Source organism: Candoia aspera, chromosome 11 (assembly GCF_035149785.1).
Source record: "Candoia aspera isolate rCanAsp1 chromosome 11, rCanAsp1.hap2, whole genome shotgun sequence".
In the NCBI taxonomy this organism is placed as follows: domain Eukaryota; kingdom Metazoa; phylum Chordata; class Lepidosauria; order Squamata; family Boidae; genus Candoia; species Candoia aspera.
The window spans coordinates 16,029,490-16,101,578 of record NC_086163.1 but is presented as its reverse complement, the minus strand read 5'-3'; the positions used below and the strand labels follow the sequence as shown (position 1 = coordinate 16,101,578).

General features: G+C 41.2%; 2 protein-coding genes across 2 annotated transcripts; both read left to right on the top strand.

Annotated features, from left to right (window-relative positions):
• Positions 1 to 34,514: 34,514 nt before the first annotated feature.
• On the top strand, positions 34,515 to 44,389 carry POP4 (POP4 homolog, ribonuclease P/MRP subunit). The gene is made up of 7 exons (XM_063312953.1): positions 34,515 to 34,594; positions 36,113 to 36,165; positions 37,672 to 37,895; positions 39,925 to 40,002; positions 41,381 to 41,442; positions 42,610 to 42,711; positions 43,495 to 44,389. The coding sequence occupies exons 1-7, from the start codon at positions 34,582 to 34,584 to the stop codon at positions 43,629 to 43,631; spliced, it is 669 nt and encodes a 222-aa protein (XP_063169023.1). The 5' UTR covers positions 34,515 to 34,581; the 3' UTR covers positions 43,632 to 44,389.
• Positions 44,390 to 59,568: 15,179 nt separating this feature from the next.
• On the top strand, positions 59,569 to 70,223 carry PLEKHF1 (pleckstrin homology and FYVE domain containing 1). The gene is made up of 2 exons (XM_063312974.1): positions 59,569 to 59,711; positions 69,370 to 70,223. The coding sequence occupies exon 2, from the start codon at positions 69,383 to 69,385 to the stop codon at positions 70,190 to 70,192; it is 810 nt and encodes a 269-aa protein (XP_063169044.1). The 5' UTR covers positions 59,569 to 59,711; positions 69,370 to 69,382; the 3' UTR covers positions 70,193 to 70,223.
• Positions 70,224 to 72,089: the final 1,866 nt, after the last annotated feature.

Sequence of the window (72,089 nt, the reverse complement as noted above, 5' to 3'; positions counted from 1 at the left end):
AAAACTGAGAATTGTAAATAAAAGGTCATCTCTTCATTTCCCTCACAAGAGGTGGCTCTGCGCAGCTTACAGAAATAAAACCCCAAATACAAAGCCCACTACACCCCCACCCCCCTGGCGACAACAATGCATTCAAACAAACCACTTTATAGGCTCCATATCAATTATTGCCAGAATGATGTAGATCCTGATGCCACTTGCCTCCTCTGTGGATGCCCAGGATTCCCAGTGTCAAATATCCTAGATGAGTAGCAGCCTTCAAGAAATTCTGCTTTGGAGTCAGGATCCAAGGACTCTTGGAAGGTTGGGTTAAGTCTCACCATGACCAATATGGCACATGAAGATTCAAACTCAGCTGGCAGCCAAGAAGTGTTTGCCTGGAAGGAATGTCTCCTTGGTATAAGGCCTTGTTCACCTGCAGCACTTTTTGCCAGGTAATTTCTGATGGCTTCTAGATGGAGCTGAAGAGGTGTGCTTTGAAGACAGTAGCATAAACTCCTACAGTTCATAGCAGATGGTGCAGAACGGTGCCTTGCATTCACCTGATTGCTTGGTGGTTGTATCCTGATTACTTTGTTTCCGACCTCTTGTTCCCAAATTCTTAAGCCATGCTTCCTACTTGTTTACTTAGAAAATGTATACACCAGCCATTCCATAGGTATCTAGTAGAAGCTGCCATGATGTCACATGCCTCAAGATGTCATCGTACCATGGCGTGATGTGAATTATGCAATTATATCATTTGTATGATTCCATCCTGACACACTGAGGATGTCCATGATATCCTCCTATTATGGTTTTCAAACACATAACAAGCACATTTACAAAAACAACATTAAAAGCATATCAGAGGCAAACTAAAATAGTAACACTGAAATAATAAAAGAGCTGGGAGGTAAATAGGTTTCAAGCTGCTTCTTAAACTGTAATTAGGAAGGGCCTGATGGCTGCTTATTCCACAACAGTGGAAAATCCCAAACAAAGCAAAACCCATATTTGCTGTTGATATTAGACCTAGCCATGGTAAGACATGCAGGAGATGCCTTGTGGAAGATCTGAGAGCACAGGGTGAAAAATAGATGGTCCTGCAGGGTTCAAACTATTTATGGTTTGTTTCAGAAAGCAACCAACTATTTCAGCCCAGGGATAATAAGGCAGAACCAAGAAATAATATCGGCAACCTGCCTTGCCATGTTCCGGGCCAGCTGCAATTGCTAGACTGCTGTCCATAAGCCAGAGCACTAATTTTGAGGTCGCTGTTACTATCTGCCTAGTTTCCATCCTCCTTTGGCTATTCCCCCCATATTCACTGGCCTGAAAGATGGAAGCATGGGACTGTACCAAAGTTCATGTTTCAGAGAGAGCTTTCTACCTATTTTAAGGTGTCTGAAGGTGGCACTGTCATATTCTTTAGCACCTTGAGCACTTCATGGTATTTAACAGTTTGGGCCATTATAAGCTTTCAGTAAATTATTAAAGAGCTGATAAAAACAATAAGCGCTATCTTCCTCCATAACTGATTTATTTATGCAGACTGCTTGTGGGTTACATACATAGTACATATGCCTTAATGAAAGAGCCAAATTGTAATCAGCACAGAGCCATGATAACAGATAACAGATGGGCATCAACATTTGCAGCAAAAATAGCATGTTAGGGTAAGATCTTCTGCCCAGATAATCTCATTTTAGCTAATCTATCTGTTGCACTGTTCTGTGTCTCTGGTGTTTTTTTTCTGCCTGGAAATAAAGGACGCAGTTTTAATACAAAGTTTGGATTAACTGTTGGGCAAAAAATTAAGCAACCAATGGCAGAGAGGATTTTTGGGACCATGAGCACATCAACTGCAAGAGGTGAAGGTATCTTAGGTGGGATATTAAGTTCCATTGTGATGTGATTGATCTCAGGATACCTCTGAAATCAATGCAGCAGCCCTAGAGATCTTGTTTGGCTATGGTCTTGACAGCCGATCATAAATGCTGCTCTGATATAAATGTAAGAAATAAACAAAAGCAAGAAGGATCAAATTTCTGCTTAATCAAGAAGCTTCCTGAGTATCTTTAATTCTATGGCTATTTGTCATGATTTGAAAGGGTAGTTCATCAGGACAGCAATTAGAATATAATTATCTCTTAACAGGTATGCATGGGTTTGAGTAACATCATTATTTCTTTAAGACTCTGTATTTCCAGGAACTCTTCGGTCTGTGATACATGAGCATCATTTGGTATACATATTGTTTCTTCAGTAAACACTAAAGTGCAGTGAGCACCCCTGGAATTATTTGATTTAGCAAATATACTGCATCTATCTATCCTTTTTCCCCTGGAGTTACCAGAATGTATGCTGTTGGCAGCAAGTCTATGAATAATGTATTTAAAGGCAGTTGCACAATAAATATATGCCCAGAATTCAATTCATTAAATGTTTTAATGCATTTGTCCAAGATGGGTTTCATTACCTAGATTCAACCCAGATTTTATTACTTTTATGGATTTTGAAAAGAGAATACTTAATATTCTTTAGGGAGGAAGCACTGTGTGATGGCATAATTCATCCCTGGAATCTCTCGTTGTTGAAAACAAAATCTATAGAATAACCATTGAATGTTGCCAGAGACACCTCCGCTTAGAAACAGAGCAATATGATTTGTGTGCAAAAGGCCTCAAACCCTAGAATTCCTAATTTTAAAAGGATCAAGTTATAGGTGAATGGGAAAAATGCTTTCCAGGCATAATGAACACTACAGAGCTAAAGGGATAAATAGAATGAATTTATATATCATATTAACCCATGGTTAGTATGACCATCGTTTGTAGAATAAAGCAAAATTCCCTGGATTTGGACAACATGCTAAGCTATGAACTATGATTACAAATGCAATGGCTGAGTTTCTATGCTAAGCTAAAGCCAAACAAACTACATTAAGGCTTAATATGAGATGCCAACCCAGCTATTGTCTTACCTGTAAGACAGCTTCCTTTTAATGGGTAGAACCATCACTGAGTGGTAAAATCTATGTTTTCCACACAAAGGGGTTAATGTTCAATTTTTTCAGATGACTGGAGTTTGGTGTTCTATGTGGGATTCATCCTGAAACAGCTCCAGAGCCAACAGAGTTGGCTGTTTGAAACCATTGGAGACCAGTGCTGTGTTCGAACCTCAGCAGTATCCAAAACATCTTTTTGGAATCAAATCCCAAAGTCTGCATAGAAATTGGGCTTTTGAATTAAGAGAACTGAACTGGACCCAGAATTCTTGGTCTAAGCTCTGAACAATTTGAAAATATTAGCAAAGATTCTTACAGTTATTTAACAATAGCAGCCAGAAATTACACCCCAAACCAAATTATATATCCCCAGAATTAAAAATGTTTGGGTAGCCAGGTGTGGGTTGAAATTAACCTGGAGCTAAGTTTTGATAGTCCAGAAGGGTTAAATAGGTTGAGTAGTGAGTGAATGTTGTGGGAAACTAGCCACTGTGTTTGCATTTTGTGTAAACATGCTCTATTTCTTTGTGCATAGCATCCCATACAAAGGCAGAAATTGTGTTCTGTTATCCCAGGATTGAGAGGGCCAGTTTGGTGTAGTGGTTAAGGCTTCAGGCTAGAAACTGGGAGATTGTGAGTTCTAGCCCTGCCTTAGGCACAAAGCCAGCTGGGTGACCTTGGGCCGGTCACTCTCTCTCGGCCCTAGGAAGGAGGCAATGGCCACCCACTTCTGAAAAACCTTGCCAAGAAAACTGCAGGAACTTGTCCAGGCAGTCTCTGAGAATCGAACACGATTGGATTTTTTAAAAAATCCCAGGATTAGGGTTTGATGTTACATGTGTTGTAGGGATACCATCAGAAAGATCCTACTCTCAGCATTCTTGCACCAGGTTCAGATCAATGCATCTCAAATTCTTGTAAAAAGAGAAAACAGCTCCTGCTGATCCCATCTTTAAATGTTTAAGATGACCGGAACAGAAAAATATTAAATGCACGGGAAGCAGTGATATCACCTGGGATGAACTGGTGAATTAATTCCTGGAATGTCAATTAAATGGCATTTAGTTCTCAAGATGGCCCATCCCCTATTTTTAATCTCTGACTTTTTGCAGGGCTGCTATAAAATGCATCCACGGATCATACATGCTTTCCCCCAGCTGAAGAACATTCCACAGCCCTGGCAGAGCAACTCATAGATGTTCCAGTAAGAAGGGATATGGATGCCAACTAGCCCACTCAACTGTTCAGTGGAGGAATCTTATAAATGCAGCTTCTCTGAAAGATAGCAATATCTTCAGCAAGGGAGGTCCATAGGGCATGGCCAAAAATGCTCATAAAAAGTAGGTGGAACTTCGATCACACCATTGTGGTTGCAATCTTGATGTTTTTGACCATACCCTGAAGATACCCCTGATCTTCGGTGAAGGAGAGACATTGCCTCAACAGAATTTTACTTTGTTAATTGTGGCAATTAAAACACTAAGGGGTACCAGGCAATTTTTACAATATAGAAGGCCACAGCAGCTACTCTACTTTCACTAAGTAATAAAATAGCAGAAAGAATATTCAGCATAAATGAAATCAGGATAAGGTTTTTAAATGTCACTAGGTAATAAACATTCAAAGGAACTTCTTAAACGCATCACTAGCATTTTAAAAGCCAGGCCTATTAAGGGCAGCCTTAGATCTCAGTAAGGTCAAATTAAGGAACAAGCTTTTTTGTAATGGGATGTTGATTAATTCCTAGACTGGAGAATATAAAAAATGTCATTACAGTCTACAGGAAAAAAGAGTTAGCTACAGGACTTCTTGATTGGGAAAGTTAGTGCCAATCAGGGATTGTTTTCACCAGTGCTTAATCCCTAAAATGAGAAAAACACAGGTTTAACTGTGCTTGAATTGATATATTCACCAAAACAAGAGAGACAAAGTCTCATTATCAAATGTATTGCAATATATACTTTCATGGGGTGCAATTTATGTCATCTAGCGTAGGAGTGCTGTTCTCAGTGGATGTAAAAATGCACACATTGATGCATACAGTAATGAGACAAAAGTGTTAGATTCTTTACTGTCCAACACACCTTTAATTTTATAACTCTGCTTCAGAGATCAGGAGAGAGTCAGTTTAGTGTAGTGATTAAGGTAACAGGCTAGAAACCGGAAGACCGGGAGTTCTAGTCCTGCCTTAGGCACAAAGCCAGCTGGGTGACCTTGGGCCAGTTTCTCTTTCTCAGCCCTTGAAAGAAGGCAATGGCAAGCCACTTCTGAAGAAACTTGCCAAGAAAACAGCAGGGACTTGTCCAGGCAGTCCCAGAAGTCAAGACTGACGCGAAGGCACCCCACCCCACCCCACCCCAGAGATGAGACAGATTATGTTCTTTCAGTGAGAAACAAAGTACTTTATTTTGAAGTGGGTTAGAAGTCTATTCTGATTTCTCTTTGAAAGAACCAAAACTAGAATTGTTACTGAAAAAAAGTTTAAATGCTTTAAATCTATTGAGGAAGGAATTATCTTCCATACATTTTTGGGATTGCTCCACATTTATTTCTGTCATTTTTTCCCCTTCTTTGTTCCCTCCCCCACCCCACCCCCACAAACACAGGTATAAAGAAAAACATTGTCAATTGTGAGGTTGCAAAAGCATTTTACAGATGGAATTTCTTGCATTTCACAGCCTGAATCCCACTGTTGGTAATTTTACATCCATTTATGCACAAGCAGTGGAGCTTGAAAGCTATGAAATGGAAGAACGATAACCTCCCCTATTTCCAAATTCATATAATTAATGTCAATGAAATTGTTGCCAAAACAGGCCCGTGAGAATCAGGATGTACAGAAGTGCAGAAAGATTATTCAAGTAAGAGGGATAAAGCCATCCAGACTCAACCTGCTGAGGAGGGAACATGCTCTGTAGCTGTGGAACATCTTTGGAAAGTCAAAACTGAAAATTGTGATGGAAGCAGCCAGTAGAGAGAATGAAATATACCAAAGGAAAATGTGGTTGGTTCTGCACACTTTAAGCTACAATCTTTTGCTGCAAATTCCCCTTGCAGTTTTGTCTGTGCCCCTGTAGAGTGGGTAATTGCTGAGAACATTTCATTTATCAGACCAAGTGGATTCTAATCCATAAAAACTTACACCATGAGGGGAACTGTAATGTTCACTAACACTATTTTTCAAGTTTTTGCAGTTAAGAATAACAGTTACCTCTCTGCACTTGTCATTCAGTGACCTGAGAATCCTTACTGTTATTTGTATCTTGATTTACTTAGATCTTATGCTGTATTTTTTTTTATTTTCCATTTTACTGCATTTTAAGACTTAACCATGGGTGTGCTCATGTTTCTATAGTATGCAAGCTGCCATTTGGCTGGCAGCCAGACAGAAAAGGAAGGAAGGCAGGCAGGCAGGCAGGCCATCTTGATTTTTGGATCCCCCTTCTGCTGTAGATGCCCATGAACCAGCACTTGGAATTGTATCAGACTGAAGTACTTCTCCCCAGGAATTTGCTAACAGGGGATGTAAAAAGAGAATCAGGCATTCACTAGTCATTGGCTATAGTCATTTCTATATTGCCTACATGATCACAGGTAGGATGATGGGAAGGCAATCAGTCTTCTGAAAATGTATTCATTCATTCATTCATTCATTCATTCAAATGTTATTTGGCTGCCCATCTCCCAACAGTGCCTCTAGATAGTGTACACAGATTAAAACACAAAACCACAACATACAACCCCCAGTGCCCAAGGATAAAACAATGATGCCAATCACAACAAACACATCCACAGCAAGAAAGCTCACCTAACCTCCTGATCGAAATGCCTGGGGCACAGCCAGGTCTTCAATGCCTTGCAAAGGGCCAACAGGGTCAGGCAAGAGAACACATCAAGATATGTATCCCTAGATCCAGACCCATCTTCCACTTATCTTTGGAGTAAAAGTATTCAAGCTTGGACAACAGCCTTGGGAACTCTGAGTATTTATCTGAGCAATCATGTACATGTTTGCAAAATTATGCACTGCTCACATTTTTACTCATAAGGTTATAGAACATTTGTATAGCAGCTTTTGGAAGTTAGTAGGTATTTTGATAGCCTCCCAAAAGATATGGCTTGGGCGCCTCTCATCACTGCTTACAAGTTGATGACAGCCCTGTATTGTAAATAAGATGAGCTGATTATGGGTTCTTAATTTAAGGAATGATTTGGGTGGGAAGTTCACAATGAATACATCCCACTGCATGTCTGCAAGTGAGGCAGTGACAAAGCAAGTGTGTGTTTCCATTTTCAATAACTCCAGTAGAGATTGCACTGATTAAGGGAAAAAAGTGTCAGTGCAATGGAGTTATTGTCACAACAATCCTTAGCGACTGCTATTTTTGCACTGTGCGGCTGTTCTCACTGGGAGGAAGTTGTTTGTCATTTGAGAAGGGAAGCACTTGAGCAGATTAACATCTGTGTTTCATGATGATATCTTTGGGTAATAGAAGAGACTAGTGGGTTTCCTTGTGCACTTGATTTGCCACTGTGAGAATGGATTGTTGGACTAGATGGGCCAGGAGCCTGATCCAGCAGGGCACTCCTTATGTTCTTATGTTAAGAAGATCACCTTTTCACCTGCCACCTTTTATACTTGAAGAGGCAAGCAATAGGCTGGATTCACACATTGTGCAAATTCCATAGTATATTGTATTGGCATCTAGCATGTTGCGTGAACCCAGCCATTTGTATATTAGAGTTTATGGCTTAGTGTGCTGTGCAACTTCAACTTGGTGTATTTAGTAAATTGGGATTAAGCAAAGCATGCTTAGTTTGACGTATGTATCATCCCCTAGACTGAAGACAATCTTGGAGGTCTGGGAAGTTCAAAATCTGTACAGTGAACTATCTGAAAACATAGTATGTGCTTAGTCAAATTCCATGCTGAAGAGGAGGCAAGTTCACAGCCCATATTTGAAGACTGGGAAGTAATTAAACAAATTTAGGAAGGATACAGTTATCTATCACTTTTAAAAAACTATAGCCATTAGTCAAAGTGGCTATATATTTACTTCCAGTAAGAGAGACAGTACACTGGGGAGGAATGGGCAGAAAGCAGTATTTGAAAAGAAGGGCCCAGTTTCATCATTGTGTTCAGAGAATTTCAAGAAGGCTCTGGATGGCCGTTGTGGGTACAGAATAGAGAACAAAACAGAGCTTTGAATGAATCCAGCAGGATTCTTCATATGTTTTTCTCCATTAGGTCAAAGCTATTTAAACAAGTACAGTTTAAATCTAGACCTCTAGTCCAACTCTAAGCCAAGCCACTGGCCCAAAAAACTAACTTGTCTGAAACTATCATGCTCTATATAACCCTTTTTAGGCTGAGTGAGGTCATGGCCTGACTCATTTAAAAATGACATAACAAGTTCTTTGTACTGGCAAGACAAACATATTGTTCTCCAAGAAGGGAAAATACTACTAAAGATTCCTCATGCCATCTGTTGTAAACCAACATTTGTTTTCCAATGTTTTATAACACTCACAGTTTGCATGGAGTCCATCCATAGCTGTGTGGGTGGGAGAAGTACATACTTTGGATGAGAGGGTTAGAATTGTTTTGACAAATTGGAAATTGTTTTGCATCCTCTAAGACTGATTTCCTACTAGGATCCAGAGAAGATCCAAGGCTTTTTTTGGGGAAGTGATGACACAGTCTATCAAAGGTAGCCCTCCATAAGGATAGAACTTCTACTAATAGCCAGTTTACTAGGGTCACTTGGTCAAGATTAGAGGATCAGGTCTGCTCTAAAAAGAATATTTGTATGATGGCTGGACATATATTGGGCTAAACCACTGGGAAGCATAATTACCAAACTCCCTCTAGTTGGGTTGACTCCAGATGTATTTGGGTAGATTTCTCAGCAACAATTCAGATGTGATATGCTCTTGTTTTCATCCAAGGTGGTTTTTCAACTTCCTAGTCTAGCCTACGGTCCTGAAGTTTTGTGATGGTATGCCATCTGAGTACTAACCAGTGGTGGTGGTGGTGGTGATGAGGACAACGATGATGATGATGATTACACCTCCAAAGAATTAGTTCTCAGTGCAGCTGCCGATAGAAGAAAATAAAATACCAAATGAGCATATTAATAGATTGAAAACATAATTAAAAACAAAATTAACATAATCTCATAATTGTAGGAAGTATGACACACCAAACAATAAACATACAGTAAAACCCACTATGAAAGCAGCATCAAAGGCCACATTGTCAAGTGAAATGCACCAATGCTTCTATTCCTGTTTTTTAAATTTATTTTACTAAGTTTATTTGCCACTCTGATCCTAACTGACCTTGAGGTACTTAACATTCAGGCAACACCCAGGCTTTGATTGTGCAAAACCAATGTGTCATACTTCCTTCAGGAAGGATTATCATCCTTCCCAAGATGGATACGGTCAGGCAGGGGGAGAGAAGGGGAAAAACCTGGAAGAATGTGAAGACAAGACAATAAAACAAGGTCAGGTGATAGTCATATAAGAAAATTTCAATGAAAGTTGTTGTTCTTGAACCAGAAGATGGAATAGGTTGGTAGAATAGAAAGATGGAGGTTGCATGCTTACACTTAATTCTGATGTTAGTCCAGAGGGATAATGCTGAGGCCTCAAAAGCTGTAGAGTCCCTGTCTCTCTGATTGAGCTCACAAGTCTTTCTAAAATTTGCTAGTGAATCAAATGCTTTTGTTGTGTGACAGGATAAAAACACCCTCAAATAGGTAGACAGCCTCTAATTCATTTAATTTGATTTTGGTTATGTCTTAATGTAAGTGAAAGGAAATCACAGTTTTGTCCTCACCTGCCCATTACTTAGTCCTAGCCCTACCAATATTTTGGAGCAGAGCCTTCAGCACACCACTCAAAAGCCAAGGGAAGCATTTAGTCAGAAAAAATGCTGTGCACCCATGAGATTTATTAACAAAAGTAAGAAAGAGCTTTGTATGCTTTTGTAATTTCCAATACCTCTGACCTTCTGATGGTCAACAGAGGTCTGTAACAGGTTCCACGCACAGTTGCATCAGCACAGATAAATTGTCTGGATCTTGAAGAGTTCTGCTATGCCTGGATTCCTAATTGTATGATGGTTTCACATTCAAGAAAGCATTAGAAACCTCTTGTGAATCTCCACCTCGATAGGGAAAGTCAGAGATGTTGTTTGCAACCCACTCCCTTACTCACATTAGTAAATCCTACACAGGTCCTGGTGAAATCTCTGGACAAGTAAAAATGACGCATCTACACTGCAAATGTGAATTAGTTCCTAACCACAGCTGGGAAATCTGTGGAGATGGGGTCTTTCAGATCAACAAAACAGCCTGGAACATCTTATTGAGCCATTCTCACTTAATGGACAATATTGTCTTCAACTACTGAGTGGGCAGAAAGCTGTCATTTAAACTAGATCCAAGAATAATTAAGTAAAGCTGTTATGTCAAGGTACCCAGAGAGAGAGAAGAGAGAGAATTGTACTGAGCAGATGGGACAAAGGTAATTGCTTCAATTCCCTGTCTCCTTAGTCAATACATCACTTAGATCAGTTCGTAAAGAGCAGAAAAGGCTGTGTGATGCTCTTCTGTCCATTTCTTTATAACATACCATCTAATGAAGGTTCATGATGATGGATTTATGAAACTATGCTTGTGCTAAAGTTGGTCTTTATCTAATGTGGAAAAGCTAGAAAGCTCATTATTGTCAGCACTGATTGGTAGTTGCTCCCCCAGACTTTTACATCCTTCCAAGCCCTACCAGAGATGAGAAAGAGACATGAGACCTCCCACAAGCAGAGCCATGAGCTCCGCCACAGGTGCCATGAGTCCATCCCAGATGTGAACTATTTGTGGTCATCCTAGGAAAGCCCTAACTGTTTCCTTTTTACCGATGTGAAATTTTGCAGAGCGGTTAGAGAGAGGTTGTTTGAGAGTGGCAAACTGATGGCTCAATTCATCAAAAGAAACATAGTCAATTATTCAAACTTCAATACACAAGGACCATTAATCACAAGGGGATTTGCAGTACCTGCCTACCAATGCTTATTCTGATGCAAACGTTTTGAAGTGTGGTGGCACTGCAATTCCTCAAGTGTGCATCAGATCTGGTCTTATCAGTCAGGTAGTACAAATCTTTGGAGGGTGTTTTGCCAAGTGTGCTGATAAGAGCAAAGCATCTCTCCTTGAAGGACTGAAATAGGCACGTGCTTTGAGGGCTCTTCCAGTTTTTCTCAGTGCCCATGTGAGTGCAGGCACAGACAGCCCTTCCATTGTGACTGCTGGTCAACTGAAGAGGCATTGCATGGACAGACAGAGACCCCTTGGGGAAACCTTCAGAGTAGTTATGGTGGAAAATATTGATGCCTCAACAAGGACGAGCACTTTGTTCATGGCAATGTGCTTTGAAGTACCTCCTTGGCTTTGCAGGGCTCTGTTAGACAATTATGGTTATGGTGATATTTGTTTACTAACTTATTTACTTGGGATGCATTGTATTGCAGGCATACCACTGGGATAGATTCCACCATTCCCTATTTTTTCACTGGATTTAGTAAATATGGGTGGCTGCCATCCCACAATTCTCGATCAAATCTCTATGTGCCTCCAGTGTCACATCTGAGACATTTACTTGAAAACAGGAATCTTTGCGTACAATGCAGACATTCATAGGGGGAGAAGAGCTCGGGTGCAGACAACTATGCAGAATCCTGCTGGATTAGAGTGGCATATAAGCCCCAGTATGCATGTATGCATGCATTAGAACTGTTACTATAAGAATTCAGGCTTGGATAGAAGTATGGGGATCCCTGGAAGATTACTGACATCATGCTTATTATGATAACATTGCACAAGTGACATGAATTACATCTTGGATGTCATTTGTGACTGATGCAAATTACACAATTCTTATCATCTGGGTAATGACATCGTGACATGCATGACATCATTACGGCTTCTGCTGGACACATTTGGATGGACGTCAAACCCTTTTATTGGGTACAAATATATTAATCCATGGCCTGCTTTATAATGTCTTGTTGAGCAAACCACAACTGGTTAATTCACACATAATTTGAAGCCATAACTCCTGGTTTATAAACCATAATGGCTAAGGTGCATATAGCATCCTAAGCCAAAATAGAATCAAATCACGGTTTCTCATGATGTGTAAAGCAGTACATGGAGAGCTCTCATTACAGATATCCATCTTCCTATTTTGCAGCAACACCATATCTAATATGTCGGCAAGGAAAGTTTCTCTACACTGCTCACCTAGTGAATTTGAATCCATAATACTGCTGCAGTCACTGAGTGTTGGTGTAAAGCAGCACATAGGTTTCTGTAGAAATGTACTTTTGCTTGATCTGCCTTTTAGAGGTTACTTATATTTAGTGAATCACTTGGACAGGTTCTTGGAAATCAGATCACTTACTGATGTATATTTAACAATATACAGCAAGAATTTCCATCATAATAATCTTGACACTTGTAGCAAAGCATTGAAATGGCTTTAGACCATACCCAACTAACCATTCTCATTGATTCTGGTTGATCTTCACTGCAGTGCCCAGCTATTTTTTAAAAAAATAAGTTGGGCTGTTGTTGAGTAATCAGTGGTGCAAGAAAAATTCCAGTTTGCCAAGGGTGGGGAAGCTGACCTCAGAGGTCATTTCACGTTCTCTCCTTCCATCCCAGTCAAGATTCACTTACTCTCTCCCTTTACACTTAATCCTAAATCCATTTTAAATGTCTGCTAGGGCAAAAAGCTGCTGTTTTTCCTTGATGTTGCTTGCAACCAGGAGGCAGTGGGACTCCTGAAGGCCTGCGGACCTAAATAAGTCCCCAACAATTGGGCTACCAGATTTGGGCTGTAAAATCCAGAAATAGTAGAAAGGAGCAAAGAATTTGCCATCTAGTGGTCAACCTGATTTTTGCAGGCCAGATTGTGGAGCTCTTGCTTCAAAAGCCTATATGTTTCTACTGGAACCAGATGGTTGGTCTAATTAAACTCTGTATTCTAATCTACATTATTATGATGCCTATCCGTATTCATATTAGCTATCAGACACGGCATCAGTCATGGAACTTTGGCATGGTGTAATTTAATATGGAATCTCAAAAAAGCAATATAGCATCAAAAATGGGTGGTTAAAGAGGGGTGACTTGGAGCTACCTTACATTTCTTTTCCTTGTGGCCTTCTGGTTTAAGGAAGCAATAGGTAAGGATCTGGTTAGCTTTAAAAAAAAATACAAGAAATAAGGTCTTGGAGCCCACACAAATCCTCTGATTCTCTTGGTAACACATGGCCAAGCCACCAAAGGGCAAGTCAGTACAAAAAATTATGCAAAGCTTTTAATTAAAAATTGCCCATGAGCAAAGGAGGTCAGCTGTATTCCTGCCAGGGGCTTCTTGGAAAACTTTTCAAAGCACTGCAAATTGGATTGCACTGAAATCTAATAGCGAAGCGGCAAACTCGGGGCTGAGTGATATTGATTGACAGAATGTTTTTTATAGATGAAAACTTTCAAAGACAGCAACGGGAGGGGGGGTATATTATTTGCGGGGGGTTTTCTTTTCTTGAGCTGAGCTGAACTATGAACCGAGGAAAAGCCAGGGCTTATTCTTAATTCTAAAGTCGTTCATGTACTGGAATATAGAAAACTGCTTTGCACTGGGACAGAACAATGGGCCACCTGCTAGCAAAGGTGTTGGCAAGGCTTCAGATGTTTGAGGCTACAGATCCCACAAGACCCAGTAAACAGAGTTATCGAGCAGGGATTCTACAAGCTGCAGTCCAGAAGATCTAAAGGGCACTGAGTTGCCTACACCAGAGCTCGTCCATCCAATATTATGCTTCATCTTCTTTAGGTATACCATCTCTGGGCTACAAAAATCTCAAGAACTACAAGATGGCAGCAAAGAGATACATAAAACTCAAAACTTTATTCACATCTAGGGGCCACCTAGATCAGCCTTTCTCAACCTTCTGGCCCTGGAGGAACCCTTGAAATATTTGTTCAAGTCTCAGGGAAGCCCTGCACATTCAGGCTCAAATACAGGCCAGAAGTTACAAAATTATTATATTTGTTTCATGGGTAGGCCTGTATATATGCATGAACAGTGTTCTTAAGCTGAAAATAAAGAATGAAATTTACCTTTTTAATGTGAAGTTGCCCTAATTTGAAATATTTTTTTAAATAAACCATAATCTCCCAGGGAACTCCTAGTGACCTCTCGCGAACCCTAGGGTTCCACAAAACCCTGGTTGAGAAACCCCGGTCTTGATGCTTGCAGCTACATATGATATGCTTAATCTAGCTATCCAGTCTGGCCAAAAACCAAAAAAGAAAAATGCCTTGTTCCTGGCAGAAGGTCTTTTCCAAGCATAACCACTAGGCACACTTCACCTAAGAGATGAATGGGATGTAGAAGCAGAAAATAAGGAGGACTGTAGAACTAACAGTTTGGATTAAGACTGGAAAGATCTGGGTTCAAATCCTCACTCAGCAATGAAATTCATGGTGCAGTTTAGACTCATTGTGTTTTCACAGTCTGACTTCACAGGAGTACAGAGAGTAACAGCTGGAAAGGAAGAGAAACATGTATGCTGCCCCAAGGAATGTAATCAATAAATAAGAGTGGTACTGCATCAGCCAAAGACTTATCTTGTACAGCATTCTGTATTTTATGCTTACTGACTTGCACATTATTTAATTGTCCTCAAGGCCCTATGTCTAGATTTATTTATTCCATATGGGTGTATTTGTTTTTAACTTGGTATATGTATAGCCTATCCAGAAAATGTATTATGTTCCTATAATGAAAAGTGTCAAGGTGAATCTTGCTCCCTGTGGCCAAAACCAACATTGGTTCACATCCTATTAATCAAGAAATGCTGGAATTAAAGCCACCTTGTCTTTTATTTTCCTGGAACCTCAGTGCCAACCTAGTCCTATATATTTTAAAAAGCCACAATCCTATCAGCTGGCTTTGTGGAGTGGGGGCTAGGTTAGAATTCATTTTTAAAAACAGTCAATTCCTTTATTTTATTTATGTATTTTTTTTTAAATGGCCATCTTTTTTTCCTTCAAAATTTTAAGGGTGGGAGTAAAAAGCAGAGGATCCTAGGGACTGATTTTCTGCCCCACTGGGTTTATTAATGAAGACTGAAAAAAAACCTGGAGAACCAGCAACGTTGGAATTTTTGTGTCTCTTTTCTGCCATCAAGTGGTCATATATGGTTTTGCAGACTCTACATTGTAGACCAGTGTTTCTCAGCCATGGCAGCTTTAAAATGTGTGGACTTGAACTCCCAGAATTCCCCAACCAGCCAGCAAGGCTGGGGAATTCTGGGAGTTGAAGTCCACACATCTTAAAATTGTCAAGGTTGAGAAACACTGTTATAGACCTAGGCTCCATCTCTCCAGCGCCATCATCAGATGGCCTGCTGCTTCCCTTTTGCAGAAGCTCAGAAGGTTGTATTGAGGATGCTCTCAAATCTCACCTACCTCTTTTCTATTAGATGCAGTGGCAGGCTATGTGATCCACATTGGATCACCTGTCTTTGCAGCCCCTCCTGACTTCCGTTCTTGCTTTTAAAAGATTATTTTAATTAAAAATAAAAATCAGAAGGAAAGCTGGCATGCTGCAAAGCAAAGTGCAAGCCTCTCACATCAACTTGGTTTGAAGAATCGCTCTAAGCCCTGCATCTACCATGGAGGCATTCTCAAGAAATAAAAATGGCTTTGTTTAGAACTAAACCTTCCTCCCTAGATGGAAGGACAGAGACAATAAGGAGGAACTCATGATGTGTAGCATATCTTAGAAAGCATTTGTGCCTTTTGGCAAATGAAGTTTTGTGCCTAACCATGCCCACTATGGTAGCAATTTTGTGAATACAGGTAGTCCTCATTTAGTGACTGCCTCATTTAGCAACCATTCACAGTTTCAACGGTGATGAAGAAGTAACTTTGCAACCAATCTGCAAATTTCGCAAGTCTGTAAAGCAAAGGTAAACTGAAGTCAGATCGTGAACACAGTTGAGATTTCATTAAGCAACTGCTTCACTTAATGACCTAGTTGCTGGTCCCAATTGTGGTTGCTAAATGAGGACTACCTGTAATTAAAGCTGCTGCACATACATACAGACACAGGTATTTTATGAATGGGTGGGCCCATCCCAAATTCTTACTATTCCAGCTATGTTCTCTGTCCCCAAAAGGGTTGACTCTTTCTGGATCACAGAGTCCATTCTGTGGACTTCATTCTGAAACATGTCAATTTCTAGATGCCAGATTATGGGATGGTGCATGGATGCACATACTGTGTATAACTTTGTTTTTAGGCTGAATACACTATCTTGCCATCTCTATTTTTTTACGTATGTTTTTTTCCTACACACGCCATCGCTATTTGATATCCCTCTATATCTCTATCATCTCTATCTCTTCTAAACCACAACAAGGTCTATGACCAATAATTCTATCCTAAACGCTATGCCAATGACTTCCAAATTTTTGCCAAAATTAAACCTTGCTTTTCCACCCCTCTCTCCTCTGATATTTTACTTTTCTTCCTTTCTTTTTTCCCTAGGTACAGAACCTATTTATGCTACCCACTCATTCTTCTGTATGGTCCTCTTCATGCTGCATAAGCTTGTACACATATTGTTAAACCACTGATGAACTTCTTTATCCAATAATCCTCAGCCAAATGGATGAGACCATGTTTAGAACAAAATGAAGACAACAACTCTCAACAAGAACTACAGTCTTAAAAGATGGACAGAGAGAGACTGGAAAGGAAGCATGACACATCCTACAGGGGAGGGGTAAAGCGTATTTTTGGGGACATTACATAAAAGGTTTGTCACCTGACATGATAAATTTAGTTTTAAGATCCTGTGGCATCAGCCCTATTCCACACAAGGTAGCTATAATTTTCTCTTTTCCTTTTGCAATTGTTTCCTTTTTTAAATCTTTCCTCCAATAATTAATTTTGCACGAACTGTTGAACAGTTGCTTTTTCGACAACATGTAAAGTGGAGAAGAGGGCAAAGCTCTTCTAAAGAAAGGTCCTTTTTTTAGTAGATAATTGTGGTTAGGATTATTATTATTATCATTGCCTCTCCCTCCACTCTCCTCTTTTTAAATTAAATTATTTCTTTTGAAAACATTGATTTAAAAAAAAAAAAAGGCACATCTTACCGTGATGAATATTCACTGTCAATAATATTTATTTTTAAATAGAAAAAAAAAAATAAAAGATTGGAAACAAGGTAAGACATTTGTTTATAAACTGTATTGTATATTGCTGAATAACAGTTGAATAATAAAAAAAAAGAGATTTTGAAATAATGTTTTTTTACCGAGATGTGAAATTCCATCTTTTCATCTTGTGATACTGGGCTTCTTAGAAAACAAAAACTACTGAAGGATTTTTCTTCCATCTATGGAAAGGAACAGAGAGGAAGAAAGAGAGAGAGATTGTATGCCTACCTTTCACAGCTTTTATTCATTCATTCATTCATTCAATTTCTATAGCCACCCATCTCAGCAAATGACTCTGGGTGGCTTTTCCCAATCTATCTTTATAGATCCATTGGGATTACAGCTCTTTTCTCATACTGCTAGGAATTCTGAGTCCTCGTTCCAACATATCTGGAGGTATTAGCTTGGAGAAGACTGCTTTAATCCTCATTCATGTGGAATCATAACATTTCAAGGGACTACCTGCTCACTGCAGTATCTACTGCAGCATCTCTGTAGTTTGTCTCTGTCCAATTTATCTCTATCCAACCTGTCCCAACAGTTTATATCTATCCAACTTGTCTCTATCCAACTTAACTTATAAGTTGGATAGAGACGAACTACAACATATTGCCGCATGAAGTCGTCTAGAATCTGATGACTTCATGTGGCGATATGTTCCACTGGCTGATAGCTCAAAGCCAGAAAGTTTCTCGGATTCCCAGATTCTTTCACTGAAAGACTATTGCTCTTTACTGTAACCCCAATCAATAAGCAACTCATAGTCTGAAGTGACTTCCTCACTGAGCCCATATTCATATTGCTGGAAGGAATGCTATATGGTGGCCAAGGAGCAAATTCTACCAGAACTCAAAAGTATTCAGTAGCCACATGTTTTCCTAGTGACTGACACAGTTCCTGTTCCTTACCTGCCATCTCATGAAACCCTCCACTAAAGGCCACAGGTCTCCCTCCTTTGGGGCAGCTAGATCTGAGCCTATGACTAACTTCTGGTTCCTTCAGTGCAGGGGCTATGGATGACAGCCCCAGAGATGGTGGAGTCAGGGCCCTAGTCAGAACCCAGCAACAATTTACATGGGAGCCCCACAGATGCTCACTATAGTAACTTCCTTCCTTCTTTGTTTTCATTTGTGGGGAAAAGCATGTAATAGAGACAGCTAGTCAGACATGTCCGAAGTTAGAGATGCACACTGGATTATTTTCATTCTTTTTTTTTTCTGCAGCAAAACAACCCTGAGCTTTAAATATACAAGTTCCATTTTATTACTGTAGACTTGTTTCAATGAATGTCACATGCAAAAGTGAACATAATCCAAGTATCTTTAGAACAAAATAACTGTGATAAGCAAACACTTTGTTCTAATGTATCAGGAACTCAGGGGCAGCTATAAAGAAGGGCATGGAAGTAGAAAAGAGAAATACAGGTGGTTGCAGTGGGTATAAATTTAACAATCTGAAAAACAAGGTAGTTCTTGAGCAAAGTGATGGGAGATCAGGACCATGGAGAGCTCCCAAGGATGCAGGCTGAAAATGGCTCGGTAATAAGGCAGGAATTTGCTTCAACATCTGGATTGGTCATTGCAGAAATAGATTATAACCCTCAGGAGGTTGTATTTGACCCACAACAACTAGTTTCTGATTTGTGCAAAAGCTTGCTATTTGCATTTTCTGTTCCAAATTATCTTGGACTATCTTTCATGTTTGCCTGTAGTTCATATCATTTGATCTTCCTACAAGGTATGTAACTGTTCCCCATTTGATTGCTGCATCATGAGAATAGAATGAATAGATCTTACCCAGCTGATAGAGTGGTTTCAGTTTCAAAAGCATGATTTTTTTCCCTTTTGTTAACGACACCTAGTATTCCCAGCCCTCATCAAGTCATATATCCCTGAGTGCTATTTTAACAGGTTGTGTTTGAAACCAAAGAAAGAGTCCCTGGCAGACACCACTTCTATATTTTTGAATTCCTCTAATATTCTCTGACAATGCCTTTAATTAAAGAACTGTCAAGGCTACCGCCCCACAGTGGGTAAACTATTGGATTATGGCTACAAACAAAGTGATTTGAAGGTGGCAGTAACTTTAAGACTGGCTCCTATAAAAGACACAGGGAACTCACAGGCTAAGCCCCAATTGATTCACACTGTGAACTGAACCATTGAATTTGGAGCACATGGGGAACCTTGGAAGTTGCATCAGAACTACAATCCATCTTGCTCTTCAACCTGTGTTCCAAACAACTGCCCCTGGAAAGCTTGGCTGCAGGATGTAAGAGCAAGATTAGGCATCTCTTTGTCTCTCATGTAACAGACTGATTCAGACCATCTCTTAAAATGGAAAAGGACTTTTTGGCGCTCTTGCTTCTTTACCAGCAATGTACATGACAGAACAGAATAGGAGAAAAAGGTCTTGCACTTTAGAAAGCCTAGGCCAAAAACATATTCCAGATTTTATTTTTCAACTATTCTTGTTCCATCTGGTGAAAAATAATGGCTTTCAAAAACACTTTCAAAAGGATAGCTAATGGGAGGGTTCTGGTACTTTAATTATAAGGTGATCAAGGTGTAGAGTATGTATATTAAATCCCAAGGGAAGTCCTTGAGAATTAGGAAGTAAAGGCATCCAGGAAGGCTGCAGAAGCAAAATAATAATAGCATTAAAACAACTTTCATCTCTCCCTTACAATAATGAGCCCCAAATGCCACACCAGTCCCCTAAATTCTAATAAAAGCCCAGCCTCCAGTCACCAAGTTCCAGTTTGCTCCTGGGCCCAGTTTTATTTTGCATCTGCTGTCATCAAGCAGGACAACCCTTGATCCATTTTCAGAATGGTGTTACTTTAGAAAATTTGAGACTTCTAAATAGATTGCTCTGTTCCTTCCTGGGTGCTTTTATTTTTAAACCCCTTACCACAGCAAGCATAGGTTGGCTTTGTGGGGGGAGGGGTCAGAGACACTTGAAAACTGGGGTCAGGGGAAGTGGTCTAGGCTTCAGCATGTCCACAGCCTTTCCTAGCATCTCTTTTGACTCTTTTTCCCATCAAGAAAACCAGCTTCCAGTTTAGAGACATGGAGATAGCCTTGAAGGGAAGATTCAGAAGCTGTAGCAGAAACAAGGCCAGAAGCATTCCTTAAGCCCTGGGAAAGGAGAAAGTATTAGGAAGAGGCTCCGGGTGGCTATTCTCTGAGTCAGTGGGAGATAAAGAGGTAGGGAGATTAAACACCAGTAGACTTGCAAGATTCTGTTACTATAGCCTATCTCAGTAAAGTATGTGTTGTAGTCATCCTGTAGAGTGTTTCCTGATCTGGTCTACCTTGTAGGGCTGATACTTCTAGACTGGGAGGAAGCAGAAGCCACCTTCCTGACATTAAAGATCCACCTCCAAGACCAGAACTCTCTTTCTATCCTCAAAGGAGAAATTCCAATTATTTTAAGGTCTCTGTGCCCTTGCATCCAAGGATCTGCTCCAAGATAGGCCACATTAAGTTCAATAAGTGAATATTAGCTTGCAAGCCCTGTGCTTCAGCCAAAAAGGGAGGGTAAGTATGAAGGCAAACTTCTTGCTATGCCCTTAAAAATCTTAGCAGAAAAGATTTTGGGGGGTTTCGTTTGTTTGTTTGTTTCTAGCAACAGGACTGTCTCCCGAAGCCCTTGGTTGTCTCAGTCCAATCCTACCATTCCAAATTACAGGTTCTGGATAAACACTGATTTGATCTGCATCTTCTGAAAAGAATCACGTGGTTTGAACTGAATAAATTGTCCTTGACTTTCTATTTTCTCTCTGCATTTATATTTTACATATTAGTCACAGAAACAATTATCTGCATAAAGATTTGACATCAATTAAAAGGCATTGTGTGTTTGCTGGGAAATTATATGTAATAATTGGCAGAGGGCTCTATCCCACTCCTACCCTCACCCCCCCCCCTGCAGCTGTTAATCACATTAGTAGAGCAGAAGGACGAGAAGGTATAAAACTAAAGCAATGAGGGGATGTATGTGTGGTGTGTGTGTGTGAAAAAATCAATAATAATCACATCAGAATTCAAGTAAGTAATGCAGAGAATATAATTGTAGGTGTCAGAAAGAGAACATGGATAAGGCTGAAGTGGCCTGCAAAAGTGGAAGCAATGAAGGTATCTTCATTTGGTGTTCTCTGAACATGTCTAGTTAAAAGAATTGGGTTCAACAAATTGGGTAAGGGCTTCCTATCTGAAGCTTTGAAGAGCCACCACCAATCAATGTTGGTAGTATTAAATTAGACAATATTAGATTTAATCCATGCAATAACTCTACAAGAAAGGTGAGGATAAGATAGAATGCTTGGCCTAAGATTGCCTGCTGCATTGAAAATGGAACTTTGTGACCAAGTGGAGGATCTGAACTGGAGGTTCTCAGCTCCAATCTGACACACTTATTCAATCTTCTGCAAACTGGGACCTTTAGATGTGTTGGGATTGCAAGACCAAGTATGCTCAGCCAGTAGGTACCAAACTGGAGGAAATGACTGCAATGGCTGTATCCCACTGAATTTTATACTGGGTCATCCTTGCTTCAAATTCTTGCCAATGCAGGTAAGAATGTAAGGCCCTGATAGATCAGACAAAACACCCATTGTATCCTATAGCCCTTCATCATTGACTAGATCATTTCATTGGACACAAACTTTGAGCATCCAAGTTTCCTTTTATTCAGTGTGCAAAGGGCAAAAAATACACAAAGTGTTTCTGCTTTTGGTTTTAATGGTCAGAACTTTGGGGTAATTCTTGCTCATTCAGAAGATTCAATTGGCCTTGTTATTACAGAGTGTCACAAGGTTAGAACTGAACATTCTTTTCTGTGCATGGCTTTAAAAGAGCTTTGTGTCTTCTGGTATCTTCTCACCAACAACAACCCACTGACTGACCAACTCATGATACCTGCCATTCAGAAATACTTTTGAATCTACCAATGGAATAGTGGAATCTTTAAAAAGTCCATTGGAGGTGACAAATGATTACTGCTATGTAGGAAGAAATTGGAAGGACTGCCCTGTTATGGAGCCCAGTGCTGGATTAGAGAACATGACAGGACATGCAGTAGCTTCCTTGATGAAGAAGGGTGTGTATTAAGAAAATAATATTGTATTGTACTCAGAAAACAGCAGCACTGGGCTAATCTCAGCTGGGCTCGGAAGCTAAGCAAGATTATGTCTGGTTAGCACTTGAGAGACCACCAGGAATATCAGGTCTATGGCCTGAATTTGGAAAATTTCCAAGAAGAAGGCAACAGTGAACCATTTCTCTACTGTTGTCAAGAAAATGTCTATTACTACTACTACTCGTTATTTTTATTACTATTATTAAAAGATCATGGCATCAGTGCTTTGGCATGTAGCTGAGTTCTTTGTAGCATTTCATCCAAAATGCAATAAGCTTATTTTATTTTATTTTATTATTTTAGAATGTACATGCCACCATTCATGCCTTCATTTAAAAATGCAACTTTACATTTAAACTAAAGCAACAGTTGAAGACACATAACATGTGAACATTTTAAAAGCAACAATAAAATTAATTTAAAAGCTTCTTTGCAGTATTAATTAAAAACCAAACATGGTTGCTTTAAGAGTCAAATATATCAATTCATTAAAGCAGCCATGTCTTTTTTTCAGGACAACAAGAAAACTTGAAAAAAGACACAGCCACCTGAGTGGCTGCTTTAATGAGATGGGTGAGCAGAACTTGGTGAAGTTAATTATTCACTGTCCCAGGAATTCAAGCAGTTACTATTGCAAGTCTCTGGAGATTTATTATTTAATTAAAAATCAGGAACTGAAAAATATGGGATCAAAAAAGTTAATGTCTTAATTAATGCTTCTAGCCAAGACAGATTAGTGGAGCTTAACTGGGAGAATATTAATTCACAAGTGCAGAGCACTCATTTGAAATTATAAGACCATCCTCAGCAAGGTAAAAAGTAATGGGGACATCTCTAGCAAATTTAAGGACTTTTTTATCCCACTGATTGCAGAAGGAGAGCTGAGCAGGCAGTAAACATTCTCCCACTGAAATCAGTAAAACTCTGAGTATAATTATATGCATGTTTGCTCAGGGGTAGACTCCACCTTAGTCATTATCAAGAAAGATAATAATAAAGAAGACAACCTTATATAAATTTCTGTACAATCTATACAATCATTTACATGTTATGTATGTACATGGTTGTGCTGACACCAATGGTTTTTAAGATTTCTTGGCTGTATTTATATTTATTTTTCTGTATTGTTTTAATTGTTTGATTGCTTTTATTATTGTTAGCTGCCCAGAGTCGCTGATCTAAGATAGGTGGCTGTATAAATTGAATAAATAAATAAATGTATAGATGCAATTTTAGAAATACTTGCTATAATAAGATATAAATACCCATCATTTTCATATTTTATTGTTGCCTTAAGCGATAGGGAGCTCACTCAACTGCCTGCCAACAGACAGAGCAAGTGATAGATATAAACTCTGAAACCCTACTCCCAAATTTTCATAGGCATTCAAATTTTTAAGGCATTTTCCCCTTCAGATTGCAAATCCACACCCAACTCTCTCACATCCCCCACCTCTACTTATCCAAAATTATGCAAAGGAAGCTCTTCCCTTATTCCAGCACTTCAGTTCAGATTATGGAGAACTGCAGACAAATAGTGTTTAGCAGATTCTGCCCATGGTGTGTTTGTCTCAATTTGAAGTCAGACAGAGTAATAACTATACCAGGCAATGGTCCAGAACAAGCCGTGCTGGTAGTGACTATTGATCACCCTGCTGGAAAACAAGGAGGCTAGAAACTTTCTGCAGAGACAAGACATGTTCAGGTGCCAAAGAAAGTGTAAGCAAAGAAAGCAAAGGACATCACTCTTTCAATTTTCCCTGTTCAGAGTGTGACATTTTTTTTGTGTAGGTAATCAAAGCCACGAGATCCTGTACAAGAGAGAGGAAACCCAAAATCTGAAGAAGCCCCAAAAAAATCTTCAGAGGAAATCAATAAGGTGGTAAATTAGACAGAAGTCACAGACAGATCATATTAAATATTTGGCCTAACAGAGAAAGACTGTACAAGATGAGCCCCAAGAAGAGGCCTTACATGGTCACAAATTTGTATGGCCAGAAAACATGAGGATGGAAGAGAACAGCTATCACTTGGAATTGTGAGCCACACTGAGCACCACAACATTTGGAGCCTTTTCAAGCAGAAAACTCTAGTGGAAATTGGCCCTTGATGTAGCAATATAATGTTCTGCAGCATGGTGTTCTCTTATTCTAGTTCTTTTTGCCATGCATATATTTTACAGTCAGGTAACAAAATGTATTGTCCAAATGGGTGGGCAGATGAACATTTTGAGGGCAGTTATGGGAGAAGTTCTTAATGACAGTCAAGGCATGTCTGATCACATCAAGACGTCTTCCCTTTCCTCATCTTGTGGGACTCAGGAAGCGTGCCTTCTCCTTTGCTGCCCTGCTCTCTGGAATGACACCCCTCAGAGATGTGGATGGCTCTAGATCTCATTCAGAGATTGACATTCAGGAAGCTATTAAGGACCCAACTATTCTTCCAGAGCAGGGTTTCTCAACCAGGGTTCCGTGGGACCCTCGGGTTCCACGAAAGGTCACTAGGGTTCCATTGAAGATCATGAGTTGTTTAAAAAAAATATTTCAAATTTGGGCGACTTGATATTAAAGAGGTAAGTTTCATTCTTTATTTTTAGTTTAAGAACACCATTAATGCATAAACTCAGGCCTACCCATGAAACAAATACCATAATTTTGTAACTTCTGGCCTATATTTGAGCCTGAATGGGCAGGGGTTCCCCAAGGCCTGAAAAATATTTCATAGGTTCCTCCAGGGTCAAAAGGTTGAGAAAGACTGTTCCAGGGTATAGGACAGAGTGAAGGTTGAGCCCCTGTGGGATGAGTTTTCTTTGGTTTTTTATTTATTTATTTGTTTGTTTGTTTATTTTCTATCCCACCTTTATTATTTTTATAAATAACTCAAGGCAGCGAACATACCTAATACTCCTTCCTCCTCCTATTTTCCCCACAACAACAACCCTGTGAGGTGAGTTGGGCTGAGAGGGAGGGACTGGCCCAAGGTCACCCAGCCGGCTTTCATGCCCAAGGTGGGACTAGAACTCTCCTACTACGCCTGATTGGCTCTTGGGCTGAGAGGGAGGGACTGGCCCAAGGTCACCCAGCTGGCTTTCTTGCCTCAGGCGGGACTAGAACTCTCAGTCTCCTGGTTTCTAGCCCATTGCCTTAACCACTAGACCAAACGGCTGTTTTGGGGGATGTTCATTATTCCTTTTTGTCTTTTGTCTTTTGTGATTTTTTATTTTTTAATTGTAAATCCTCCAAAGTCATTGGGAGAAAGGCAACCTATACACTGTATAAATAAATACGTTCCCAACCTGAAAGAGGGTGTACACTCTATGAATGTAATAACACTGTGTAATAACACTGTGACGGGACCATGCTGGATTAAGGTGGATGGATAGTTGTAGGAATCCAGCAGAAGCCATGATGAAGTCATGCACATTGTGGTGCAAAGTAAAAATAAATCTCACAGTGTTCAATACATTTTTCAGCCAAGATGTGTTTTGTTTTAGGATATATGGGGGGGGAAACGTTCTTAAAAATTAAAAATTAAACAGAGGTGTTCAACCAAGTAAATATGCATCAGTACAACCATAGCCTTCAAAGGCATCACCGGCAGCAGTTCTAGGTTCTCCCCCTAAAATATCAGACATTGCAAATGAAAAGCCTTCAGTGCCTTTATTCGTCCATTAAAAAAAACTAAATATCCACAACTGGGTTCCTCTTTTCCTTCATGGCAGTCCAAAATCCAGAAAACCCCAAAATTTCAGCAAAGAAAAGCATATTCCATTAGTCTCCTCTTCTGCAGAAACAGGGTTTGTCAACACGATCGTAAATGTGCATGGGTGATTCAAGCAAGTTTTGGGATCATTACCCAGAGATAATTTAAAACTTCATCACTGCAGTGCGGAGCGGTGGAGACCACCGCAGACGCTCCCTGCCGTGAAAAGGCCAAGCGTTCCACAGTCCGTGTCTTGCTTGATTTGGCAATCATCTGCTGCTGCTACCACCACTGCTGGTGGCTTTTACAAATAGGCAGGGAGAGAAAAGCGCTATCTGATTTGTTGCAAACAACCCAAAAGCCAATTAAGTCATGACACTGGGAGTACAGGAGTTGTTTGCCTGGACACCACACAACATTTGACAGCTGTGTGTGGGAAGGGAGAATGCGGTAAAACTTGATATTTGAAATTACTTCATTCCCTGAACAGGGCTTGCTGAGATTATAGTCTCCGTGTTCACAGGCAGCTCGTGAATCAGCTTGTTGGTGGGAGGAGAAAGGCCCCAGTTTGGTGACCTTCAGATACATGGAGTTCACTTCCCATACCAGCGTGGGATGATGGGGGCTGAAACCCAACATATCTAGATGGGGGAAGGTTGACATATGAGAAACGCTGAACAGAAGGGCTATAGGCCTTCTTAGACCATCCAGTGCACAGACAGGATAATAATCCATGATAATAGGATTTCTTCGGTAGACCAGGCAGGGGAAGAAGATAAAACTGGATTTTCTGGTTGAATAATCTGCTGTAGACTGGAAATTATTTCAGATGCCTAATTCTGTATAAATTGCAATAACAACATGATTCTCTTCTACCAACCTTCCTCCCACCCATCTCCCCACCCCCCACTCATAAATTATGTTGCTCAGAAGGAACCACAAAAAACAAATGTGAACTGCAAATAGCCCTCAAAACTAATTCCTAGGCTCAACGTATTTCAATTCAAAGCATGGAGTTTTTGCAGCAGGCTGTAGTCACAGACGCTCCATGTTCGAGTAAAAAGAGAAAGTAGATTTCATAAGCTTGCCATCTGCTCACCTCCGCAGCAGAGTTGTGAACAGACCTAATCTTTATACAAAGTGTGCTTACCCAGGCTGGGAAAAAAAAAAAAAAACCAAAAAATTGGGTTTCTATTTTTCCACAGTCAACTGAATATCCTTAGGTCAATAGTGAGTTTGAACCCTACACCCCCTTCACCCACCCAAGAGCAATCCCACTGACAGTCTTTAGCTTTCCTTGCAATTCATTTGACTTGGTAATTAACTGCAATACAGCCATGAATGATTCCCACCGGTAAATCACTTAACACCGCTCACTCCCTCCTAATTGGAGTCCAATGAAGTGGGTAATGCAAAGGCTGTAGAGCTGAGGGATCTAAAGGCAGATTTAAACTGCCCTTGCAGCATGCAATATGCTTGTTATCAAATGATTGGGGATGGCCAATCTCAACTTTCAAAAATGGTCCAAGAAACCAGAGGGCAGGGATGCTGTCCATTTTTGACAGATTCACAGCTCAGGGTATAACATGAGAACCTGGACTTTTGCCTTTTTTTTTCCTGCACAAAGAAGTTTTGTTCAGGGATTTAAAAGGGGGAAATATTCCCCCACTGAAGAGAGACTTAACTGGTTGCCAGTTAGCTGCTAGGTTGACATTTGAACATATTTGCCAGGTTTACAAAATCTTCTTGGGTTCAGTAGACCAGGAAGAAAAGCCTGCCAAAGCAAAATTAATTAGGAGCAAGCACACCATCACTGAGAACCCAATGGAGCCAAGTTTGGAACATTTTCAGCTCAGAAGATACCTTTGAAAAAGATTCAGTTGTCAGTATAAAAGCAGGAGCTTTGGTTATATGTTTTGATTAGTACCAAGTTTTGGATGGCTTTGCTTGCAATGATTTCTCCTTCCTGGGCCCTTTGGGACATTCATGCTGAGCATCTTCAGTTAACTGGATTATTTGGAGTTCTTAATATAATAGATAAGGCATATCTCCCGACACTCTTACACCAGTTCAAAGATTGTGGTACACTATTTCTGAGGGGTGGGAAAAAGCACTTTTATGTTTTTTTTCCCATCATGCCAAATTGACATGATGGGGTAATTCAGACTTAGATTTAAAAACCCAGTTATATGGGAAAAAATTCAGTGGATGTTAGGATGTTTTGTTTGGCTCAACCCTTCCCTTCCTTTTTCTGCCTATAAAGGCTGCAAAGGGTTGGTGGTTGGTAAGACAGAGATATCACCAGAGGGAGCACCCAGTATTTGGGGTGGGGGGAAAGAATGGAGGGGCTTTATACACCAATTTTACTACCTCCCCACTTCTGAAACATGGAAAAAAATGCCATTCAGTATCAGTGATTTTCTGTTAGCTTTCGGTAGTGTGATCTTGGAGACCTGTGAAGGTTTTGGATTGTAAGTCTTGTATTAAAAGCAGTTACAACAGCAGCTACCAGACATTAGGGAGAGAAGAGAAATCCACTGTGTTTTTCAGTGGGAATTAAATGGTGCAGTCTGTCAAAATGGATCTGGTCATGGCATAGTTTCCCCAAGGACCCATCATAGGACCAAGTACGGGGCTAGGGGAGCAAATGTGGATTGCAACATTGTAACACAAGCCATGTGACTTACTTTGTTTTTACACCCAAGTTGTGATGCAAGTAGGAAAGTCTGGAGTTTGCACCGCGATGTCATGATGCATGTTTTGTCATTTCAAACACCCTGATTTGTACCAGATGCCTACTGGGTCCATCCTTCCCTGCTCCAAAATTCTCACAAAGAAATATATTTAAATGTGTGTTTAGCAGTGCTGCTTCTCAAAACTGTAATATATTAGAGATGGTTGCATTTTAAATAACTGTGTATTTCAGAGGTGACTGCATTAAAAGAAAACGTTTTAGGGAGACTTATCAACAGCCATGATGGCAAATTTTCAATATTTTTAAATTACATTTTGTTTGATGGAACACAATACAACATCACTTGTTTAGGATGGAGGACCGTTGAATGGTTCCATCCGTCAAGTTCTAGAACTGTCTTTGGTTATGAACCTTCGTTATGATATTAAGTGTTATCAGAACATAAATATATTGAACCAAATGTTTTATGGAATGAGAAGTAACCCCATCCCTTCAAAACTGGCCTCTAATTTAGGCAGTGTATTTCTAATATATTCTCAGGACAGGATAAAGCACCTGTGAAAATGTTAAGATTCATCTTTATGATCAAGTTGCAAACACAGCTTCCAGACGTGTTAATTTAAACTTTTCAGAACTGAAATTGTGATTATTACCAAATTTTACAAGTGCTAATTACTGAATACGTGCATATTTATGAAACCTAGGACATTTTGAAAGGAATAGCCACTCAGTGGACAGTGCAACAAGTTTCTTTTTGGCTAATGAAGTGTTGAGGTACTGTTCCTAGAGTTATGGAGAATGAATTTTCCAAATTGGAGGTAGGTAATAAGTAGCTCTCCAGATGTTGTTGGACTATGACTTCCATTGTTCCTCACTAAGGATCATATATGGATGAGGGGTATTAACTCCAACAACATCTGGAGAGACATATGCATCTCACCAAGACCTAAAAAGCACATACATGGAAGACTTCAACTCATGTATCTTCTCTGGTTTTATATATTCCAAAACATCCATGTTTTGCACAATAGAAGCCTTTATCTAGATTTTTAAAAAATCAAAATATAACTCCTTCCTAAAAGCATTCCGTTAAATTGCTATCTTCTTTCACTGCACTGAGCCTCAGAGTTGGCTAATATAATTCCCTTCCATAATGAATGTACGGCATTGCAATACTAAATGCCATAATTTCAACTGATCTCTTTCTACAGCCTATTTAGCTTCAATAATTAGAAGGATTTATAAGGTCAGTCCAATGACTTTAGGGATTAAGTGAATCATCTTGCTGCTCTTGAACTCGCGACATCAAGGGAGAAAAACAAAATTGACATCCAAAGTAATGGATAATTTGTGATAACTTAGCCCAGCCCAGAAATCAAATGTTGCCATTACTGTTAGGGAAATTGCTTGCTGCACAATTGTTATTGCCATTATTAGTCGTAGTATTCCCCTTTGGGCTGGGGAAATTGAAAACTTCTCCTATTGGGGAAATGCTAGCTCCAATCCCTACACAAAGCACATTAGATGACTTTGGAGTAGTTACTATCTTTCAACTAGCCTACTCCTCAGAATTATTATTGTGAGGTTAAAATTAGGAAAGATCCTCAAAGTCTATCACTTGAGCTCCCAAAAGAAAGATACAATATAAATATAATACCTCCTATATTTATTTTATCAAACTTATATGGCCACCCAGAGTTCCACTGGTTAGATGGGTAGCCATATACATTTGATAAAATAAATAAATAATAAGAAATAAGAAATAAACAAGAAGAAATTGATAAAATACTCTGTTCATTGTGGCTCTAACACTGGAAACACCATATCCATGAAGATATCTGAAATCCACTGGATTATAACTGGATATGTAGATAAGGAGAAGGATATAAATAGCATAGTCCACAGTCTCTTTGTCAGGGCTGCTTTGAGTTTGTATCCATGAGAGATGAGTCTGTAGCTCACATTCCTTCTGGGATCTTTACCAGATTTGAGGATTACTGTTGACCTGTAAAGGATTCATTAAATGAAGGTGGGAATCTGTCTGATTCTGTGTTCAAGATACAGTAAAGTAGCTTTAAAAACCCTGGTACAATTTGATGGAAGAAATATCTAAATTGGGGGGCTTTCTTGGACATATTTTAACACTGGTTTTTTTGTTTCTGTTAGGTCTAGTTTATGGTTATGGATCTTTCATATAGAGTATGGTGATGTCCTAAAGAGCAGCTTAGTAACTGCAGTCAGATAGTTCTTAATCACATCTGTATGTTTTGTACAGTTGAGTTCCTTTATTGTCATCTTTGGATATTTTTTCTCTCCCCTCCCCTCCTCCTCATCTTCTTGGGAAGAGACACATAATAAAGGAATAACCCAGCCCCAATCCAAACTGAAAATCCCAAACAACTGCTTTCCTGATATACTGATGGTATCTCATTCAGAGAGCAACAGAAATAGCTGACTTAAGATAGTTGTTGTAGTCTGTGGTCCAAAAATCATGAATTATGAAATAAATGATACTGAAGTTCTGATTTTCCAGGGAAATTGTTATCAGTCAGGCCACTTAGGAATGCATCCATTTCAGCCTTCAGTGTGATTTTTGTTTGTTTTCTTGTAAATGGTTGAAACCATATCCCACCCCCCACCCCCAGTTTCTGGATTTCTGCAGAAGTTTTGTAACCTATAATCAATGCATAGCTGTTTGGGCGGAGTCAAATTATTTGTTCCATTTCTAAAACTTATCACATTCTGCCCTCTAGTGCAAAACCACAATGGCTGCATGATAACATAAAACACAGGAGCACTAGGCTTTGCTTAAAGACAGGTGAAATTTGAGAACCAGAAATATTGAGAGTATTTTCAGAAGCAGCAGCAAAACACCTGTACCTCTTTAGTCCAATTTCCAATTCTGAAAGCAAGATTCTGGAGAGGTGGCATCATTAAAATCACGCTTCCTTCTGTGGGCATTCTTATTGCACGGAATAAATGTTCTTGGGCTTTTATAGAGACGTTTACCTGCACTGCTATGACAGATTCGAAGTACGTAGCAAGAAACTCTGTGACACACAGCCCTGAATTAAAATCTATATTTTAGAACCTTTCCATAAAACCATTTCTTCTTCTTCTTCATAAAGGCTTTATATACAGTGTTTGTAGCAGATGGCTTCTGTTGCTTTCAATCTTGTTTTGGATGATATTATTTAATCCACCAGTGATACAATATTGGGATTTCAGCAGGACAACTCAGGCCCCCTTTAAGCCATGATCCCTGTTGCATGACCTCAAGTATTATATGTCAGTCTCTCATTGGCAGGAATGCCCATCTAATCCCACCGCCTAACTCTCCTGAAGTGAGGGTGCTGTGATGCCTTGCCACCACTGCTTCACTGCTTTCTGAACACTCCTGCAGACAGCTGGGCAACCACACCGTATGCTTGATTGGTGGTTCAGTTTGGTTTCCTACTTTTCTTCTGTCCTCAAAAAGCAGAGCCCACAAGAAAAACTCAACTGAGGCATCCACTAACTGTCTTTAGCACTCCCCTTTCAACAACACAAGGGATGCTGGCCAGGAGAAGGTGGGAATGAAGCCAGAAGCTATGTGGAAGTGACCTATAGTATATTTACTCTTGTGTCTGTCAAGAAGCCAGGGGTTTTCAAATAATATTTTCTTTGCAGAAACGAACAGTGGGTTCATCTACCACTATGCAAAGGCTACCAATATGTGATGCTTGCATGAGTGACAATAAAGACCTTCCATTTACTTCCGAATGCAGCATTATGCTTCATCTCTCGCTTGGAATAATCCTCAGGGAAAAAGAAGAAGAGGACATTTAAGCATCCTTCATCCCATGATAAATTCTAGCTCATCTGGAAAAGAATGAAGATGTGAAATTGCTGGAAGAGATTGGCTTCCCCCAGGCACCCGTTTAGTCTGGATCATTGGATTTACAGCCTAGTATTGCCAATACTGATTTGACTGCTAATGCCTTAAATGCTTCACAAATTATGACATAAATCCGATGAAGGAGCACTCATATGACTCCAAAGACCAATCTCACTTATCTTGATTTTCCATTCATGAAAAATGCCGCTGTTCTTAACGGAGGCAGCCATTCAAGGGGTTAGATCAAATTAAAAGGAAAGATCAAATAGATTGTGGCAGATTTTGGGGGGGAGAGTAGAAAAATGTGGCACAGAATTCTGCAAGAAAGTTAAAGTTGGGGGGTGGGAATGGTTTGACATTGTGACAGTAGAACCTGGCCTTTTCAATGGGCTAGTTTGGAGAAAATTAACCAATAATTCATTCTGGACTTAATATAAATCAAACAAAATGTACTCCTTTCTAGGAAGGCTGGAGAAGGCAACTGGAATGTCTGCAGATGCAGAACTTGCAGAAATGGCAAAATTGACATGTTTGATTAGGGATAAAATAATAAATACTTTGATAAATGATCAGAAACCTTTTATGGACTTTTTGCTGAAAATGGATAAAAATGAACTGGTGATTTCTGGATTTGTTGATCAAAAAGGGTTGAATGTGGGAAGAAGGGAACTATATAATGTAATTTTAAAGGGGGAGAAATGGTAAAAATTTGTTTGTATCTGCTGTAAAGAAGATTGGAAGCTGCATCTTTTTCTTTTTCCTTTTCCTTTATCTGTTTCTAGCACTTTTTCTTTTTTCACTTTCTCTTTGTATACTCTTTCTTGTTTACCTTTTAATGATGTAAAAACTCTTAATAAAAATTACATCAGGAAGGAATGGGGGCAGGTGAATGGAACAGAATATCCTAAAAGAAGTCATAGCTGGCTAGCTGGGTGCCACCCTGCACAGCACTTCATACTGCAATATTTTGCTGCAGGCGCTGTCAAAAATGTGTTCCCTAGCAGACTAGTGCAGCTGTCCTCAGTCCAACATCCCAGGATTCTCAACCATTGAAATGGGTAATAAATAAAGCCTTACTGATTAAGAATCCTCTTCCTAATTTTTTTTTTAAAGAAAAGTACATCAGGGAGAGATAAACTAGTGGGTGCTCTGCCTGCAGAAGAGGATCTGGAGAAGGGAGTCCTGCCCACTTTGTTAGTTAGTTAGTTAGTTAGTTATATTTTAAATTTCTTCATATTAGAAATTAGGGTCCTTCCGTGAAATTAGTGGCCCTTTCATTCAGGACTGACAAAAAGACTGAAGAAGTGATGAAATCAAGGTTTTCTGAGCATCTTCTCCCTTGCCAGTCCTTTGCACCCTTCACCCGAGCAAATACGCATAAAAAAAGGCTAGATGTAGATCAGCAGCAGAGAGTTGCAGTTATTTTGTAGAGGGATAACATTGCCGTGTTATTTTTGACTACGCGCTGACCCAGAATACTGGGCGGGGAAATTTAGACAGTGTCTCTCCACCCTGACAACTTTTAAGACGTGCGGACTTCAACTCCCAGAATTCCCCAGCCAGCAGCATGCGGTAACATGGTGCAACGCCATCTCTGCAAAAAAAGGGGGAAAAAAGCGAGTGGGGCTTCTAAAGATGTAAGTGCGCATGCGTAAATCACCCCTCCCCTTCCGGTTCTCTGGATCGGATTCACTGGGTCCGGACTTCGTTTTTATTGGCGGTTTTCTTGTCTCCGCCTCTCTCCCTCTTAGTCTATCTGAGAGCGGCGGCGACGCATGCGCGTTTCATTTCGTTCGTGGAGGTTTGGGTTGAGGTCTTCTTTCGGCCGCGGCTCCTTGCGGCTTTTAGCATTTTGAGGATAATTTTGCCGGAGATGGAGATGGAGAGTAAGTCTTTCAAGAGCCTGAATTCGTGGCCTCTTCCCCTCTGCCTGGGCGCGCAGAGGGAGAAAGTAGCGCTTAATCCGAAATGACTCTGGTTTGGGATTAGGAAACGCCATTGGGGAAGTGGAGTGGATCGGAGTGACGTTTTTGCTACTCCTCGCACAGGACTCAAACCCTGTCGTTTTCGAGTTGATCCAGAAGGAGCATTTCTCTCTCTTTTTTTTTCGCCTAGTTAAGGAGTCTTAATCCGCATTTATTGACTTTGTAAATATAACTTTTGAGAACCAGATTCTCTCCAGAGGCTAATTAAGTGGGAGGGGAAAATTAAGGGAGAAGTAGGATTAACGAATCCAGGCATGTTTTGTCTGGAAGAGGGCATTGCCTGGGAGTGGAGCATAGACCTGTTAGGCACAGGGATAGGACACCACCTGGAAATCCCAGGGCTGAAGGCTAAACTCAGAAGAAAGCAGCAGCAAACCATTTGTGTATTGTTGTTTTGTATTGCTTGTTGCCAAGTGAACTACAAGGACATGTACATATAAGGAGAAGCCCAGCTTGGCTTGTAGAGGGGGCTGCGGTTGGTTGCAATCCGGAACAGGAGCACTTTGCGCGTCAACTTCGTGTTGCATCCCTTGCTGGTGGATGTTATTCCTCGGGTTTATTGTACCTGAGACATTTAGAGAGCTCTGCCTGTCTTCAGACAACTTGCCTGCTCTCACTACGTTGTGCCCTCCCACTTAAAAGTGGCCAAGAAACAGAATTTGAATTAAGGAGAGGGGAGAAAATTCAATTTATTTAGAGTCATCCAAAGAAAGGGGTAGATTTAAGCCTGGCTGTAAGACCCAGAGGTTTTTGTATGGAATAATGGGGCTGTTGAAGATTACTGTGGATAAAAGCTGGAGGTGTAAAGAGAGAAGGCAATAGGATAGTGTTTCTCAACCTCAGGAACTTTAAGATACGTGGACTTCAACTCCCAGAATCTTAAATTTCCTAAGGCTGAGAAACACCACAGTAGGATATTAGCAGTAGACGTTTTCTCAATGGAGTTTATTTTTGCTTTTTTGCTACAATTGAGTTTCTAATTGTTTGTGGGGGGTTTTGTAACTTTTTAACTCAGACAGAAGGTTGCTCTTTTTTGTTTGTTTGGCCTTTTTAAAGAAATAGTTGTTTCATGTTGTACATACAGAAACAAAAATGCATGTCTGGCAGGAAGGCATCTTTGTACAAAAACAGGCCACTTAGGCCTGTAACAAAATACACACTGTGAGTTGGCTTTTACGTGCAGGCATCATCTTTAAAAGTCCAGCATAAAATACAACCTGGGGTGGCTTGCTGGATGTCATAGACATAAAAGAGCAAAAAATCTCATGTTTCTAAACTGTTCTGTCTTTGTAGCAATATGGTTCAGGTCTGTGTTTTTCCATAATTTCAAACATGACATTCCTTGGAGAGGGATGGGCATATCCCTGAAACAGTCTATAACTTTTATTTCTAATGAAAACTCTATATTTTATTTTCCAGAGGTATTATATAGACAACTGCCTGAGCCGACAGCAAAACTCTTGAACCTTCAGGTATTTTTTATTATTTATTTATTTATTCAATTTATATAACCGCCCATCTCAAGTACATTACTCTAGGCTCAGAAATAAATGTAGTAGAAGCATGTCTTTGGTATGTGCTTCTCACAGGAGAGTGGGAGATGAATTGTGGTGGTCTTTATGAAAACAAAGCAAATCAACAACACATCTGCTCAGAAATGCAGGTAGTCCTTGACTTATGACCATTCATTTAGCGACCGTTCAAAGTTACAACAGCACTGGGAAAAATTACTTGCGACCAGTCCTCACACTTAAAGCAGTTGCAGCATCCCCACAGGGTCATGTGATTGCCATTTGTGACCTTCCCAGCCGCCTTCCAACAAGCAAAATCAATGGGGACCTATGTGATTCACTTAACAACTGCAGTAAGCCTTCCAAATTTTCTACACTTTTTTAGTTTTTTCCTTTTCTTTCTTTGTAGTTTTTTGTTTTTCTGTAGCTTTTATCTTTGCTTTAAACTTATTTTTTTATAAGAATTTTATTAACGACCACAGTGATTTGCTTAACAACCACCACAAAAAATGTAAACTCGGGTGCAGTCACGTAATGCCTCGCTTAATGACCACACCGCTTAACAACAAATTTTCCGGTCCCTGTTGTGGTCATAAGTCGAGGGCTACCTGTAAGCCTTCTAAATTTTCTGGGACTTCAGAGCCCTTTAAACTCCAAAATGCAAGCAGGCACCATTAGGCTACATATGGTCCTCAGTACTCTTTTGTGGTACCCCCTTTAAATCATGCCATGAAGCACACAAATGTTATTTCGCACTAATTCCTGTAAAAAATAAGGTATCATTAACGTGTAGGCCATTTGAAGCAGGAAGGGCTTATAGTGTGGAACAAATTTGCTGTGGAATTTTAAGAGCATTGGAATTCAGGAGCAAGCTCAAAATGTATTTTTCACCAAGGCCTTGGGTTGAAGTTTATGTTTTCTACTCACTAGTAGATTGCATTTTTATTTTTGTCAGTTACCCGGAACCACCAAGCTGAAGCAGCATACCTATATATTTTACTAAGCAAAGAATAAAATGTTCGTCTGACCTCATCCCACTCTCTCACCTAAAATCTCCTACAAACACAATGATACAGGGCAATTATGTGTAATCTCTAATCCGGTGTTTCTCAACCTTGGCAGCTTTAAGGCAGGTGGACTTCAACCATGGCTGGCTGGGGAATTCTGGGAGTTGAAGTTCACCCGTCTTAAAGCTGCCAAGGTTGAGAAACACTGATCTAATCCATCCTGGGGTTAGGGTAGCTGCAGAGCCCCTGCTGAGTTTTACAGGTCTGGGCAATTAATGTGCTTTTAACATATGTTTTGGACCTATTAAATGCAGCCAAGCGTCTTCTTGGAGTTAGCAGCCTTAACAAATCTAATAAAATCTTTCCCCGGGATAAAGATTGTGTGGAGAATAACTAACCCAAAAATGGGAATTCGAGCTCTGCTGTGCCCGATGGAGCTTATTTCTTTTCTCTTTTTCAGCCTGAAGGATCCAAGAAGGTCGAGGCCTTTGTAAAAGCCTTTCTGAAGCGCAGCATGCCCCAAAAGAGCGAGGAGGACATTGAGAAACACTTAAACCGGAAAGCAGTTGTCCTTGAGCATCCCCACCAGAGGAGGACGCGGCAGCGGAACAAGAAGAGGAAAGGATTATCCGCCAAGCAGAGGCGAGAAATGCGCCTCTTTGAGATTCCTCCAGAACAGCAGAGGTGAGTAAGGCAGGTTGGGCTTCCTGGGGCTCAGTGGATTGATGCCCACTGGCAAGGACCAGATGTAATGGTAGGTGGGAGTGACCTTGGGAGACAGGGGGAAGAGCCACAGGCAGGAAGATGGTCAGATAAGAGGCACCTGAGCCCACAGAAGGAATGGGGACGTGGCAAACATCTCAGAAGGGACCCTCCCTGGTTTCTTGGGCTGTAAAGGCGAGGGGGGAGGATGTACTTTCAATCTTGTAAGATTGATGTCAGCCTTACCAGGTAGCCCAGTCAGGAAGCACGCCCAGGTGAACTAATTCTACTTTACTGTAAGGTTACATTAACAGAAACTTCCAAGTCTGAAAATACATCTCTCCTCCCTTGCTTTTACAGCCCAAGAAACTAGGCAGGGTCCCTTCTGAGATGTTTGCCACATCCCCTTTCCTTCTATGGGCTCAGCTGCCTCTTATCGGACCTGCCTGTGGGTCTTCCTCCTGTCTCCCAAGGTCATTCCCACATGCCTTTACACCAGGCCCTCACAAGAGTAAGGCCAGAAAAATGCACCACCCTAACCAGGACCATGAGGATGCCTGTGCTATTCTCAAGCACCTTTTCCCACTTTGTATCCAAATACTGCACACCTCTGTTGGATATCCCTGCTATAAACTGCCCCCATATATAGCTGTTTTGTGGCATATCCCTAATCTCTGATCGCTCATTTTTAATAGTTTTTGGAATGGTGGTTCACCACTAGAGGGCAGTGAGTGATCTTTTTATTTTAAGCTGCCTTCTTTTAAAGCCATGGCCGTTTTTGCTTTGTTTGAAAGTACTTTAAAGAGGTCTCAAATGCAGGGTAAGTACCTGCACTTGCTGGATTTAGAAAGGAAGAAGAGGCCTGGAAGCCCACGGCTATGGATTCAGTCCCTCCAAACTGTCAACGCTACAGGGAGCCATTTGGATCCAGTAGAAAAAAAGGATTCCCAAAGCAACATCAGCAGATAATTAGCTTAATTTTCATAGAGTTAGAAAAGATCTAAGGTGACACACAGCCTGAATTTCCAGAGAAAAATTAAAAGCCTCCTTTAGTAACAATTTGTCCCATATGCTGATTAAAAATCACAGCGGCGTGTTTTAAATAGCTGAAACTCTGCTCTGAAGCTTTTTATGGTTGGGGGAAGTGGATGGTTTAAGGCATGTCTACATGGAAAATCCTGGATTTTTATATCCATTTGTGTCAGGAACTCCCACTTTAAAACATTCCTGAGCTGTAGGGATGTACTGGTGTTTCGATGCAAAGCCAGAAAGATGCTTTGGAGCAGACATCACCATCCTCGCTGCACCTGTCAGTGCTTCCTTAAATACCTTGCATCTGTGCAATCTCAGGGAGAGGTGTGTTTGAAATTAAAGAGGTCCTGACAGTGCTGCCCCACCTGCTCCAAAGCATTTTGTCGCACTTTATTGGTGCCTCCTTAATTAAAATAAGTATTTTCCTGCAATCAGATGGCTAGTCTGCAGGTCCAGGAAAAGACATAGCCTCTTTAAAGGCGGGGTAGGGGGGAGGGCTAAGCAGATAACACATGTCAGCACCTTTGGTGCTGACATGTGTTACCTGCTTAGCCCGCCCCCCCCTGCTCCGAAGAAATTTTCCACACTTCAGATCTGAAATGCAATACATCCCCACTGAGCTAAGAAAATAGCTATTTTTTTTAATCCATTCAGTCGTGTCCGATTCTCAGAGACTGCCTGGAGAAGTCCCTGCAGTTTTTTTGGCAAGTTTTTCAGAAGTAGTTTCCCATTGCCTGCTTCCTAGAGCTGAGAGAGAGTGACTGGCCCAAGGTCACCCAGCTGGCTTTGTCCCCGAGGCAGGACTAGAACTCAGGGTCTCCCAGTTTCTAGCCTGGTGCCGTAACCACTACAGCAAACTGGCTCTCTAGAAAATTGATTAATCAGTAGTTAAATCAGGAAGAAATCCTGTTCCAATGAAATACACTTTATAGATGCCCCAATTGCTGCACATAATCCTTGCTTTTTGCTTATTCCGCAGATACGAGATATTTATACCATTGCATGAGCTTTGGAAACAGTACATTAGAGATCTCTGCAATGGATTGAAACCTGACGCGTAAGTTCAGTTATCCTAATTCCTTCTTTTTTTGCAAACTGCGACTTGCTTAGTGGTGAAGGAGGCTGTTCCTTGGAAAGTTGGCACTTTCTTTCCTGGTGGAAAATCTTTGGATAAGACTAAATGGAATTAGCATTCTCTGTTCCGTTTCAGAGCTTGAGAAGAAAATAGTTTATAGTCAGGGTTTGAGACTTTTTTAGGCCATTGAACCTGTTGGGTTTTTTTTTTTTAAACATTCCTGGAGCCTCTGATCAAGACTTAAAGCTCAAGAGAACTGGCTGCATTTGAGTGCATTCAGTCTTGTGGGACCCTAGGTTTCTGCGAAACACAGTTTGAAAAACCCTAGATCCCCTAAGTCAGATCTCTTTTATATGAAACCTAGCTCATGGGAAAGAGCTCTGCCTTAGATTTCTAAAAATAAGGGTTTTATGTAGAAGAGCATTTAAACCTAGAATCTCTTACCTAGAACTCTGAACTAAAATAACTCCAGAAAAGCTGCATCCCAGCCTTTTTTCAGCATTCTCTTTGGATCTAAAAGTCGGTTCTTTAGGCCTTGCAGAATCTCGCAGTTCAGCTAGCTGGATTCTCAGGCTTTGCTAAGCTATCGTGTGATTTGCTTCTTTTTTTTTATTTGTCATATTTTTATTACCGCCCATCTCCCCCACTCGGGGGACCCTGGGTGGTTCACAATAAAACAGTATAAAATACAATAGAATCAGAATAATATCAATAAATATAAAATATAATAAAATCCAAGTGATGGCAGATCTAATTCCACCCAAAGGGGACCAGAAGCGGTCCCGGCAGGACTAGGGAGCCAACCAGCCCCAAGAGTGGCTCCTTCTCTCCCCACTCCAGGCATGGTGACAAAACCAGGTCTTCAGCCGTTTCCCAGAAGTCCAGAAGAGAGAAGGCCAACCTCACTTCCGGGGGAAGGATGTTCCAAAGGGTGGGAGCTACTGCAGAGAAGGCCCACCTCCTGGGCCCTGCCAGATGGCATTCTCTTGCAGACGGGGTCCGTAGCATGCCCTCTCTGCATGAGCGGGTGGGACGGGTTGATGTAACTGGGATGAGACGGTCTTTTTTTGTTCAGCATTTTTCCTCTGAGCTCAGCCAGTGAGGTTTATAAGCTATAGCTTGGCTTAGCACAGTCTGTAAAGCCAGGTGCTGCTAGTTTATTCAGTCACTGGGTGGGGTTTACACTCTGTATTTAATCAATATTATGATCATTGCCATATTTTCAAGTAAAAATAGCATCTTGTTTAGCTGCTGGAAGTGAGCAGTTTAGCGTAACTTCAGAATTATGTCTTGTAATCTTACCCTTCTTTGGTTTAACTTTCTGGAAGAATTTTAATGTAGTTCTATATATATTTTGTAGACAGCCACAGATGATTCAGACCAAATTGCTTAAAGCAGATTTCCATGGAGCGCTTGTGACAGGTATTCTTGCTCAATTCCCATGCCTTTTTTTTTTTAGTGAAATTTGCACTTTCCAAAAAATGTAAATCACAGTTCCCTCCCCTTTTGAATTCACTTGCACACCAGGTGAAGAAGTCCTTTTGTCTGGCCTGTATTTCTGCTTCCCTGATGATTATGGGTTCTGTCATTGAGAAGGGTGAAAAGTTCTTAGCATCCCTGTTTTTCTGACTGGGTATAATGTTACACATCCACAGGTATGCTAGAAACTAAGTTTTGCAAGGGTGAGGGCAAAGGTTGGGTTGAGCCTTGAGAAAGGATGGTGGGGCAGAGGTTGGTTTTCTGGTATCTCAAGTGGCGTGCCAGGCTGAAGAAACCTGTTCTCCATTATTCCTACAAATAAAAGTCTTAAGTTACAGGAAGAGAGATTCCAGTTGAATGCCAGGAAGATCGTCCTAATGGTGAGAGCAATTTGACCATAGATTGCAGTACCCAAAGAAGTGGTAGCTTTGTTGGATAGCAGCTGAGTAGCCACACGTCTGAGATACGTTGTTTTTATTTTAAGATTTATATTGCCATCCATCTTGTGAGGCGCAACACTGGAGGACTAATGGCAATAACAGAAACAGCCATACAGCCATCCCAAAAACAAGGAAAACCCAGCATCCAATCCAACCAAATCCCTCCAGCTAGGCAGTCTCCCAGACTCCAGTCTTGTTATCCCTGTGTGTGGGGGGTGGGTGGGCGTGGGGGGGGCAGTTCCTAATGGCTTTCCAGAAAGCTAGGAAGATGGGGGTCTGCCGGATTTCAAGGGGAAGGGTCTTTCACAGAGCAGGGACCATGATGGAAAAGGCACCCTTCCTAGGTTCTGCAAGATGGCGACGTTTGAAGGAAAGGGCCTGGAGCATGCAATCTAGTGGGACAGACAGATACCCTCAGGGAGAGGCAGTCCCACCGATTGTAATAGACATTACTTTGATGCAGGTCCCTATGCTGAACAGGGGTTTGGATTCAGCCACGTGGAGGGCTCCTTTCAAGGCTAAAATTCTGGTTTCCCCCTTTTCCCCCCCCCCCACACATTTACACACAGCCTTACAGTGGGACTCTCAAGGGCAGCGGTCACCACAGGGAACTCTTTAAACTGATTGTCCAGCTTCAATTTTAGGACCTTTTTCTTTTTTCTTTTTTCAGTGACTAAATCCAAATGTCCTTCCTACGTTGGTATCACGGGCATCATCCTACAGGAAATGAAACACGTTTTCAAAATTATCACGAAAGAAGACAAGCTGAAAGGTATGAGGACCGTGCCGCGGACTTGATTGGTACAGGGTTCCTTTTGACCGAAGAGCTGCGTAAAATGTTTGTAAAATAGGAGATTGGTATTTAAGAATTTAAACCAAGGCTGGAGAGCACCTGGACTAGAGGGTTGTGTGAACCCAGAGTGAATGGTACACTCTAAAACTTTGAGAGCTTCCTCCCCCCGCAGATCTTCTCCAGAAGTTGTAGCTGAATTTGTAATGTAACCAAGGTAAAACTTCAGCAAAATTGAATTATATCTGTTATAATTACGCATCGCCACTGAAGCTGTTCCCCTCTGAGCTCAGCCTGAGAGTGTTGCTGAACATTCCTTGCCTTTCTGCAGTTCTTTGCTCCTCCTCTTTCTCTAGATGTTGCCATGGGCTTATGGGCCATGTTCTGGGCTTATGTGCTCTTGTTCCTGGGTGCAAGTCACTTAAAGACCGCATTGCTTAGCAACGGAAGTTCCAGTCCCAATTGTGGTCATAAATCGAGGACTACCTGTATATATTCCCAATCTGGTGCTGGGCAGAACTATTTCATTGGTATTTGCAACTAAGTCCCTTAATATATCTCTTGTAAACTGGACCTGTATGCAACTGAAATACTAACATACTCTTCCTTGCTGTATCCCTTCCCCATTTTCTTTCCTGTCCTTCTTTAAATATCTACTTCTTGACTGTAACTCTTTGAGAGAGGGGCTTCTCTGTTCATTCACTGTAAAGTCTGCACGCTGGGTTAAATCATTCAATCAAAAGGCTTTTTCTTGGATTATTTCAGTTATTCCAAAGCGGAACAACATCTTCAGCATAGAAATTGATGGCTTCGTGTCCTATATCTACGGAAGCAGGATCCAGTTTCGAGCAAGCGAGCGTTCTGCAAAAAAGTTCAAGGGACAAGGAACAATGGATCTGTGATTTTTTTTTTCTGTAAGTTTGGAAACTAGCCTTTTCTTTCCAAGGGTCAGAGAGTCCACAACAATATTTTCTTCTAAGAAGCAGCAGCCTGGATTGTATCTTCAGGGCTAATTTTGTATCTAATCCAAGAAGGGTTCTTGCTTGAATTGATTTTGGTGGAAGTCTCTGGCTGGCCTTCTGAAGATGTTGAGGTTGTATCAGTTCTAATTCTGTTCTCCTGCCATGTTGGATATTGTATTATGTTATTTAAAATGTTCTTGTGTATAATATAGAATGAAAATCTTTGGAAATTAAAAAAAAATGTGTCCAAAGCAGTGATGTGCTCAGAGTTGGCTATCTCTGATCTATAGTAAGCATTATACAGTTGGGTCATGCTAATAACCCAACTGTAAATGCAAGGATGGGGAATTGGAAGTGGAATATAAAGCAGAAAGAAGGAGAACCTTTCCTTCTTCCTCACAATCATCATCCTCATCTTCTTCCTCCTCCCCCTGCAGAAATGTGTAACAGAGTAGAACTCCTTGAAGTCACATTCACAGAACATGTGAAGGGGGGTTTTATTGAATAAGTCAGGTGAGCCCAGCCTACTTGCTTCACTTACGGTTCAGTCTATCACGCAAGCCCAGTAACAAAATTAAGTCTGTCAGCAGTAGGGTTAGTAGAGATCCAGATTCAGAGGGCAAGATGGAATTCAAAGATGCTTCAGATGCTCATAGCACTGGCTGAGAATCTTGTAAAGCAGCCACTCATTTCCCAGCGATTGTGTAACTGCCCTTTTCAGCTGCCAAGTGAACTTGAGAACAGGTTAGGTTTGATTTAAGGTGTTCCCAACAGGTGTTCCTTGCATGCCCAACTCACATTTTACCCTTTGAATCTGGATCTTGGCCCAGCCCCATTCAGTTGCTTCTGCTCCCTGGCTGGATCCAGACTGGAGTCACTTTGATGCACAGAACACTAGATTTGTCAGAGTGATTCTGAAACACTGGTAGCTCAGAAGACACATTTGCTACAGAGACGAGCCATCTCAGCTGTCAGGGCACATCAATATTATAGCTGTGGGAAGAGGGGGTAGCAGAAGAGCCTCTTGCTGCAATTGTGAACTCCAGTTCCTGCAGAACAACATCTAACATTCAAAAAGCGAATTCACACATGTGTCAGAAAAGTGGCCTGCCAAGTCTGAAGCCTCTTTTGGCCAGCTCTGTTTGGAAGACCATGATCATCCAAAAGACCATCAAAAACAGGCAAAGGACTAAGGGTCAACATAAGCTGGGCAGTGTATTAGGTGCATTGATAAAGGATTTCCTGCCAATCGCTCCCAAGGCAGTTTCCCTTCATGCAGTTTTAGTCCCCCAATCACAGAGGCCAGATAGAAGGAAAAATTCTAAGAATATTTGTGAGGCAGGATGATAGGGTCCAGCTTCCCACCACGCCACAGATGACCTAACTGTTGAATTTAACAGGCTTTCCCTTCATACAATTTCATAGGATTTCTTAACAGTCCCCATTACAGCTAGACTGCTCCTACACACACACACACACACACATGTGTAGCAAGTGGACCTGTTTTAATAGCAAGATTCAAGAATGCTTAGCTGCTATCTCAAGTGGTATGCAACCCTGGACAAATTATTTTGATTGACCTCGGTTTCTGAAGGATATCCCAGAGAGAAAAATATATTGTTTCTGTTCCCCATGCTTCCCATATCTGAAGAGAAAAAAAAAACTTTCATAGTTAGATGGTGAGCTCGCTGTTTACTACTGAACATATTGAGGGCTATCCCAAAGGGGGGAAAAAAGATTATGTAAATTAGGCTGTTTTCTAAGGTTAGAACATCTCTTGCATATAGCAGGGAGCATTCTGTTGAACCATGTAAAATTCTGTGTCTGTCATCAAATTCGTATATAAAAAAAATAACTCTTCAGAGGCATTTATGAAGCAACATTGGATTCCAAGCTTTGTAATGCAAAGCTCCTTCCATTGTTTTTTCCTTATGTCAAGGAAAGAAAAGGCGTGTCTCTCTTACCAAGCATAATTCTCAAGAGGACATGTGTGTTTCAAAGATTAACTATACCAAAATTAAAAAAACAGGATGCACAATGACATTGAAATGAAAGAGAATACCAGGGCATTCATCAGGGTAGGATTATAAATAAAGACATGCCTGAACACATAATTTCTTTGCAGTAAGAATGCTCCATGCATAAAATGCTCCTTTTCAAAGCCTCACACCTTAAAATAGGTTTGGAGCCCTTGTGGCCTATAGGGAGAAAAAGATGAACTTGATCCACCATTTATGCTTTTTTTTTTCCATCTGCAAAATCCTTTGTTTTTATTAATGTTTATCCTCAACAGATGTCTCCAGGCATAACATAGAACAGCTAAAGGCCAGATTTTTCCTCTGGTGACTAAGATGCATCTTGGGCCAAAGGACTGATCAGGTTTCTCCCTGTGGAACCTCTAACCTTAGACAGGAGAATTCAGGGTAAGAAACCTCCCACCTGCCTTCAAATCTGTCAGCCTTCCAGGTAGACCAGACAGCAAACACAACCAGATGAGCTACTACTTTATTGTTAGGCTACATTAACAGAATCTTGCAAGTCTGAAAGTACAAACCCCCCACTGTCTCCTTTACAGCCTGAGAAGGGTCCCTTCTGAGCCTCTTTCTCCACCCATTATGCAGCTGCAGGCTCTGCCCTCTCTTATCTGACCATTCCCTAGGCAGCATCTCTTCACCCCATTTCTCAAGGTCTTTCTCACATACCATTACAAAGTCTGACTCTTCCCAGAGTTAGAAATGGTGAGTCAGGAGGACTGAAGAAACAGCCTGATGGAAAATTGGTAGGAACATCTCAGTAGGAAGGACCATGGATCCCTTTGACAACTTTGGAAAATTTTAAACCATTTTTTTTGGGGGGGGAGCTATTTTGTTCTGCTAACACCAAAGTTCCCATTTTTGTTATCAGAACTTCTGAAGCCAAGATATTCAGGAATCTGGCTACTACAATCCCAAAATCTTTTCCCCCATGCACTAATGTTCAGTTTTCCTCCCTGGGTAAAATTGATGCTGCTGTTATCAAGTTAGAATTTTTTTTTACATAGCACAGACTTTCCCTTGAACAATGACTTGACTCTGATTTACTTCATTCTGTGATGTAACATCTAATTAGGACATCTGTTAAATGCCTATCATATTAATTTAATAGGGAGGGCTAATAGAACTTTATTGGCACAGTCCAGTTAATTAACATTATGGGCCTTTAATGGATGTCTTAAATCGACATCGTTAGTGAAGATGCTATCCAAATTAAAGTAAGGACTAACTATTTCATTGGACTGTGAAGGACACACAAAATGTTGTACGTATATACAATGTGATGTATGACCAACATGCACACTCTGAAAGTTGTTCTTCAAAGATACCCCCTTTCCAATAATTATCTATGTTACAAAATTTCAGTAGCTTGTTAAGTTGGTTTGCACCACTTAAATCCAAGAGAAATGCAACAGCCTTGTCCTCACAGTGGAAAGGGGACATATTTCACAGATTTTTCTCACCTTTCCTGAGAAGCACTGAATAACTGATGATTATCGAGAAGGACAACTATGCTTCCAGTGGAGAGAGACAGTGAACATTAATGCCCCTGGATCTAATCCATTGGAGCACCATTGAGACAGAATATTGAATGAGATATTGGCGTAACAAGGAAAAGTGTTATTCAGGTACAGCTATTGGATCAGGGCTGCAAAATTGCAAACAACCACTAGATGGCAGCAAAGACCTAAAGCTTTGCTGCCATCTAGTGCTCATATGAACGTTTGCAGCCCAGATCTGGCAGCCTTGAATAAGGAAGCACATCCTTCGTTCTGTCAAAGCCAATCATGTATAAAAAATCTCCAATACAAAAACACAATTAAAAGAGAAAAGCAGGTTGAAAACTGGCCAGCAGCAGAACAGCAAGTCATGATCAGGTTGAAACAATTTGAAAGAACAAAAGTAAAATGGGCAAAGCTCTTTCTAAATAAAACCTGTAGAAGATATAAACACGTGGTCTAAACCGGAGCTCCTTAAGGATGGGCTTCCAAACTTTAAACACTCATCAACATAGCTTAAAAATATGAACGAAAACTACTAAGTATGTACAGCAAATCTAGGCTACCTCTGTTCCAAGAAATCTATAGCTTAAAAACCCTTTAAAGCAAAAAATGAGAGAAACAGCATATTGATTCAAGAAAGAAAGAAAATGTGGCTAGAAACAGGTAAGAGACTGGAAAAAAAAATTAAATAGAACAAATTTCTTGTCCACCTTTCTTCCAAATTATCATGATCTGAATTAACCCTCTGCACTGTAAATTGGGCTCACCTGCAGTGCAATTAAATGGCTTGAGCAGAAAGGCATTCTATAGAAGCCACCATGATGTCATGATCTTCATGAGGACATTGTGCAAATGATGCAAATTATAGAGTCATTTAACCTACCCTCAGATGTCCATGTTTGTACATATTAACAAGGAAGAACTAGAGCAGGGTTTCTCAACCTTAGCAACTTTAAGATGGGTGGACTTCAACTCCCAGAATTCCCCAGCCAGCCTGTCCACACATCTTAAAGTTGCTAAGGTTGAGAAACCCTGGACTAGAGGCATATTTTCTCTTTGGGGTTTAAAAACTCCTTTAGAGCCTCTGACAAACACTGAATGTTCACACATTATGCTGTCTGGTTCACACCTCAAGCCCAGCCACAATCAAAGAGATTACATGATGGAATCAATGGGGCTTAATCAGTAGAGACCTTTACTGGATTGCACCCTAGGTAATCTCCAGGAATCCATGTTCAAATGCTTACAAACTCACAAGCGTGCATTTGAAGGAGGAAAAAGATGATACTGCGCCTCGCTTCTGCAAACATCCAGAAAACACCTCAAAATTGTCATCATAAGAATGCTGGGGAGGGCGCGGGGAAATGCAGAGGAAATTAATTCAGATTCCTAACACAGACTCAAGAGAGACAATGAGAGGGTCCCATCATGTAAAGCAGGAGAAAAGAAGGGTCCTCTTCCAATTGCTTCCTTGCTGCCTGGCTGGCTGGCCACGTTGACAGTCTACAGGCTTATTTCAAAATGATGGCCTTGGAACGTTCAGCCGGATGGCTGGAGCTGCTCACGGAAGAATTCCAATGAAGTAGCCGCTCTTGAACACTCCATTAGGTGCCTGCCTAATTAATGTAAATGATCATTATGCCTCACTCACTGAGGATTATTTTACTCAAAGGAAAATCGACTCGCTGCCACAGTAGCCATTTGAGGAGCTTTTATAGGAACCCTGGCATTAAGGTTACCCATTGAATAAAAGGTAAGGAGCCATCCTAGATAATGGAGATGGAAGGTTTAACTGTCTCCATAACATATTCTGCAGTATTTTATTCCAGGAATTAGAGTTTGATTGCAGCCCTATGCTAATGAGGGGGGAAACAGCTTTGGCAAATGGAAGCCTTCAGCAGGCCGAACCCACATGAAATGCTCAAGCAGAAGGTTTCCATAGAACAGCAAGAAGCAAAGAGAATCACAAGAGGGGAGGAATTCAGGAGGCACCTACAAATTAAAAAAAAAAAAACTTTTCACATCGCCTATCATCAATTCTTGGTTTAGGCTGTAAGAGGTTGGAAAGAACCAGCATTTTTTGCTTGGCTAATCCATGGAGGGCAGAGCCACAAACACAGAACTGTCTCTTGGCCACTAAGAATGTAGGAATTCTGAAAGCAAAGCTGGTCAATGAACCCCAGCAAGGAGAAGCAATTGGAGATAGTCAATTTCAACCTCCTCCCAAGGTGATTTGATTGACAAGGCTGATCCCAGTAACTTCTGGAACAGACTGAAACAATATCGGTTGTTCGGTCAATAGATTTGATCAACAGATTCTTGTAATTTGCTCTTACTATACCCTGAAACATCACATAGGAAGTGGTATTGTGTAAGGCTAGCTGCAAATGTCTAAAGAGGCTCATTCGACTTGCTTTCTTTGCTATCCTTTTCATCACCACCCACAAACCCAACCAGTAAGGGAGCCCAGGCAGAGCAAGAAGAAGCAGATGTTTGTAGGGAGCTATAGAGATTATCTTCTAGAAGCCATGAAGACAACACCAGGTGCAGAAGCATGTGTTGAGCCCAGGGAGGCAGGAAAGTATTAGAGAGAGACTCAGATTGGCTTACCCCTGACTCCTTGGGGTATAAGAGGGAGGGAAGGGAAAACACAGGCATATTTGCAAGATTCGGTTACCACAGTCTATCTCAATAAAGTTTAGTTCCAGTCTTCCTGTTGAGTCACTTTCTAATCTGGCCTACCCACTAGGTAGACCAGACCAGGAAATCAATTCCATAGGAAGTCAAAAACTTAACGACCGTTTATTTAGTGACAGTTTGGACTTGCAAGGGTGCTGAAAAAAAGACTTACAACTAGACCTTGCACTTACAACTGTTTTGGTATCCCTGTGGTCACGTATTCATGACTCGGGCACTTGGCAGCTGGTTCACATTTACTGTATGACCATTGCATTGTCCCACAGTAAATGTGATTGCCGTTTTTGACCTTCCCAGCTGGCTTCTGGCAAGCAAAATCAATGGGGAACTACATGATTTGCTTAACAAGCTCTGCAAAAAAAGGCCATAAGATTGGGTCAGATTTGCTTAATGACCGCTTTGCTTAGCAACTGAAATTCCAGTCGCAATAGTGGTCATTAAGCGAGAATTACCTGTACTTTTATGGAGATTGGTTATAACAACAGAATCTTGCAAACCTGATCAAGCTGAACGTCTTCTCCCTTCTTATACTCCAGTGAATCAGGAAGGTGTCTACCTGACCTGGTTTCAGATGCTCTCTCATTGCTCTGGACTTTAAAAAATGTTCAGCTCCTTTTGCCTAGGTAACAATTCTTGCATGTTTCCATGAAGGGCATCTTCCTTACCCTCTACAACCTTGGAGAGCTAATACTGTTCCATCTTTTTTCCCCTGACCCTGCTTCTTCAAGAACTTAGCTGAACACCTAGCAAAAGCAGGTAGACAGAGAATGGTGGATTGACAGTGAGCCCCCTACTGTCATATTAGCCGATCAAGGGCCAAATGCTTCCAACTTACAGTGTTCAATTGCAGCTGGTATATTAACATGGCAGCCCAGACAAGTTCCTGATTTGTTCTATAATACAAACTGATTTGCATGGGGTAACTGCTGCTCTGTTTGATTTGTATTTCAATTTCCTAATTCTGTGAAAGGTTTACGAGTTTTCAAAGACAGGATCAAAAATGGAAGAGTGGTGACAATTCTAACACCAGTGTGTCATTCATATTTCCGTATTCTGTGTCATGCAGAATCTAACCCACAAAACAAGAATTACTCCTGTTGCATAGCTCAGTCCAGTTGCTTCAATTTTTAGCAAAAAACTACAATACTAAGAAGACAAGAATAAGAATGAAGCTTGTCCAGTGCTTATATGGCATACAACATTTCTTACTGAAGCAGGCATCTATTGATTTATATTCTCCCCAAACCTCAGATCCCATTTTTTTTAAATAATAAAACTGTCTCAAGATTTTCCCATCTCCTGCCCAATGATTTTCTGAAATCTACTTCTTGCATGTTCATATTCTTCCCACAAGGGGGCAGAGCATACCTGCAAAGTAACCTCCATACATCCTCTAAAACGAATCTGGCAAATCCAGAATATTATAAAGCAATTTTACATATAATTAAACAAGTCACCCAAAGAATCCTTGGAGAACTTAGGACAATAAAAAGAGAAATACATCTATTCATGTGCCACTGGCCACTCCTCCTGGAATCTCTCAAAGAAACAAGCTCATTTGCGGTGCATATTTCACATGGAGAAACCTTCAAAATAAATGTTTCTCTAAAGTCTGCATCTACCGTGCCTCCACTTTCATTCTGCCTCACCTAGCATTCTTACATATGAGTATTTATGCCAAATACTGTGGAGAAAAGAAAGGGAATGGTCAGGTCAGTGAAGAGTTTAGAGGCTAGCCTAAGGAAGAGAAGGTTGAGGAGCAACTTGATGGTCACCATCCAATACTTGAAGAGCTGTCACAAGGAAGAAGGTAGGGATTTATCCTCTACAGTTCTCAAGGGTAGGACAAGAACTAATGGGTGGAAGATTTACAGAGGGAGATCCAAATTCAAAATAAGGAGATGCTTCCTGATTGTGGATCTATTAAGCAGTTGTTGTTGTTGTTGTTTATTCGTTTAGTCGCTTCCGACTCTTCGTGACTTCATGGACCAGCCCACGCCAGAGCTTCCTGTCGGTCGTCAACACCCCCAGCTTCCCCAGGGACGAGTCCGTCACCTCTAGAATATCATCCATCCATCTTGCCCTTGGTCGGCCCCTCTTCCTTTTGCCTTCCACTCTCCCTAGCATCAGCATCTTCTCCAGGGTGTCCTGTCTTCTCATTATGTGGCCAAAGTATTTCAGTTTTGCCTTTAATATCATTCCCTCAAGTGAGCAGACTGGCTTGATTTCCTGGAGGATGGACTGGTTTGATCTATTAAGCAGTGGAATACCCTATCTCCTGGAGTCATGGGTGCTCCATCTGTCCTAACAAGCAGGAACCACGCTGAGGCGAGGAATAAGTCTCTAGTGTTTTATTACTGCTACATTAGATAGAAAATCCTACCAAACTGAAGAAGCGTGAGAAAACCCATACAGATAAACCCCAAAAGTCAAGGTGGGTCTGTTCTGTGTCTCTTTGAATGACTGCTCAATTCCTCGCTACTACGCATGCGTTTTCCCCCCTGGATAGGGGCCCCCTCCTGCTTACCATCAGTGTTCATGACACCATCACTGGAGGTTTTCAAACATACATTTGTCTACTGTGGCATGAAGATTCCTGTGTTGGTAGGAATTGGACTAGAAGACCTCCAAGGTCCTTTCCAATGAAGACTTCTAAGGTCCTTTCCATATGATTCAACGATGGGTTTCTCCACAGGATCTCAAGGCTAATTATGGTGCTGTTCCCGGACCAGAGACAGCCCATTTTATTTAAATGTGTATTGTTTGGTTCACATCACTTCACACTAAAGAGCATCTGTAGCTTTGGTATGGCCTGTTTTGGGCAGTGGTCAACTGAAATGAAAAGAAAATTATTACTACTTTCTAATCTTGGATGCAATTATTCTGCATCGAGATGTAAAGGAGCAGCTTTAGGAGCCTGGGGTGGAGTGGGGGGGTGGGGGTTACCTTGATGGAAAGGGAAGGGAAGGGAAGCGAAGGGGGAAGATAGAGAAGGGAGGGAGGGAGGGAGGGACATGTTTACTTTTGACTTCCTTTTCAGGCCAGATATACCATCATGCAACACTAGCCTTTCTCCTGTTTGGAAGGAGAAAAGAAGTTGGAAGGTGGTGCTTTGATCCATGCCTATTTCTCTCCCCACCCCCCAGCTTTTGTTGTTGTTGTTGTTGTTAATTAAAATAATTTCTTTTAAAAAATGGTGCTTCCGGGCACTGTGTTGCCCATCTGTGCCCCTAGCCTCAGCTGCCACCTTCATTTTCCTCAGACCTCGAAGATGCTTTGCTTCTTGCAGTGAATCCTTTCTTGTAATAAGCAATAAGACAAATCTAAGGAGAACAATCTAATCTTAACTCCAGGGAGCCATCATCGAACTGCAATCTGGGGGTGATTTGAAGCCGCTCATCGGAACCAAATGCCTTTCCTAACCTTCGCTAGGGGTGATTTTACTGCATGACAGGGACAGCCCATCAAGCCTTATGGCTTAATTAAAAACAAATTCTCCAGCAGTTCCCCCTCCCTCTTCTCCCTGGGTTTCCATAAAACCACTGCCGCGTGGAGAGAGCCTAAATGCAAATCTGCAGGAACCACAGGCCCTATCCTTTCCCACTTAGGGTTAAATGGGAAAGTATTTCCCATAATCTGCTCACTGCTGTGTACCCAAGAGGAATAAGTACAGGGAAGAAAGAAGCATCATTCCGGGTTTGCTTGGGGAGAATTTAGGATTTCCCATAGTGGTTAAGGCACCAGGCTTGAAACGGGAGACTGGGAGTTCTAGTCCCATCTTAGGCACAAAGTCAGCTGGGTGACCTTGGGCCAGTCCCTCTCTCTTGGCCCTAGGAAGGAGGCAATGGCAAACCACTACTGAAAATCTTGCCAAGAAAACTGCAGGGACTTGTTCAGGCCATCTCCAAGAATTGGACACAATTAAACAAATTTTTTAAAAAAATCCATGTTAAGACATACATTTTATGAGGACTGTTGCTATCATTCCATCTCAATAAATGTTTCTGTCTCCATCTAGGGATCATTTGAGAGCCAGTCTGGTGTAGTGGTGAAGGCACTGGACTAGAAACCGGGAGACCCTGAGTTCTAGTCCTGCCTTAGGCACAAAGCCATCTCGGTGACCTTGGGCCAGTCCTTCTCTCTCGGCCCTAGGAAGGAGGCAATGGCAAGCCACTTCTGAAATCTTGCCAAGAAAACGGCAGGGGCTTGTCCAGGCAGTTGCCAGGAGTCAACACTGATTCAAAGGCACACACACACACACACCAAAATTCATTGGCTAAGCTCAACAGAAATGGGTCTATTAGGATCAAGAATTGCTATGGCCTGTTGTAACGTTAGAGAGAGAGGGTAAAATACTTGTAGCTGCTGTTAAGAGGACTGGAAGCCACTTTTTTATAACTTTTTCTTTTCTTTCCCTTTCTCTTTCCTATTGCTTTCTTTGCACTTTCCCCCAACTTTTTTTTTTTCTTTTCTTTTCTTTACTTTGTGTTTTTTTTCTTTCAAATATTTCATATATATTTCATATATTTCATATATAAATATTTTATATATATAAAACTTTTCCCTGACTCATTAGTAAAGATAGAATGCCTTGCTTAGAGAAACAGGGACATCCATTCCCCATCAGGGATCCCATGCTGGAGACTGAGATGCAGATGGACAGTTTTTATGCACAACTTTAAATGGCACACCAGGGTGTCACACTTGAGAACACAGTGGGCAGGGCCATGACCAATGCTAAATTTGAGTTCACTGCACTGAAATTTAATTAAAAGATTTAATCTAATTGTTCTACAGTTATGTATTGAAAGAAGTCCACCTTTGCTCACAGTAAACATTATAATAACAGATTATAATAGACAGATGGACGCACAGACAGCCAGATGGATGGACAGACAGACAAGTGGACGGACAGATGGAGGTGTTCAGGTTGTGAGCGCCATTGCTGATGGTTGGCCTGTGTGGATTGTGCCCAATCCAACAAGGTATCCTGTCTCCATAAAGCAATGAGGTACAGCTGATCTCACGTGATCCATCACAGAGATTGCTTTGACCGGAATGAATTTCTATTTAGGTCATCAAAACTGTGCCATCCAGACAGAAGAATGAAATGAAAACTTAAGGATGGAAGAAGAATAGACTGGAATGGCCAACAGGGACCATTCCACAATTTAATGTTTACTAGGTAACTTGGTATGTTCTTTGCTCTAAGCATATAGATATACTCTGGAATAAATATAGGTTCAGTCTGGAATAAAAACATCATTCTGGGTAGTACTCATTTTTATCAATGATATTCTACCAAGCAATGATAATTTCAACTTTTCCCAGTTTAACAAAACTTTCTTAATTTCATTCCACAATACAACATAGTTATTCTGGTACAACATACAATTCATATTGGTCATAGTAATGCCTAAATATTTTACTTTCTTTTCAGTTTGAAAACCAGTTTTATCAATCAAATTTTTTTGATCCTCCATCCACATATTTTTACTGAACATTTTAGTTTGTTCTTTACTCACTTTAAGTCTAGCAAGTTCACCAAATTCTTTTAATTTTTCCAGACAAACGGATGGATGGATGGACGGATAGATATATGGACAGATGGATGGACAAACAGACAGGCAGGCAGACGGGCAGACAGATGGACAGCCGGAGTTACAACCCTTGTTGTATCCTCATTATGACTGTTGCAACATCCTGCATGTCAGCACCTGATCATTTGAGCATTCACACAATCACAGTCAGGAGGCTGGGATTCCTTTAACTGTTTTAATGAAGCGTAATGAACGATACACAAGGCAAGCTGCAAATAAAGAGTTCCCGCTCAAACCTAACTTTAAAAACTACATTCCCTTAGTTAGTCCCCTTTCCCATGAAACCATGTCACCCCTCCCCCTCCCATCCAGATGGTATTCCTGGCATATCTCAACCCCATGTCCTTGATGTCCGCCATAGCCATAATAAACCACTTCACACTCCAACTTCACACCCTCTCCCATCTGGTGACACGGAGTCCATTCTGTTGCAGATGCTGGGAAAGCCTTTAGCCCAGGAGAGGTCAAAAAAGTCACACACCAAGCATTTCTATAAAAATAATTTATTTACAGAAAGCAAAAACAAAAGCAAAACATTTAAAGTACGTAGCTCCCTTTGGAGCAAGCCTTGCTGAGCTACATTTCCAGCAGAGGGAAAAAGAGGAAGTGAAGAAAACAAGTCCGGGCAGGTCCTCCCCCCAGGCTATTTTGCATGAAGCACGTGCGAGGAGACAATCACTTGCAACCTTTTTCACCCGGCCAAAATGACTAGGATATAGCAGTCTTAATCTGTTAGTAGGAAAACCTCAACACATTCCTTGGAAAAGGAAATGATGGTAGATGCTCCGATAAGGGCTTCTGTGAAACCTTTGATTGGGTGGATCTGACACTGCGGTCACATGATCACCATTTTTTACCTTCCCAGCCGGCTTCCGATAATCAAAATCAGTAGGGAACCACATGGTTCACTTAATGATGTTGTTCACTTAACATCAAAGTGATTTGCTTAACTGATATTGCTTAGTGACCAAAATTCAGTCCCAATTCTGGTTGTTAAGTGAGGAGTACCTGTACTATTTCATGTCTTTAAATTCTTTAAGCCCAGGTGCCTCCAAATTTATAGACTTCAGTTTCCAATATTCCTAGTAAGCATGGCCATTATTCAAAAGGCTGGGAGTTGTGGTCCATTTCTGGAGTATGATCAGTTGGAAGAAGACATCCTTGAGAATATTTATTTATTTATTTCTCACATTTCTTCACCGCCCATCTCGCCAAGCGACTCTGCCACTTAAGATTATGTTCCTCAACCTAGTCAGCCTTGAACTCTCTGAATATATTAAGCTTCATTCCCAGTTTTTTTCCTCAATTTGGGGAATAATTGTATGATTCATGAGAATACTTCCAACCATGTTGAGCATAATCATAGAAATTAGGAAAATAATTCCTACAATTCTAGAAGTTGTACTCCGATATACCTGCAAGGTATTGGGCTGGGAATACTACATTTGATGGACAACTTGAATGGTATAAAACAACTTTTTATGCTACATGATCCTGACAGCCTCTTAACCACAGGCCTAAAGTTCTCTGAACTTTCAATCAGTGCAGTTCTTCTATGTACTCCAGTGAAGGTTCTGCCTATCACGGTGAACACCGTTCCAACTTTTAAAATTAACTTATGATTATCATACACTTGTTCCCTGCAATATTTTTTCAGTTCTAATATTTGAAGTAGCTAATCTACCTAAGTTTTAGTGCTTGAAATATCTAATCATTTTGTCATGATTTCCTTTGTATAATAATAAAAAAAACACGCATGGAATATAAGACAGCTTTTTAAATAAAATGGGAGCAAGAGAAGAATAAGAATTCAGAAGATAAATGTGAACAGATTACTCTCTTCTGGTAAGGCTAAAGTCAACAAATGTACAATAAGTTGAACTCAACTGATAAAAAATGAAACCATGTTGAAATATTGCTTGCAAACATGCAAACTTGAAAATTGATTCTGACACCATGACAATGTCAAGGATTTAAATTAGAGGAATAGATTTCATCAATGAGAAAAAAGCCAAAGCTTTTGAGAACTCTCAGATGATTGTCCAACCATTCGTTGGAAACAACCATCTCTTGTAGCAGCCAGTTTCCATCAAACTGATCTTGGTCCCTTTCACCCTACCTCTGTTTTCCTTCCCCAAACCCTCAGAAACAATTTCAAACCAGTTTTGAGTCTCCCTCCCTACTACGGAAAAAAAAATGATGGTGTTCCCCCATTCCATGCTATATTCAGTTTTGATTTAAAACATTTGTGTGTTCACAATTGGGAATGGAGAGCTATATTAGCAGGAAATGATAAGGCAAAGCTATTGGGCTTAATATATAGAAAGAGGGAAAAGCTCAGGGCCCAGTAGAAAGGTTGAGACAACAGTTCCCACCAACAGGAAAATGGCCTTCTCCTAGATCTGCAGAGCTCCAGAGCTTTTGCTGGAAAACTGGATTCAATGCATTTCTTGCTGAAACAGAAATAAATTGGCTCTCAGCTTCCAAACACAGGCTGATGTGGTTGGTGCAAAAGTAGTAGAAACACCATCAGTGGAGATGCCCTTGCTTTCAAGTAACACCTGCCAGCCTTACCGGGTAGACCAGACAGGAAACACAACCAGAAAAACTACATTATTGTAAAGATACCTTAACAGAATTTTGCAAGTCTGAAAGTACAATTCTCCCACTGTCACCTTTACAGCCCAAGAAACTAAGGAGGATCCCTTCCGAGCTTCTTGCTCCACCCACTATGCAGCTGCGGGCTATGCTGTCTCTTATCTGACCATTTACTAGGCAGCATCTCTTTGCCCTATCTCCCAAGCTCATTCCCACATAGCATTACAACACCTTCCTGTAACTTAATCCTAGCTGATCTAGTCCTACCTTTTGGCCAACAATATTCTTGTCCATTCCTATGTGACAGTTCTTCAGGATAATTCTTCACCACGTTCACCTTTCATTCTGTTCTCTAGTTTGAACCTATCCATATCTTTTCCATAGCCCTAACAATCTTCTGGTCTTCTCCTGATGTGTCCACACCTTTTCTAAAGTACTGGACACAAAGCTGGACATAGTTTCCAACTAAGACATGCTCAACAGGCCATTATGTGTAATTACTATTTATCCAGATATGGACACAATGACATTATTCATTGGCCTTTTTTTTTTTTTGGAAGGGCATCCTAATACTTCTTTGGGCTCAGTTTATGATCTTCTACAACTCCCATACCGTTTCACATGTTCTGCTTCTCAGTCTAGGTTCTTCTCCTCCTCCTGTGAAAGATAATGATAGCTTGGGGGTCATCAGGGACAACTTCACAGTTGGCTGAGATCAGATTATGGATACACTCTAACCACACAGTCATTTTCTAAACCGAGGACGGGACAGCTACAGTCTTGGAGGCCAATGAATCCAGCCTTCTCTTCCTTCAGGAATCCCATTCAGGAATCCACCCCTTTTTTGCCCTATGACTTGACTTCTTCATACATTTCTCCGCTCCCCAGATTCTTCCCACCAGGGATACGTGCACCGGAAATCTCTTGTTCTACGTCGGTTTCCCCCAAATCTTCCACACCCTGCCTGTCACGTCTCTGCCTCGACCGCATCTTTCATCTTTTCCTTTTTTTGCCTTTCACCCGCCCCCAAAAATCACCAGGCTCCGATTGTGCCCTTTTTGATTGGCTCCTGCCGGGTCTTTCTTTCTCTCGATTGTCCTCTCTTTTTCGGGGGTGTGGTTAAGCATGGAACGCCGAGGCTGAGCGCTCCAGAACCGGATGGTCCTGCTTCCGAGGCGCCGCGCTGATTGGTTGGCCTCCGACACCCAGGGGCGGGCATGGAATGTTGGAGAGTTCGTGCGTTCCGAAGATACTTTCTCCCCTATAACTTTTAGTCCTTTCGCCTTCTCGCAGCAGAGGCTGCAGAGATCGCGCATCCGAAGGAAAAAGCAGGCATTGATCGTGCAGCTGTGTCTCTATCTACTCCGAAGTAAGCGCTGTTGACTTCAACGGGTCTGGTTACCAGCAGGGTCCAGTGGATATCCTAGAGCTGAAGTTTCAGGATACAGACGACCGCCTACTCCACCCGGTGCCAGTGAAGCGTGGAGGGGATCTTTGAACTTGCCCCTTGAGATCGCAGGGATCGAGGTGGATCGAAAGAGCGGCCCTCGCCGACTCGGTTTGGAGGGGAGCCAAGGAAGTCACAAGAAGGTATGTTGGGAATGGGTTTGGTTCGTCCGCGATCTCCGCCCTGCGACGCTTTAGGAATGAAAACGCGCGCGAGTTACGGCCTTTCGCGGGACTTGCACTCCAAGGTACTTTTAAACTTTGCACAGCCGCTGCGAAGTTGGACTAGGGAAAAGGAGAAATTGATAAACATACAGTACATTCCGGTCCCGTCCGTTTTCCCCCACGCCGCGTGCGTTTTCAGCAACATCAGATACACTTCTTACTGGTAGCTACTGAAAAGTCGCAAGATTCCCCTCGCTTTCCTGAGAAAACAGAAATAACAGGGACGAGGTCACTCGGGGGGTTCTGAGCGCACGTATAGGTGCAAACACATCAGGTGATAGGCATTTGTGAGCGATGGAAGTCAACCCCCAGCAAATATCCCTTAGCTGTGAAGAATCACAAACTGGCTGTTCTCTGCAGGAATTCTGTATGTTCAAAATGCTTACATCTGATTTTAATGTATTATGGCAAGCCTTCCTTGGTTTTGAAGGGAGGCCTACAATTTTTTAAATAAATAAATAGGAATCCCTAAGGCATTCTTGGGCAGCCCTATGCCCTCCAGGTAGTTTGGACTACCACATCTGTCATTCCCAGGCCACACCCATCTAATGGCTGTCCTGGCTGAGTTTCAGGAGGGGGCTGAGCGATAAGCCCTTGATGAAACTAGACTGCACCGAGGAAAGGCAGGCTTAGGGCAACAAGCAAGAGAAGAGAAACAGGTAGGTGATTTGAAGAGCTCCACACAGTGGAGCCTGGGTATCTGAATGCAACTCTACATTCCCATCAAGCATTCTTGCTACGATATGGCTTTGGGTGCAAGATGAAATGAATCTATTGTATATTAGAGTAGCTTGAGTATGTAACAAAATCTCAGAAGTGTGATGGCTGGAAACCCTGAAGATTCTCATCTCAATATATCTGGGGAATAACAGCTTGGGGGAAGATGCATCAGAAGATAAGACACTGTTTGAAATGAATTCCCATTCTATTGGGTTGTTGCCCCGTTAGCAACCTGCAGACCTCCATTAAATGTGCTGGTCAAAGCAAATGCCTCTTGCTTCCGTCATTTATGTGTCCTCACTCAACAGGGACAGTAGCCTGGAGATGTAGCAGATGCAAAGCTGTCGTTTTGGGGAGGCCACCAAACGTTCATACGTTGAATGCAAGTGGAGTGACATGCAGTCAAAGATGCCTTTAAAAACTTTATATCCTCAAGCATGTGTTGGAGCTCAGCTGTACATTAAAGACAATCTAAAATTTGCCATTCAGTTAGAGAATGAAATTAAATTGCATATACAGCATAGGCTTGGCAGGACAGAATACACTTAATTGCCCATTTCATGTCTAATGCTAAAGAGCCAGCATGTGCTTACCAAGGGAATTTGGAAATTGGGGAGCTGTTACTAAAAAGACCTTGTTCTGAATGTTTTTCCACCTAGGTTCTCATTGTATTGGGGGATCACACTTATAGGAAAGATTAATAGGTTACAAGGTGAATCTTTGGATATCTTGGTCCCAAATCATGGAAGACAGCTTTCCTCATCCTGATGCCCCCTGCTGTTTTTAGTTTGTACTCCCATAATTCCTAACTGTAGACAGTGCTGGCTAGAAATTATGGGAACTGACGTTCCGAGGACATCAGATTGAGAATGAATGTTTTGGAGATTTGTAGATCAAAAGCAGAAACCTGAGTTGCATCCAGTGACTTCTTGGAAGCCAGTGATGTGTTCTCACAGCAGACTTCCAATGAAAGTTCCATCAGACTTTTTGTTGTAGCTGTGATTTATAGACATTTTTCAAGGGCAGCTTCAGATAGTTATGCTCAAAAGAAAATTTATATATTTTGTCCACAAGGTAGCTTGGAGAAAATTGTCCAATGAGCACACTAATCACAGCATTCAGACCTCTTCCAGTCATGGAAAGTGATTTTAACATGATCTCAACTGGAAAGCCAGCTTTTTACACAGCTGGACTTCTCTGCCTTTCACAACAGCCTGAATCACACAAAGATGTGTTTCTTCCCACCAGGGTTTATATCCAGGTGCCAGACTGCTGTTTTAAAGGCATGGAGCATCCCCAGCAAAACAGGAGGGGTGTAATAAGTAGTGAAGCCTTCAGCAACCACTCTGTTGAGGGTGAGGATTAATGTGAGGATTGTGAACTAGAGAGCTTGCATTTATTTATTCATTCATTCATTCATTCATTCATTCATTCATTCAATTTCTATAGCCACCCATCTCAACAAGTGACTCTGGGTGGCTTACAGCAATAAAAACCTATAAAACAATTAAACAATTACAATTAAAACAGTTAAAGTACAAAATAAATATACATGGCTGCCAAGTAAGCAATGTAAGATGTTAATATAGCCAAGAAATGGGACTATTACCGTGCTCAGGGCCCCAGGCCCGGGCACATAACCAGGTCTTCACAGCCTTACAAAAAGCCAGCGGGGTTGGGGACATCCGAATCTCTGAAGGGAGAATATTCCAGAGGGCAGGTGCTCCAGCTGAAAAGGCACGCCTTCTAGTCCCCGCCAACCAACATTCTTTGGCTGACAGGATCTGCAGCATGCCCAATCTACCAGATGCATTCTCTTCTGTTGGCAGAGAGATGCCAGTAACAAGGGAGTGGGATGAGAATGGCATGCAGTGGTTGAATTGACTATGAAATGATAAAATTTCAGCTGATGGAAGATGGACAAGTAACGGATTTTTCATAATCCTGACATGGAGGGGGTTAAAAGTCATTGGCCTGCATGTCTCAGCCATGAGAATGAGTAAAAGTCCCTAGCTTTTCTGCTCAATGTAGAGTTATGAACCTCCATTTTTTTCCCTCTAATGTTCCCATTATTTTGAAATAATGGCAGAGCTTGGCACAAATAGATAGACCTCAGCAGAAAGGCGTTTCATAAGAGGAAGAGCCACCCCCCAAAAGAAGGTGTTGCAGCATTTTCCTTCTTTGCAGCTTTTATCTCTGGTGAGCCACAAATTATTTGCAGAGGCTAACATTTGGGAACCCCGTGGCTCCCATCTGTGGTGGCAGAAAGCTCCAAAGAAGTGACTCTTTAGGGACAAAGCTAGTTGTAGACTCTTTTCCAGTGAGCCTATTTTAGTCCCACTTGGCTCGTGAAGAGTTTCTTCAGAAGCTAGTGGAACTGCAGAGCAGAGAGAAAGTTATTCCTTTCCCAGAGGGGAGGTGGAATGAGACATACTGTTAGTCATCTGCTCGAGTGACACCCACAGAAAATGTAAGTCAGGGCTCCATTTCTTGACTCATCAGCTCTCTCAACTAATACCACACCACCCTTTTCTCTGGAATTAATTTGGAGATCTTTAGGTTGAGCAAGAGGATGAAGGATTTGTGCAGGCCCTCATGTCTGAGTTTGCTTCTTGCACAGGGTGTACCTCAAGCTGCGTTTTCAGGTCAGCTGAGAGGAGTAGCTCAGCTGTTGTCTTGTGGGTTCTGTATGACCAGGAGACAATTCCACCTAGAGGCATTAAAACAGACAATTTGATGCTGTGTGCTGCGCACAAAACTTAGCACTCTTGGAATCTTTGTGGCTCACTTCCTTTTTACAGCAAGTTTCTGGACGTTATGAACTGAAAACTACGTGGACAGTTTTGGGGCAAATCAGGACCTAAACAAAGATAATGAGTTTCTGCAGAGAGAATGTGGTTGTGGGAACTGGCCTGGGTGGAGGACTCTGCACTGGACTCTGGTTTGAATTGCAGTGGAACTCCCTACATGTCTATTTGGAAGCAGATCCCACTGAGCTCAGTGGGACCTGCTGCTAAATATATGGGTATGGTGTTGTAGCCTTACATAATAGGCCAGATTACCTTAGTAGAGAAGATCAACATTTAGACCTACTATTACTTCCCAAGTATACCTGCATTTTTTTATCCATCCAACCATGTCCAATTCTCAGAGACTGCCTGGGCAAGTCCCTGCAGTTTTCTTGGCAAGGTTTTTCAGAAGTGGTTTGCCATTGCTTCCTTCCTAGGGCTGAGAGAAAGTGCCTGGCCCAGGGTCACCCAGCTGTCATATCTGCATACTATGCTTTCAAATGATATGGAACTTTTGGCAGTGGTAGGATACTGATGTCTCCGGTTTTATTTGTTTTGTCTAGGGACATGGTCATAATATCTCCCTTTTGATAAGGAGCTACAGAGAATCTCTCTCTCTATGGCCTTTGCTGAAAGGCCTTGGAGCATATCAGTGCTGCTACCATTAAAAGAGTACTGTTATGTTACTTTCTTTTTTGTAAGGTCAGACACACTCCAGCCAGGCCACTCTGCCTTTGCCATCAGTCCTAATCCCCAGATGAAGGAAGTCAACTTTAAGACTTTAGGATTTTGAAGGACTGGAGTCCTTCAAAGAGGCATTTCTTAGCCCACCATTCCTGGGGTCACAAGAGAAGGAAAATGAAATTTTCTCTCCCAACCAGGGCTAGATGTACCTAAAAATATTCACAAAGCTAGTTTATGCTGTTTATGGAAATCTTCTGTGATATAAAGATGCCTGCCCTATGTGTTGGACTTCATACATGCTGGCTAGGATTTTAGGAGTAGTAATCCAGCAACTTCTGGAGAGTTACTGGGTTAGGAGAAGCTAGGATCATGTAAGATGCTTGATCCTAAACCAGATCACCAGCTTTTAATTGCTGTATTCACATATTATGCAGGGCCAAACATGTAAACCATAGCAGACATGAGATGGCCTTATTCCTTGCTGGTTTCCCACAATTCCCTCTACTTAACTCCATTTTCACCTATTGTGCAAACTCAACCATTGAGTAAGCAGAGTACCATGAGTGTGGACAAGATCCAGCTAGAGTCTGAGCACATCATTCAACCAGCTGCTATTCCATGCTTATTCTGCACGATCCCTGTAGCATTGCTATTTGTGCCATTTGGTACATACCTATTCGTATCCGCTTGAGGTTGGGGAGGTTTAGCTTCAGATAAGGAGCTGCAGTTTGCAACTGGTGTAGAACAAAATAATAATCCGAGACTGAGTTACATAAAAGCAATCCTTTCCACATACTGGGTTCATTCATCCAAAGGTCAGCCTATTAATGAAACCCAAAGAATACATAATATTCAAACAGAGGAAAAATGCCCATTCCAATTCCATTTGCTTGCCAAGCCATCATTAGTAGATTCCAGGTTGTAGATTATAACAGCAGTCTCCAGTTTGGCACCCTCCACTGGGGGTGGGAATCAAACTGAGAATCAAACCATGACCCAAAAGATACAGCTTTGACCTCAGGAATCTGACCTGGCTAATTCTCATGGAAGGAACTCACTCAGAAGATTTTTTAAAATTCTATGCAGGCTCTGTCTCATAATGATGGTAAACACAGGCCATACTGGACACACACACACCCTACATACACATACATACCCACTTACCCATATTAAATATGAATTGTGGATATGGCCAGCCTGGATACTTCCAGAGCATAGCTACTTCTCTGCCACCCCTCCAGGGGAAATGGAGACCATGATACAATAACAATCAACAAGGATCGTAAGGGAAAATTGGAATTTCGGTGGAACTATGGACAGCACAGGTCAAGGTTTGGAGGGGCAGGTATTTAAGGCTTCTAAATCTATACAGTTTTGGAACCCAGCATTAGATTCAAAACATTGCCCTTCATGATGATTTGCTTTAAGACTGGTTTGTTGAATAAGCCATACAGGTAGTCCTTGCTTAACAACCATTCGTTTAGTGATGGTTCGGATTTACAACTGTGCTGGAAAGAAACTACTTGCGACCAGTCCTCACACTTATGACCATTACAGTGTCCCCACAGTCATGTGATCACGATTTAGGCACTTGGCAACCGGTTTGCATTTATGTCCATTGCAGCATCCTATAGTCACGTGATTGCCATTTTTGACCTTCCCAGCTGGCTTCTGACAAGCAAAATCAGTGGGGAACTGCATGATTCACTTAATGACCACATGGTTTGCTTAACACCTGCGGTGATTTGCCTAATGACCACTGCAAAAAAGGTCATAAAATGAGGTTGGATTCACTTAACTTTGCTTAGCAACCAAAATTCCAGTCCCAATTGTGGTCATTAAGCAAGGACTACCCATAAAGGCTGGGACCACTTAACAAGCTAACCAGGCTTTCTCAACCTGGCAGTTGTGGAATTCATCTACCAGAATTCATAGCAGTAGCTATGCTGGACAGGGAGTTATGGAAACTGAAATCAACAGAGTCAATGGATGCCTGGTGTGGGGAAAGCTGTACTAAACCACAGGCACATAAACCACAGTAACACTCATGTGCAATGTATGATTTCATTTGGGGGGGGGGGCTGCAAAAATATGTCTTCCTCTTTTACTTTCAGAGCATTGAGGGTTTTGTGGGGGGTTGCAGTGTTTGTCTTATCCCCAAACTCAGAGAGACCATTATTGCAAAAGGAAACATTTCTTATGAAATGTTTAAAAACCGTGCTTTTGGTGTGGCTAGAGTTGGTAACGATAGTTCTTTGGATTTTACTCAATAAATCCATATGATGAAAGCAGCAACTCTGTGCACTCTGGGAAGGAAGCCCCAGCTGAAGAGGGTAGCATTATTACCAAGGAAGGATGTGTCAGATTCTGCTGTGAAAGTGCCTCTTTTAGCATTTCAAGATCTGTACAGCTGTTCAAGCCAAAAACCTGGTGCGCTTTCTTTTAAAGCTAAGGTTTCCACAAATTTAAACGAAGGCTGAAGTCTTTGTAAAGCAGTATTTTGAGAGGAAAATAATTGTCTGTCTGTAATTTAAGAGCTGGAATGTTTAAGTCAGTTCCTGCAAATGATTTCCAGAAGGTGAATAAAATGATTATCTGCTTTGGCTCCTACATCTTATTTACAAAATGTCTTTTTTTTTTTCAAATATAAAGTTTTTCTTTACCCTGTTCCTAATCTTCTTAGCTTCCTTGCTGTTTTCTCCCTTTTCCAAACTTTCCAGCAGATCCTCTTGTTAAAAATAGCACCTGATTTTTGTTTGTCTATGCCGTGGAAGCTAAGGGTTTTTGCAGGTTGCAGGGCAGTCACCTGTATAAACTGTTCCATTGGTATGATTTTGCAGTTGAATCTTTTACCCACTTCTTTGGTGCAAATGAAATCATAACCATTAATTTAGGGATGTGCAACTTTTAGCTCTTGAGCTGCATTCCCAAAGGAGGATGAAGTCAGAACAAAAATTAAATCAAAACTCAATCATAACTTTAAAATTAAATTAATTAAATATTGTTACTATATCACTCCCTACATGTTCAGTACATTCCCTTTTTGTCAGATTAAAACCTGCCATTCAGTGGCCACTTGTCAAATTGCTCAGAGGGTTTCATCCAAGTTTTGGGGGCCTGTCTCTGGCATTGGGCCCCCAGTCTGCCAATGACAACTTTCATCAGGGCTGCTTCTATCCACTGTGAATGTCATCAGCCAGAAGGTTCTTCTTTATTTAACTCTTCAGAGTGGCCTTTTCCAGCTTGGTGCCTCTCACATGCCTTTCATGTTTTGGATTGGAGTTTCCATCATCCACAGTAATTGCTTCTGGGGAGTGGGAGTGGGAGTTCACACATCCGGAAAGCTTCAAGGTGAGAAAAGTTGTCCAACTGCTTACATTATTTGTGGCCTTCTTTAGTTCCAGTTGCAACAAACTGCTCTTTTGTGCCAAATTGTCGATCTTGAAAAGTTATGAAAATTAAGAAACTTTCACCCAATGTAATGAGAGCTAATTCTAATGAATGCCAAATCTGTTGCGGCTCAAGACTTATCACTGCAAATACATTTCGACCCTGCATGGGAAAAGTAGGAGCTGGCTGGCACATGTTGGTGAGCCAGATGTAACAAACCACAATGTTAAGATTATGCTGTAGCCTTTTTCTTTGTTAGAACCTTATTGTTTTGTTTCTTATTTTCTTAAGATGCATGATGCCCCTACTATATTCTATATACTTACCATTTAGGTGTATAACATTCACAAAAGTCTCTCCTTTCTGAATGCTTATTTACACACTCGTGGCAGACAAGAAGTGTGCCCCAATATGACCTCGGGATATCTTTGTGAGTGACCAGTTATATTGGCTGTTGTGTTTGTCCCTGGAAGAAGAATATGGGAACATTCTCTGTGAACTTCAATTCACCTTTGTTCATGAGGAAATGACTCATTTCTTTCCATATTGAAGAGTGTTCTGTTTGAGGCCGGTGTTGTTAAGCAGCGTTTAAACAAAGCCAATGTGGTGTAGAAGCCATTTGACCTTGCACGTTGGACTGCCTAATGAAGTTTGCTGAGGTTCTGAGAACTTCCACATGGAACAATCCTTTGTAGATGGTCCCATTTTAGAATGCTTTTATTGGGAGGGGAGAATCTTTGAATGAACCCCCTTTTTAAAAAAAAACAAACCTCCCTCAGACCAGAAGGAAAATAGAGTTATGTCTCTTTTCTGACTTTCTCTCTGTGCTGGACATTCTTGAAACTCAGGAGAACATGCAGTCCCCCGTCGATGAGGAAGAAAAGTACCAAAAGATATTCCCATGCATGTAGATTTTTTTTAAAATAGTTTATCCTGTCTTTATTATTTTTATAAATAACTCAAGGTGACAAATATACCTAATATTCCTTCCTCCTCCTCTTTTCCCCACAACAACAGCCCTGTGAGGTGAGTTGGGCTGAGAGAGAGGGACTGGCCCAAGGTCACCCAACTGGCTTTCATGCCTAAGAAGGGACTAGAACTCTCCTACCACGCCTGATTGGCTCTTGGGCTGAGAGAGAGCGACTGGCCCAAGGTCACCCAGCTGGCTTTCATGCCTAAGGTGGGACTAGAACTCTCCTACCACGCCTGATTGGCTCTTGGGCTGAGAGAGAGCGACTGGCCCAAGGTCACCCAGCCAGCTGTCATGCCTAAGGTGGGACTAGAACTCTCCTACCACGCCTGATTGGCTCTTGGGCTGAGAGAGAGCGACTGGCCCAAGGTCACTCAGCCGGCTTTCATGCCTAAGGTGGGACTAGAACTCTCCTACCACACCTGATTGGGTCTTGGGCTGAGAGAGAGGGACTGGCCCAGGGTCACCCAGCCAGCTTTCATGCCTAAGGTGGGACTAGAACTCACAGTCTCCTGGATTCTAACCTGGTGCCTTCACCACTAGACCAAACTGGCTCTCATTTTTTTCTGTTTATTGTTTTTCTGTATGGATTGTTCTGTATAGATTTTGTTCTTGTCTTAACTGAAAAGTTACTCTCAAAGGGATGATTCAGGAAAGAGTGTCAGTACAAGTAGTCCTTGCTTAATGACCACAATTGGGACCAGAATTTCAGTTGCTAAGCAAAGCAGTCCTTCAGCAAATCCAACCTGATTTTACAACCTTTTTTGCAGCGGTCATTAAGCAAATCAATCTTTTTTTCAGCACCGTCATAACTCAGTACCATCACTAAATGAATGGTTGTTAAGCGAGGACTGCCTATAGTACCTGTGTACTATAAAAGCAGGTTGCTTTTCGAAATCCTTGGTCTTGCCCCTGATGAAATTGGCCTTCGAGATAGATGAGTTTGTCATGATTTGATGGCATTGTAGAACACAGAGACTTTGTCTTGTCATTTACTATTTGGGATTTTGCTCCTTTACTGCAGGTGACTTCTCAAGATGGTAGACTATCTGGCTAATACCGAAATTAACAGTCAACGGATTGCTGCAGTGGAAAACTGCTTTGGGACATCAGGCCAGCCCTTGGCTGTGCCAGGAAGGGTCCTTTTGGGTGAAGGGATTTTGACCAAAGAATGCCGTAAGAAAGCCAAGCCACGCATTTTCTTCCTTTTCAATGATATCCTCGTGTATGGCAGCATTGTAATCAGCAAACGGAAGTACAGCTGCCAACACATCATCCCCCTGGATGAAGTCACTTTGGAGATGCTGCCAGATACCTTGCAAATGAAGAACCGCTGGATGATCAAAACCTCCAAGAAGTCCTTTGTGGTTTCGGCAGCATCACTGACCGAGCGTAAAGAGTGGGTCAGTCACCTGGAAGAATGCATTTGCCATCTCTTGTCCAAAACGGGGCAGCAGCCCCCAACTGAATATGCAGCCCCCTGGATTCCCGATAAGGCAACTGATATCTGCATGCGTTGCACCCATACCAAGTTCTCTGCTCTCATCCGAAGACACCACTGTCGGAAGTGTGGCTTTGTGGTGTGTGGAGACTGTTCCCGGCAACGTTTTCTCATGCCTCGGCTGTCTTCAAAGCCTCTGAGGGTTTGCAATCTTTGCTACAAACAGCTGATGGCCAAAAAGAAGGAAGCTGGAGAAGAGCCGAAGCCCGTTCATCCTCCACCGACTGGCTGTGAAGTTTCTAGTGGGGATGATAGTGACAGGTCTGATGAAGACAAGCTCGAACAGTGGCCTGCAGAGACCGAGTTTTACACATCAGATGTGAGCTGGTCATCTTTCCATAGCTGATTGTGCCAGTGGACTTGTTGGCTTTAAATGCTATTGTACTTTTGAAAATGACAGAGAATTCACACAGCCTTTAATGGACTGGTGAGAGAACAACCTCGTACTCCATTCCATGTGTTTCTTGTTCTATGAATGAGGGAGCAGAAATATCCTCAGTATGTACACATGTGTGCTCTAAGACTGAGTCATTCTTCTTGAAGCTTGAAACAGGATTAAAAATATATGTGGCATGTTTCTGAAAATGTTGGTCCTCTGTACTTAGCTTTGTACAGCTCATCATCTGCACTCATCAAATGTTGAGTTTCAGGCTTGGGAATTCAACAGAACCGCTCCTACGTTGTGCCTACTGAAGAAATCCAACTTTCATAAAGCCAACGAATGAGTTCTGGGAATCCAGAAATCAAAACAATAGCCTCCAGAAGGAGATCACTTCAGTGCTGCAAATTGAGCGTACTTTTAATCAAGTACGAAATGGAAGTTGTTTAATGAAATTGATAACAGTATTACATTTCAGAAACTGAGCTGTTTATTGAACTTTTTGGGATCAGCTTGAAGTGGTCAGGTAGAATTAAAAACTGACTTTGCTTTGACTACTTACTTTGGAGTAAAGAAAAGAAAAGACTGGGGAACTGGGTGTAGATATTTGAGGTCCTTTTCAGGGTTATGTTCATACAGCCCATGATATTGTGGTTTGTTTAATGAGTTTTTCACTCCGTTTGTTATGTCAGTAAACCACATTAAGTAAACCGTAGTTTAGTGCAATTTAGGAAAACAACCAGTGACTTGTTTGTGATAAGCAGAGGATTTTGATGACTAATGAGCTTTTATCACATGAAGGAGATGTGCCTTAGAACACTAAAAAAGAAAAAAAAAAAGGATAAACAGAAACTTGATTTGTAGGCAGTATTGAATTATATTGATGAGGAAGAGCCAATTATTTTTAATAAGCTGAGGGTATTCTAAATTAGGCTTTTAATAGAATAGTACCTTTTTTAATAGAGTTGTCTTTAAAAAACATATTCTCTACATGCTATAGATATGGACTTTAATGTTAAGAGATAGCCCACAGATTATTTTCGTATTAGTTTGCTTCTAATAACCTTGATTCAGCTGATCCCTTGAAAGTACTTTTGCCTTTCCAAATTGCAGAGAAATAAAAGATGTGGATAACCAAAGTAGAAATAGCTTAGGCCATTGAAGGGGAAGCCCAAAGAATGCAGAAACTTCAGATTAGTTAACAAGTACAGTGGGTACTCCATAAACACTGATTGTCACCAACTTTCTCATCTTTGGAGCACATTTGATTACCTGGTTCTCTGTCCTCTTGGCAACACCAGAGGACAGAACTATACCACCCCTTTTTAAAAAGAGAGAGAGAAAAAGAGAATGAGAGAGACTGTGAGCTGCACAGAAGTGCCTTATAGAGCCTTCTCCCCCACACTTAAGCACAGAAATCCTGGTTCATGCAGTCACTGTGTGGCATAACAAGAATGAGTTATAGCAAGCCATGAGTTCACCCCTCTTGGGTCTTTCTCCTCTCATCAACCATGGTTCAGAGCTAACTGCTCTTTGAGTTCAGAGAATTTTGCAAGCTGCAAATGATCTAAAAAAGAGGTTACTGACCTTCCTCTGCAGCTACATTAAGAGGAGGGGACAGAAGACGAAGGCATATTGCCTGAGTTCAAACATTGCATTAAGCCATAACATGATTTGTCTCATTTCAGTGTAGTACAATGTGCAGCTGAGGTCAGCAAAGAAACCAGGATCTGCTTTAGGACATTAAGCCACAGTTTTTTGGCTTACTGAATCAAATGCAAATGTAGTATAATGTGATGTATAAATAGAGAGCCCTAGAGTGACCAGAATTGTTCATGTACAAGACTGGTTCTGGGTTGTTTGG

Coding starts and splice junctions, on each gene's coding strand:
- POP4 (XM_063312953.1), top strand. Junction 36,166..37,671: donor CAAAACTCTTGAACCTTCAG/GTATTTTTTATT, acceptor TCTCTTTTTCAG/CCTGAAGGATCCAAGAAGGT. Junction 37,896..39,924: donor ATTCCTCCAGAACAGCAGAG/GTGAGTAAGGCA, acceptor CTTATTCCGCAG/ATACGAGATATTTATACCAT.
- PLEKHF1 (XM_063312974.1), top strand. CDS start 69,383: ATGGTAGACTATCTGGCTAATACCGAAATTAACAGTCAACGGATTGCT.